The following is a 72,089-nucleotide window of genomic DNA, read 5'->3' on the forward strand; positions in this document are numbered from 1 at the left end:
ATACCGATCGTTTCACTGTGTAGTTGTTCGTAAAATCATTCAATATTGTAGTACAAAATATGTGACACATGTTTCATTATGCTACTACACGTAAATACATCACTGTAAAAGGACTAGTAGAGAGAATACTAGACACAGTGGAATCATTGAACAAAATATGACATTAATTGATGAAATACAATAAAGTCACAACATAGGTTTCTTTGAATCAAAGCAAAAATTATTAGCCAAAAAAAAGACAAAAATACAGTAAAATGTCATCAGCTCTACAGACCTGATTTAGCTCATCAAGGAAGGTTTCATTTGAACAGCGAATCATGTGGCTGCCTGCAACTCAATATAGAGAGTATAGAGCAGAGAGATTTAAATGTTGTTCGACCAAACATTAGATCAGGCAAGATGAGTAATCTAAGCAACTTTGACCGTGGAATGATTGTTGATGCCACACATATTTGCACTCACTGTATATAGAATTTTTGTTTTATTTTGTTCTACTGTATTATTAACTGTATGTTTTGTTTATTCCATGTGTAACTCTGTGTTGTTGTATGTGTTGAACTGCTTTGCTTTATCTTGGCCAGGTTGCAGTTGTAAATGAGAACTTGTTCTCAACTTGCCTACCTGGTTAAATAGGTGGGAAAAAATAATAATAATAAAAAATAAACATGGTGATTCCAGCATCTCAGAAACAGCTGCCTTCCTGGGATGTTTATGCACTACAGTCTCTAGAGTTTACAGAGAATGGTGCGATAAACAAAACATATTCAGTGAGTGGCAGTTCTGTGGGCAAAAACACCTTGTTAATGAGAAAGGTCAGAGGAGAATGTCCAGACTCATTCAAGCTAACAGAAAGGCCACAAATGCTCAAATAACAGCTGTTTAAAACAGTGGTGTGCAGAATGGCATCTCTTAATGTACAACACCATGAATAATTCAGGCTGTTATGGAGGCAAAAGGGGGTCCTAGCCAGTACCAGAAAGGTGTACCTAATAAAGTGGCCGGTGAGTGTACAGTAATGTCAAATCTGAAAACATGGTCTGGAAAAGCGGTACATGGGACCATAGAAACAGTGTCTGATAAAGAATGATGATGAAATATTATAGCCATAGATAATGTAGTCCAATTGGTTCATATTCCACGGTAATTGGTGACAATGGATCTCGTTATCCTGAAACTTCCATGATCTAAACATGGAATATCGTTTGTCAGTTTCCATAAAACTATGCATTAAGAGTAATGCAACAGTTACTTATCATTTTGAGCAGTTGTATCAATTGATAGTTAGATCATTGTAATGAAATGAATAGACAGTCATCTCAGATGTAATGTGTGAATTGCATTTTGAAATGGTAATACTTTGATGTTAAGTTGTGTTCATTTTGAAAAGGTGATTTTAGTTCAATGAACAAATGATCTTAGCTTTATGTGTATTGTATCCAAGAAATTGGAAAAAGTGTTGAGAGTTTTGAAAAATGTGCATTTTGATCATTGGTTGTGAGTTTTGTGTCTAGAGTTTTGAAAAATGACATCAAGGTTCCGAAATTAGTGCCAAAGTGATTGTAAAAAACTGTAAATCAAATATATGTGGGATGTTTATGATTATGTTTAGGCCCTGTGCTATGTATGAAGTTATATACTGTAAATGATAGAAGTACTATACGGCATATTCTATTACAATCAGGTTTGTTTCCCTTTAAAAGTCAACCATCAGGACGACATAAAATACAAAGGAGGAGATCAACACATGCAGACATTTGCAATCAAAACAAGAAGAACACACACACACACACACGCACACACGCACGCACACGCACACGCACGCACGCACACACACACGCACGCACACGCACGCACACACACACACGCACGCACGCGCACGCGCGCACGCACACGCACACACACGCACACACGCACGCACGCACGCACGCACGCACGCACACACGCACGCACACACGCACGCACGCACGCACGCACGCACACACACACGCACACACACACGCACACGCACACACACACACACACGCACGCACACACACACGCACGCACACACACATGGAGGAGCGAGAACTTGAGAGTCGCTGCCTTCAATCTAAAGGAGCTGTGGCAGTAAACAAACAGAGAATAAAAGAAACAATTTACATGCAAATCAAAGTTTATCATCTCAATCTCTTTATGCCCATATCCCCCGCAAATGTGCATTCATATGCACAAAGGCATTCACTTAGCTGTTACCCAAGTTTACACGCCTCAGAATTTTCTATTTGGAAAAGGCAGGGTGCATGTACATTTAATGGGCATCCCTCTCTATTTGTCAGAGCTTTGAGAGATCTGTGTGTGTGTGTGTGTGTGTGTGTGTGTGTGTGTCCCACTCCCTGCGTGTCAGTCTGCGCAGATGGCTGCATGTATCAGTGCATGAAATGAAGCCCTGCTCTGCAGTGACAGGCCCAGGATATTGTAGGCAAATGGATGTTACATTTACTCTGCTTCAGCCACAAACAGGCCTATGCTATGAAAAATTAACTGTACTCTTGGCTAAAAGCACAGGAAATTGGTTTATGAGATAAGCCACAGAAATCCTATTTGCAAGCTACAGTATATCCGTCTGTCTGTCTGTCTGTCTGTCTGTCTGTCTGTCTGTCTGTCTGTCTGTCTGTCTGTCTGTCTGTCTGTCTGTCTGTCTGTCTGTCTGTCTGTCTGTCTGTCTGTCTGTCTGTCTGTCTGTCTGTCTGTCTGTCTGTCTGTCTGTCTGTCTGTCTGTCTGTCTGTCTGTCTGTCTGTCTGTCTGTCTGTCTGTCTGTCTGTCTGTCTGTCTGTCTGTCAGATCTCTGGGTAAAGTCCTTTGGCTTCCTCTATTAAGGAGTCAGTCCACAGTCATACTGTCAGGGGTAATCCACAGTGATACGAGAAACAAAGAGATGTCAAATGGAGTTAGGATATCTCTTAGAGATCCTGAGCCTATGCGATGCGGCTGGCCTAGCGTTGCTCTATGTGAACTACTGATGAGAAAGAGACGCATGGCTTTGTTCAGCCACTAGACGGAAATGATACAAATCCACAACCCTTTCATGATGAAGCATCAAAGAGGTTCAATTTGAGCAAATACTATTGGCCTATTTATCTATACCAACTCAGTGGCCTTGTGGTTAAATGTCTGTTGGAAGGTTGGGAGTTCGATCCCCAACCACGTCACTGCTTGGCACTAAGCATTAAGGAGATAGATAGATTAGTGTCTTGTCCAGGGGGTGTAGTTGTACATCAAGCCGCCACGCCGAACAGGGCAGGCTCCTGCTCCTATGAGCTGCCCTGGCTCGTGGAAGGCTACTTACTATATATCTGTTCTAGAGTATAACAACAGCTCAAGAATACAATGTTAAAGGGACTGCATTCAGCTTGATGATATGGGCCAAGCCTGCCATTGGTTCATTACAACACAATGTACAGTAGCATACTGTATGGAAACAGAGGTAGCAAACATGAGTCAAGAAACACCTATGTCTTTAAACAAAACACATTTCTAAGTGAGATAATGACAGCTAGCCAAAGTCTATGTTGCTTTGTGTGGTGCCCAATTAAATAGTTCCCCATGATTTTCCTGACTGCACTTCTCTCAGTACATAATGTATTTACACAGCATGACCACCAGATGTCAGCCTTTCACCTCATATTGCATCACACTGAGAGTTTAGAGATGGAGCATAATCTGGCCCAGACTGAGAGGACCTCCATGTATGCAATGCTGTAATGGGTTACATCTTATGACTTTATCTGGTGGTTTCCTTGGTCTACTACAATTTAAATAAATGCAAAATGTAAGTAAAGTCCTAATGAAAGGAAAAGATCAAAGCAGAAGCTGCTCGATGTCTGTTGTTTAGCCATTCAACAAACCGCCATTATGTTGTATAGGCTGCTATACTCTACCAACCCTGTCATACTGAGCAGCCTATGAACATAGACCTATTATTGGTCCAATGGGTCAGATCGCGATTTTAGGGAGGACAAAACTTACCGATACCAATATATCTGCCAATTACAGCAAGAAAAAGTGACATTGTTCCACACTGAGTTCTCTTAAATTTCCATCCAAAAGAGCAATTGTCCAAGAAATGAGCTTCAAATGTTGATTTCCTACACACTGACAATAATGACACATCATGAGAATGTGTTCAGATAAGCATGAGATAAAAAAAAATGGAATATCGGTTATCGGTGGGATTATCACACGACATTGATATATCGGCTCTAATCTCCATGACAACACTAGAGATGACGTATTGTCACCACCGCAGTTGAATTATGAAATTGCCTTCATTTTGCAATAGACTACTTATTTTCCAAGATGATCATTTATTTTCCATAATACATTTTCCAAGAGGCACATTTTGGAATAAAAAGACAGTCCCACAAGATCAGCACAGAGGATGTGTGAAGAGATTAAGGGATGATTTACTTTGCATCCATTGGTTGGCATTGGCACCACTGTTCACCATCAGAGTCCGAACAGCAAACGGTCCAATAGCAAACTCTCCGAAGCTGGGAAAAAAAGAGCAGAATAAAGTGCATTCCATGACATGTTCACAGTGAATTAGTGCTTGATATAGCTAGTGCTTGATGTAGCCTAGTCTATGAGAACAACATTGCTTTTCTTATCATGATTTGAAGCTATACATATTTTTTTAGTTAACATAACAGTTTTTTTTAAATGTTTTTTTTGTTATTGTAAGATACAGTATTAGTAGGTGGTCTATGTTTGCTAAGGTACATTCTTAGAAAAAGGGTTCCAAAAGGGTTCTTCGGCTGACCCATAGGAGAACCCTTTTTGGCTCCAGGTAGAACTCCTTAAAACTCTCTGGAAAGAGTTTTACATGGAACTCACAAGGGTTCTACCTGGAAATAAAAGGGTTCTACCTGGAACCAAAAATAGTTCTTCAAAGGGTGCTCCTATGGGGACAGCTGAATAACTCTTAGTTTCAAGATAACATATTTTCTTCTATGAATGAAGTAGTAAGCCACACCTAGGTCTGGGATACTGTACTGTTCCTTGCAGCAACAGGTGTCAGGGAAACATTTTTGCTAACATAATCAGAAAGGTCTTAAGAGGGGCGCTGCTCACCTTGTAGCCAGGACAGAACAGGTGAACTCTCAACTTCAGGGCCTGGTTAGAGAGCAACTTTGCTGAACTCATGTTCCAACTTTTTCAGTGGTTTTAACATTTTGTTAAACTTAACTATTTCTAGCAATATTAGGCTACACATATCGTTGTCACTGTTAAAATGGTTGTTTTAACGCAACATGTCTCTTTCCTTATTTCATGTCATGATCTGGTGTTTGGTCCTCTGAGTGGATGAATGCAGTGTATAGGAGCTCATAAACATTTGCTAAAACTTAGCTTCAAACACACCGTCAGAGTCACTGCATTTTGGCACACCAGAATTGCAGAGGTAGTTGCAGTGCGTTCTGTGTGGTGCATGTGTTGGATTTATTGAACATATGCATCAAACTATGTGTACTATATGTATACTGCATACTATTTTGCGCAATTCGCTGCCGGTGTGTTTGAAGCGTCACCCTTCGAACACACCTACAGTGTCATGGCATTTTGGTACACCAGAATTACATTCATTTCCAATTAAACACTGCGTTTAGCTTTCACCATTGCAGTTGCTGTGCGTTCTGTGTTGGATTTATCGAATGTATGCGTCAAACTTTATGCGTAGACGGCTTGACAGAAATGGTAGCAGAAGTTGAACTTTTGTTGCATACATATCCAGATGATGCTGCATACCATTTTGCGCAAGGCCCTTTCGGTGTGATCGAAGCGTTACAAGACATTCCCTGGAGTCCCGCGGCCCATGGCCTCTGTTCGTCGGTAGCCTAGAAAGGCACACTCTTTATGCTGATTTTTCCCTATCTGTTTGCTTTCATTGTCAAAATATCTACTATTTATGCTGGATTCGTGCCATCATTGTACCCGCTTCAATATATGTGCAAATACAACGAATAGGCCTAGCCTACAATGCAAAGAACACCGACCACAGAGGCCAAGGGAGGCTAGGAAATACGCAGTAAACTCGTTATTGGAACAGGTCTCCGGTTACATTTCTCCACCGTTCCACGATTTGGGGAGACTGCGCAGTGTGTAGCCTACACTTCCCGTGGTAAGCAGCATACAAAATTGCATGTGTAAGCACAACTGAGTTAGCAGACCTGGGTTGCAGTGCAGAATGTCCCGTTGAGGAGAAGATAAAGCAACAGAAGAGGCAAGAGGACATCCAACCCAGAAACGTTCTGTTTTTCTCCATCCTGATTACATACACAGCGATTCTCCACCGGGGAAAGATGGGGTGCCAGACGGCATTTAGCCCCCGACACCTTGTCCTCAAAGTGTTTTTGGTACAGTTAATCGCCTTTCTCCAGAAAACCTCTGCAGCCCCCTCGCCCATTATCAAGTTCCCAGGAGACGATAGTCCAAAAACAGACAAAGAAGTGGCTCTGGTAAGTGTTCCTTAAACAACCTTTCATAGTGGGAATGTAATGTGACTTTTTCTTCAAAATACTTTATCGGTTATTTTCAATAAATTCAAGAAGATAGAACTTAAATTCCATTCTACCATTTGTGAATGACTTTAAAATGACAAATCATTCATGAAACTCATAATGTTTTGGCTTCAGACCTGATAGTTGGATACCCACCCACTGGGCACACACTGGTTGAATCAACATTGTTTCCACTCATTTCAATGAAATGACTTTGAACCAAGTGGAACAGACATTGAACTGACATCTGTGCCCAGTGGGGATGTTTCATTGTGTAATGCACACAAATGTTCATTTATTCATTGATACAGTATGTCTACATGGATGAATGCACTATATAGAGTAGGAAGGCATCAGAATAGATCCTATATCAACTCATAGGCTTGTCTTGTATTCTCTTCTGCAGCACTATCTGAACAAGTTCTATGGCTGCCCACAAGACAGATGTAATCTCATGGTGCTGAAAGACACCCTGAAGAAGATGCAGAAGTTCTTCTCTCTGCAAGAGACGGGCGAGATCGACCCCAAGACAGTGGAGATCATGAAGAAGCCCCGCTGTGGAGTTCCTGATGTTGCCCAATACAACTTCTTCCACAGGAAACCCAAGTGGCAGCAAAACGCCATCACCTACAGGTCAGTGGTCGAAACATGTTCGTTTGGCCCAAATAGTGTTTTGGTATAGGGAGTTGTGAAATAGGCTTTGAACCCCATGTGCAGTAGGGTTGTACTCCATATAACTCCCTATGTTGCTGTGCAATGTGCTGACTGCTGAACTACGGAAATGACTAAGGAAATGACTCCTCCAGCCCCTGTAGTTTGTTTTGGGGAGATGAAAACCTCAACTATGTGCTGCCCACCAACCACAATCTGCTAACTCCAAGATTCCTGTACAATGTGTGCTTGTTTGATAGGTTTTATTTGAGGTTAAGAAGAGAGTAAAGTTCTGTTGTTTACATCAGCCCTTTCTGTGTCCTCATGACCCCTCAGACTCGCTGTATGTACCATGGAGAATAACAAAGATGGGGAGGAGTTAACCAAAACAACAAGAGACAGAGCGTTATCCTGTTCAGACAGGCTCACATAGCAGGGGTTAGTTGCTGGACTCTCTCATGGAGCATTCTAACCACATGAGTCATAGGCAAGGCCTGAAGACTGATGGGCTTTATGTCCAGAAGGGGAGTTTAGGAAAGCTCTGATCTATTGCTTTTGTCCTGTAAATAGAAGAGAGATGGGTGTACAAGCTTTTGTCTTCTGCATTTTGACATAGGTGAATCTCACGTTTGAGGGTTTTATATGCTGACGTTGGTCCCTCTTCTGCTTGTATTATGTGTATTTCCTCAAGCATACCTAGTCAATCACACAGTAATATTCCATTATGTAAGATGTATCATGCAGCACATCTTCAGCCAGGGATGAGCTGTTTAATGAGTCTCCTCCTCAGTTTCTTCTCCTCTCTGTGTTCCACCTCTCAGGATTCTAGGCCACTCTCCTGACCTGGACGAGGAGACTATTGATGACGCCTTCTTAAGGGCCTTCAAAGTCTGGAGTGACGTCACCCCACTCAAGTTCACCCGCCTCATGGATGGAGAGGCTGACATCATGATTAACTTTGGCCGCAACGGTACGGTATTACAGAACAGTTTTGACTTTTATATTCTGCTGAATGTACTGTATGAAACGTCAGCAATGCTAGATGATGAGTAGCCTAGTTAAACCAGACTTAATTCTGCTCTCACCTTCGTTCAGACTAGTTTAACCAGGCTACTCATCATCCGGCTATTGCGCAAAAGGGCGGAAGTGGCTGGGAACTAGATTAGATGATGGGTGCTCAGTGCTGCTAATCGTATAGTGTAGTACTGTAGGCCTGCCTATGTGTGAGTTACTAGTTGCTCTTTCTCTGGGTTCCCCGTGTCTCACATAAAGTCAATATTCTCGTGGCGAGGCCAGACATCAAGTAAGAACATATGGAGGTCACTGTCTGACCGATTTGTGGTCAAAACAAGCCCAGAATGACATGTTTTCATTACATGTCTTCATGGCACCATCCCATACGTGATCTACACTGTTGAAGTCTAACACTAAGCTACTTCAGAAACAGTTCTATTCTGAGTTGAATCCATCCAGTAAGGCTGTAATTGTATACTGATCTGTGCCTTGAGTCCTTTTGTTTTAGCCCTTGTTATGTGAATCCACAGAGCATGGTGATGGCTACCCCTTCGATGGTAAAGATGGTCTGCTGGCTCATGCCTTTGCTCCTGGACCAGGCACCGGAGGAGACTCCCACTTTGATGACGACGAGCAGTGGACCCTGGGAGAAGGACAAGGTACTGGAGACCGTACTGTCTGAGTTGTAAATACGAGTTCATCCTGATCTAATATATAAACCTACTTGTTTTTACTTTTCACATGGCACGTTTTTAAAGCAATCTGCGGTTAACATTTCACCAATGAAATGGAGATACCACACGGTATCTGAAACAGCTCTGTTTGAGCTCTTTGGATCATCACCTCACCCCCATCCCCCTCCTCTCCACAGTTGTGAAGGTGAAGTTTGGTAATGCAGAGGGGGAGTTCTGTAAGTTCCCCTTCATGTTTATGGGGAAGGAGTACAACAGCTGTACCAATCAGGGCCGTGATGATGGATTCCTCTGGTGCTCCACTACATACAACTTTGACGACGACGGCAAATACGGTTTCTGTCCCCATGAGTGTGAGTAGGAGCCAACATGGCTGTGTTTTTCCTCTAAAGACTTCCTGGGTTTCTGTCCCCATGAGTGTGAGTAGGAGCCAACATGGCTGTTCTTTTTCCTCTAAAGACTTCCTGGGTTTCTGTCCCCATGAGTGTGAGTAGGAGCCAACATGGCTGTGTTTTTCCTCTAAAGACTTCCTGGGTTTCTGTCCCCATGAGTGTGAGTAGGAGCCAACATGGCTGTGTTTTTCCTCTAAAGACTTCCTGGGTTTCTGTCCCCATGAGTGTGAGTAGGAGCCAACATGGCTGTTCTTTTTCCTCTAAAGACTTCCTGGGTTTCTGTCCCCATGAGTGTGAGTAGGAGCCAACATGGCTGTGTTTTTCCTCTAAAGACTTCCTGGGTTTCTGTCCCCATGAGTGTGAGTAGGAGCCAACATGGCTGTTCTTTTTCCTCTAAAGACTTCCTGTGAATGTATTGTGCAAAACAGTTATAGTGTGCATTTTGATATCTACATGGACTGTATAAAGTTAAGAGTGTTGCATTCAGCAGTCCCTCAAGGAACGTCTATTGTGGTGTTTTAGCTATAGTTTCTGACGAGGAGTTGGCCAGGAGTTACTCCAGATGAGAGGTTTGTGATTAGTTAGAAGAAGCTGTGTTGCTGTTGGACTGGGACCAAATGGGTGGGAGTACATTCTGGGAAAGTAGTGTTGTTGTCTGGGTCATAAAATACTCCCACTTCTCTGTGTTGCTGGGCAAGATTCATGAAGCTTTTCATCAGTCCTTTTGTCTGCCTGTTTGTGCTGCTGTCCATGGTACTGACATTAGGGTATAGACTCACCATAAATGAGCACAAAGACATATTGATACATATAGACTTACAGTCGACTCATATGAGACCAACAGTCTTATGAAACCTCCTAACTGGTTATCCTTTGATCTTGAGAAAATGGCGTACTCAGTGAAGTCTTGTGAAACATTTCTCTTGTTGATATTTTTATACACTGTTGATATACTGTAGCAATAAACATTTTAGTCTGGACAGAGTGGATGTGTAACACCCTGACAAACAATGATTTTGCGGTTCAGTTAGCTTATGATTGAGTCTGTGAAATCACTCAAACTCAGGCTCAACGTAACTGCCATGGCATTTGATTAAATTATGGAAACCTACTGTAAACTGTATAGATAATTCCTTCAACTTCCTGTGTTACAGTGCTGTTCACCCTGGGTGGAAACGCGGACGGAGCTCCCTGTAAGTTCCCCTTCACGTTCCAAGGGGAGAACTATGATGGTTGCACCACTCAGGGGCGTGACGACGGCTACCGCTGGTGTGCTACGACTGAGAACTATGACAATGACAAGTCCTACGGGTTCTGCCCTGAAACAGGTGGGTTCCCAGTTCATACTGCCCAAGCCCAAAGGTGTCTCTCCTTCCCTATAGCATACAAGCCTCATCAGCTGTGTCAACCCAAACAGCTAAGGGCACTGATGTGTCCAACAGACCTAACTGTTGCATGGAAACCTTAATCTGAGGATTATATTGAAATATGTGTGCTTTCGATTATACTTGAGCCAGGTTGTGTGTGTGTGTTAGTGGTGCGCGGCTGTTTCTTCACCTGCCCACTATTGCTATTAACCTATCCCCAACCGCCCGACTATATGTGATCTGAGGCCCTCACCCATCCCTAACCCGTGAATGTAGAACATGTGCTATAGGCTACAGTCAAAGACGGCAGAACAATTTTTTTGACGGGAACAGGATATTTTTTTTGCCTGATCTAGATATGTGTCTGCTTATAATTTACAACATTTTGGTGGGCTATTTGTTAGCCAACTTGTCTATAATTAGATACATGTATCTGTCATTATACAGTGCACACATTTTGTAACGTTACAGCCTTATGTAAAAAAATATATATATATATATTTACCCCATAATGACAAAGCGAAAAAAGGTTTTTAGAATTTTGTGCAAATTGATTAAAAATACAAATCTGAAATACCTTATTTACGTACACTACCATTCAAAAGTTTGGGGTCATTTCATACATGAAATTAGTTGTAAAATTAATAGGAAATATAGTCAAGACGTTGACGAGGTTAAAAATACTGATTTTTTATTTAAATAATAATTGTGTCCTTCAAACATTGCTTTCGTCAAAGAATCCTCTATTTGCAGCAATTACAGCCTTGCAGACCTTTGGCATTCTAGTTGTCAATTTGTTGAGGTAATCTGAAAAGATTTCACCCCATGCTTCCTGAAGCACCTCCCACAAGTTGGATTGGCTTGATGGGCACTTCTTACTGTCAAGCTGCTCCCACAACAGCTCAATAGGGTTGAGATCCGGTGACTGTGCTGGCCACTCCATTATAGACGTAATACCAGCTGACTGCTTCTTCCCTAAATAGTTCTTGCATAGTTTGGAGCTGTGCTTTGGGTCATTGTCCTGTTGTAGGAGGAAATTGGCTCCAATTAAGAGCCGTCCACAGGGTATGGCATGGCATTGCAAAATGATTAGCCTTCCTTCTTCAAGATCCCTTTTACCCTGTACAAATCTCCCACTTCACCACCACCAAAGCACCCCCAGACCATCACATTGCCTCCACCATGCTTGACAGATGGCGTCAAGCACTCCTCCAGCATCTTTTCATTTTTTTCTGCGTCTCACGAATGTTCTTCTTTGTGATCCGAACACCTCAAACTTAGATTTGTCTGTCCATAACACTTTTTCTAAATCTTCCTCTGTCCAGTGTCTGTGTTCTTTTACCCATCTTAATCTTTTCTTTTTATTGGCCATTCTGAGATATGTTTTTTTCTTTGTAACTCGGAGTCACCTCTTCACTGTTGACATTGAGACTGGTGTTTTGCAGGTACTATTTAATAAAGCTACCAGTTGAGTACTTGTGAGGCATCTGTTTCTCAAACTAGACACTCTAATGTACTTGTCCTCTTGCTCAGTTGTGCACCTGGGCCTCTCTCTCCTCTTTGTATTCTGGTTAGGGCCAGTTTGCGCTGTTCTGTGAAGGGAGTAGTACACAGCATTGTACGAGATCTTCAGTTTATTGCCAGTTTCTGAATTCATTTCTCAGAACAAGAATAGACTGACGAGTTTCAGAAGTAAGGTCTTTGTTTCTGGGAATTTTGAGCCTGTAATCGAACCCACATGCTTGGGAGTAAAACAGTTTTTACCCCCTAGCCATAAGATGCCTGAACAGGGAAGCAAATGGCTAACCGGGCTATCTGCATTATGTCCCGCCACCCCCAAACTGCCAACCCCTCTTTTACACTACTGCTACTCTCTGTTTATCATATATGTATAGTCACTTTAACCACATCTACATGTACATACTACCTCAATCAGCCCGACTAACCGGTGTCTGTATATAGCCTCGCTACTGTTATTTTTCACTGTCTTATTACTGTTGTTTTATTTCTTTACTTACCTACTGTTCACCTAATACCTTTTTTGTACTGTTGGTTAGAGCCTGTAAGTAAGCATTTCACTGTAAGGTCTACTACACTTGTTGTAGACCTGACAAATAAACTTTGATTTGATGCTCCAGATACTCATCTCGTCTAAAGAAGGCCAGTTTTATTGCTTCTTTAATCAGAACAACAGTTTTCAGCTGTGCTAACATAATTGCAAAAGGGTTTTCTAATGATCAGTTAGCCTTTTAAAATTATAAACTTTGATTAGCTCATTTCCAGCTACGATAGTCATTTACATTTACAACAATGTCTACACTGTATTTCTGACCAATTTGATGTTATTTTAATGGACCAAAAATGTTATTTTCTTTCAAAAACAAGGACATTTCTAAGTGACCCCAAACTTTTGAACGGTTGAAATTGAGTTCAGGTGCGTCCTGTTTCAATTGACCATCCTTGAGATGTTTCTACAACTTGATTGGAGTCCACCTGTGGTAAATTCAGTTGATTGGACATGATTTGGAAAGGCACACACCTGTCTATATAACGTCCCACAGTTGACAGTACATGTCAGAGCAAAAACCAAGCCGAGAGGTCAAAGGAATTGCAAGAAATGCTTAATTCTGCATGAGTTATTTTTAAGGCTATGTGAGAGGTTATAGACCTACAGTCAGTGTCCAGATTTCACTTTCCATTAACCCATCTGAACAGTAGGCTACAGTTCCCTTGACGTGCCATAGGCCTATTTGAAGTCCCGTCTTGTGGCTGTGGAATTTGTGAACCACCTCACAATCATCACACATAACATAGCCGGTACTGCTATAATCCTCTTTTACCACTTCACCAAATATTTTCTGAACATGACTTTTCTGGCCCTCCCACACGTACAGTTAAGCCCTGAAGTTTAGGCTCATGCACTAATACCAGATAGCCTAAAATAATCCAAGAAAAACCTCAGTGTAACCTATATATATTGCACAAGAATTATACATTTATGGATTTTTTAAGGTATTGTTTCTCTTTATTCAACCCACCCGCCTACCCACCCACCCACCCTTCAGCCACACAATATTTAATGACCCTAAACCCATCCTCCCGGGAGTCCAGGTTATGAGTCAACCTGCGCATCACTAGTGTGGGTGCTTGCATTTATTAGTCAAGGTGTGCTGTGCTGATGCCATGTATTGGTGTAGGAGAATGTTATAATGTTCCAGACGTATGGTTTCCAATCTTGCAGAAGCTAGTCTCCTGAATGACTGTAAAAGTATTTTACTGAGTGGCTGCTGGCGGGGGTTATTTTCCATTGTGTCAGTGGGGCTGGCTCAGGGGTTTGGGGTAGAGTCGGGAGAGTGGGATATGGGGAGGGAGAGGGGGGGGGGGGGTTTAAGGCTGAGGTTTTCATCTGGTTCTAATTGGTTGGGAATGCTGGCATGCAGTGTAGCCTTGTGTGTAAGAAGCACTGAATAAGAAACAGCCTGCTTAAAAAACTACACAGGCCCAGTATTGTGCTGTACCAACCCAGATCCCAGATATAATATTATCATGCAGAGAAAGAAAAGCCCCTTTTTGGAGAGTAGTATTTGGTTTTGTTTTGGATATACCGTAGATACAAAACACATCTGATGTCAATGTCATTACAGTCATGGTAGTTTCTCAAGCAAATCCATTTAGCAATTCAACCCAAATCACGTTGATAACTTTTAGCACGACCTCATCGGCACACAAAGAAAAGTCCATTTGGTCCTGAAATATGTGTTTTTGTTCACCCATGCAGCCATGTCCACCGTTGGAGGAAACTCTGAGGGTTCCCCCTGTGTGTTCCCCTTCACGTTCCTTGGAGACACTTATGACAGTTGCACCGCCTCTGGACGTAGCGACGGAAAGATGTGGTGCGCCTCCACCAAGAGCTACGACGACGACCGCAAGTGGGGCTTCTGTCCTGATCAAGGTAAATATGTCATCAATGACCTTTGACATTATGCTTGTTTGTAGGTGGTTTTAGCAGTTTAGTGGACAATGACAATTCATATTTATTTGAATCATTTGTATTATTATTCTGTTTTATTCATTAATGTATTTAGTCATTGTCTATGCAGAATGAAGGGAAAGTGGCCAACAGGAATTTCCCAACATGGAAACTATTTTCATTCACCGGAATATAACTTGACTTGTTATGCTTTTAATAATAAATAATAAATAATTTGAACCTTTATTTAACTAGGCAAGTCAGTTAAGAATAATGGCCTAGGAACAGTGGGTTAACTGCCTGTTCAGGGGTAGAACGACAGATTTGTACCTTGTCAGTTCAGGAATTTGAACTTGCAACCTTCCAATGCTTTAACCACTAGGCTACCCTGCCGCCCCAATATATGTGTTGCTGTATCTCTCACTCCTATTGGTGTTGTCCAGGCTACAGTCTGTACCTGGTTGCTTTAACCACTAGGCTACCCTGCCGCCCCAATATATGTGTTGCTGTATCTCTCACTCCTATTGGTGTTGTCCAGGCTACAGTCTGTACCTGGTTGCTTTAACCACTAGGCTACCCTGCCGCCCCAATATATGTGTTGCTGTATCTCTCACTCCTATTGGTGTTGTCCAGGCTACAGTCTGTTCCTGGTTGCGGCCCATGAGTTTGGCCACGCCCTGGGCTTGGAGCACTCCCAGGACCCTGGTGCTCTGATGGCCCCCATGTACACCTTCACCAAGAACTTTAGACTGTCCAACGACGACATCAAGGGAATCCAGGAGCTCTATGGTCAGTTTGAAATTCTTATGTACTGCTTATGGGTTATGTATGGGTTATGAATGTGTTATGAAGTCATTATGTAGGTACCCTATAAAATAACGTGTAACCATGACTTCACCCGCTGTTCATAACCAGAGTGCTTTGGTGAATGTCCTGCAGGTAACAAATGTATTTCTCCTTGTTGAAGGATATCAATCTCATCTACTCAATGCTCACCATGTTGCCTCTCCTTTTCCTCTCAGGTGCTGGTACAGACAAGCCCGTGCCTCCCACCCAGGGCCCAGTCACTCCTATGGACATCTGTAATGAACCTGTGGTGTTTGATGCTGTGGCCCAGATCAGAGGAGAGACCTTCTTCTTCAAGGACAGGTAAATGATTTACTGGGGATTCTACAGTATTACTTCTGATCACCAATGGTTAGAGCAACATTTGACTTGTAGGTAATCCACTTTTGTTTGGTCTTCTCAAAAAGCATGTTGCCAATCTGAACACTGATCTGTCTACACGAAAGAACATTTAACCTGAAGACTCTTATTTTAGACTCTGTGGTTAGAGTCATTGGAGCAGACCAGTCCACAAGTTAGACCTCACAATCCACAACTAAATAATTTCACCACAAACAATGGGTAGTTAAATAGGGGGCTTTGTTTGGTCTCACAATGAATTATTTTCTCTTGGCAATCAGGTGTTTTGTTTGAATGAAGGGGGTGGTGTTCTCTCTGTTTGTCTGAGCTCTAATGCTTAGTATAAGTATAAAGTTATGAAAGAATTGGTAATAATAACCACTCTCACAATCCTGTATCAACTATGGTAAACCAAAATGGCTGCCTGTTATTAAGATTGTAAACCATTGCCTACTGTACAGTACAGGGTACAGACTTCAACTGGGATTGTCCTATGTAGTGTAGAAAAGGAATAGGCTTTCTGTATCTCTCCATCTTACATTATTTGTTGTGGTTCATTCTCAGCTTTCCATGACTCAGTGTACTTTCCCTCTGAAACATGAACTCTTCACCACAACAGATTAATCCTGTCTGGGACAAATTATGTTAGGAACACTTTCAACCCAAACAATAAGCTATTGCATGCCATCCAAATGACAAAATGTTGACTGAAAAGCAGGTTTAGATTAGGATTCATTGGACATTTATATGTTCCTTCTCAGACTTTGCCGCCACATCTTTTAGCCTTCAAGGTTTTAAGGTGAGCTTTACTATATAGCTGTCATTGCTGACTTGGAAAGGTGTCCAAAGCAAACAAGTAGACTGTTTGGACTCAAAAGACTGCAGTCATTCAGCCTGCCTGGCTTTGCCCCCTGCACACCCTGGGTCTGGGGCTGGAGGGAAACCACCCTCAAATCTAGCTTACAAATCCTGCTTTAGTTCATAAAATCCTGCTTTAGTTCATAGAATCCTGCTTTAGTTCATGGAATCCTGCTTTAGTTCATAGAATCCTGCTTTAGTTCAAGGAATCCTTGAACTTAAGTCTTTACTCGCTGTGGTTCACCATGCATTAACGCTGTTCAGGGAACAGGGACAAACATCATGCTGAAGGCTGTTCTGTGGACTATAAACTACTGTATAAACAGTGTCGTGTTTGACTTCACTTTTGTTTGGCAACATGCTTTTTGAGAAGATCAATCTGACCACTGATCTGTCTACAGGAAACAGGCAGAAAGAACATATAACCTGAAGACTCTTATTTTAGACTCTGTGGTTAGAGTCATTGGAGCAGACCAGTCCATGTGTCAAAGTAATATTAACTGTTAAAGGAGGGAGTACTGCCAATTAAAACCGGAGTATGGTTTTAATAGTAGAATTTCTCTCAATAGTTAGTTTAGAAATGATTTGACTATGCCTGTAAGTCATATCTTTGATTGGGTTAGTTTGGTTATTGTTTAGGTATATCATCTGTTGTCTGCTGCTCAAACATCCTAGAGAATCCAAATCCACAAGATATCCAGCCACCATGATAAAAGCTGGCAGAATACCTATACAGTGATGTGTTGTGGCCAAGACACTGGACCTGGGGATTCCAGGAGAGATTCTCCATTTCCTCATCAGCAAGATCATTGTCTCATTCAAAATGATTTGCGGTGTTCTAGTTCTAGATATCACATATACCATGATATCATTAACAATGACACATATTCAATGATAGCTATTATTATGGGATGTATCTCTTAGATGGAGGGAAATGCCATAATGGAGGGAGTTACGGCTGTAGGATCTTAATTTGAGCCAGTTTGCTATAGTAAGGAAATAATCCTGAAGCAAAAGGAAATGTGAATAATTATGTGGATCATAATTAATGGATTTTTTTTGTGGGGGTTGATACATTTTAACTTCGTCAAATTCGAGTCTGAAATGTTAAAGTGGAAATTACAAACTTTAGAAGCCTTTTTAAAACTTGAATAACCTGCTGTGCAGGACAATTCTCATCAACAAAAGAGTGGTCAAATTAAGATCCGACATCTCTATGGAGGAGTTACAATACCAAACCCATAGATGCAAGATCTCTGGACTCAGAGGGCCAGTTAGGCTGTATCTCAGGTTTCAGTGGTGGGATGACTTTGGTCCCTAGTTATTCATTGTTGGCTCTAGGTCACCAGATGGTTTAGCTATCAGAGCCATGGAGCAGAGGAGTGAGAAGAGATGGAACAGAGACGTGAGAGTGGGGAGAGATTCAATATAGAGAGAAAATGAGGAGAGATTCAATATAGAGAGAAAGTGGGGAGAGATTCAATATAGAGAGAAAATGAGGAGAGATTCAATATAGAGACAAAGAGTGAGGAGAGATTCAATATAGAGACAAAGAGTGAGGAGATATTCAATATAGAGACAAAGAGTGAGGAGAGATTCAATATAGAGACAAAGAGTGAGGAGAGATTCAATATAGAGACAAAGAGTGAGGAGAGATTCAATATAGAGACAAAGAGTGAGGAGATATTCAATATAGAGACAGAGTGAGGAGAGATTCAATATAGAGACAAAGAGTGAGGAGAGATTCAATATAGAGACAAAGAGTGAGGAGAGATTCAATATAGAGACAAAGAGTGAGGAGATATTCAATATAGAGACAAAGAGTGAGGAGATATTCAATATAGAGACAAAGAGTGAGGAGAGATTCAATATAGAGACAAAGAGTGAGGAGAGATTCAATATAGAGACAAAGAGTGAGGAGAGATTCAATATAGAGACAAAGAGTGAGGAGAGATTCAATATAGAGACAAAGAGTGAGGAGAGATTCAATATAGAGACAAAGAGTGAGGAGAGATTCAATATAGAGACAAAGAGTGAGGAGAGATTCAATATAGAGACAAAGAGTGAGGAGAGATTCAATATAGAGACAAAGAGTGAGGAGAGATTCAATATAGTGAAGTCAATAAGCAAAGATTACGATAAAGACTACTAAAGTTATTGGTGTTTTGTTTCCTCAGAAAAAAAAACGTTTTCATGGAGCTGTCAACCAATGTCAAGGTTAATGAAAATAGCCTAGGACCCATTAAATCAAATCAAATCAAATTTATTTATATAGCCCTTCGTACATCAGCTGATATCTCAAAGTGCTGTACAGAAACCCAGCCTAAAACCCCAAACAGCAAGCAATGCAGGTGGAGAAGCACAGTGGCTAGGAAAAACTCCCTAGAAAGGCCAATACCTAGGAAGAAACCTAGAGAGGAACCAGGCTATGTGGGGTGGCCAGTCCTCTTCTGGCTGTGCCGGGTGGAGATTATAACAGAACATGGTCAAGATGTTCAATGTTCATAAATGACCAGCATGGTCGAATAATAATAAGGCAGAACAGTTGAAACTAGAGCAGCAGCACAGTCAGGTGGAAGTTGAAACTGGAGCAGCAGCATGGCCAGGTAGACTGGGGACAGCAAGGAGTCATCATGTCAGGTAGTCCTGGGGCATGGTCCTAGGGCTCAGGTCAGTTAGGATATTCATTTCTGTGTGCATCCGTTTTGTTTTGTTCTGCTTCTCCCTATTTTTAGGCAGCAGTGAAAATACAGAGACAGATAAATAGGGAAGTCACAGACTGGAGGGCAGTCACCGTCTAGTGGGTCAATGTAATGTCTGGAGGGCAGTCACCAGTCTAGTGGGTCAATGTAATGTCTGGAGGGCAGTCACCAGTCTAGTGGGTCAATGTAATGTCTGGAGGGCAGTCACCAGTCTAGTGGGTCAATGTAATGTCTGGAGGGCAGTCACCAGTCTAGTGGGTCAATGTAATGTCTGGAGGGCAGTCACCAGTCTAGTGGGTCAATGTAATGTCTGGAGGGCAGTCACCAGTCTAGTGGGTCAATGTAATGTCTGGAGGGCAGTCACCAGTCTAGTGGGTCAATGTAATGTCTGGAGGGCAGTCACCAGTCTAGTGGGTCAATGTAATGTCTGGAGGGCAGTCACCAGTCTAGTGGGTCAATGTAATGTCTGGAGGGCAGTCACCAGTCTAGTGGGTCAATGTAATGTCTGGAGGGCAGTCACCAGTCTAGTGGGTCAATGTAATGTCTGGAGGGCAGTCACCAGTCTAGTGGGTCAATGTAATGTCTGGAGGGCAGTCACCAGTCTAGTGGGTCAATGTAATGTCTGGAGGGCAGTCACCAGTCTAGTGGGTCAATGTAATGTCTGGAGGGCAGTCATCAGTCTAGTGGGTCAATGTAATGTCTGGAGGGCAGTCACTAGTCTAGTGGGTCAATGTAATGTCTGGAGGGCAGTCACCAGTCTAGTGGGTCAATGTAATGTCTGGAGGGCAGTCACCAGTCTAGTGGGTCAATGTAATGTCTGGAGGGCAGTCGCCAGTCTAGTGGGTCAATGTAATGTCTGGAGGGCAGTCATCAGTCTAGTGGGTCAATGTAATGTCTGGAGGGCAGTCACTAGTCTAGTGGGTCAATGTAATGTCTGCAGGGCAGTCGCCAGTCTAGTGGGTCAATGTAATGTCTGCAGGGCAGTCGCCAGTCTAGTGGGCCAATGTAATGTCTGGAGGGCAGTCACCATTCTAGTGGGCCAATGTAATGTCTGGAGTCTGGAGGGCAGTCACCAGTCTAGTGGGCCAATGTAATGTCTGGAGGGCAGTCACCAGTCTAGTGGGTCAATGTAATGTCTGGAGGGCAGTCACCAGTCTAGTGGGCCAATGTAATGTTTAGAGGGCAGTCACAAGTCTAGTGGGTCAATGCAATGTCTGGAGTCTGGAGGGCAGTCACCAGTCTAGTGGTGCACAATTGCCCCAGCGTCGTCTGGGTTTGGCCAGTGTAGGCCGTCATTGTAAATAAGAATTTGTTCTTAACTGACTTGCCTAGTTAAATAAAGGTTAAATATATATATTTTTTAAATCACTAGGCCAGTGAACAGTGACAGTGAACAGTGGGTTCAGTTCAGTGGATATCTCCTGTCTCAGCATGTAGATGGAAAGGAGATCTGGACATGAAGGATGAGTAAAACATGCTGGTGGTGTAACGTCACTGTGTTCTCAGCACCTTATTTACAGTCAATGGCTCAGCACAGGGCTTGGTGGGAAGTCTGCAGAATAATCCACTGAACTGAACCCACTGTTCACTGTCACTGTTCACTGGCCTAGTGATTTAAAAAAAATATATATTTAACCTTTATTTAACTAGGAAAGTCAGTTAAAAACAAATTCTTATTTACAATGACGGCCTACACTGGCCAAACCCAGACGACGCTGGGGCAATTGTGCACCGGCCTACGGAACTCCCAATCATGGCAGGTTTGGCCGGTGATGAGGTGGACCTGTATGGGATCGAGACACTGAACACAGAAGGCCCTGCTAGCTAGGTTTCTCTAACCTCTCTGGCTGCATCTTATGCAGGAAGTGTATTACATATGCATCCAGAATGTGACAAGAATGAGTGAAATTATGAAATCTCTGTGACCCAGATATACAATTTCCTGTTATCTCACAATCAGAGGTGGACATGGATTGTCTTCCTGTCTGATTTAGGGTCATGTTGGCTTGTTTTGTAGGACTAATTCAACATACCTCAACCTTGAATAGATTGCTATAGCAGATCATCATATGACTACTTTGTCCATATCTGCATAGCATTTTATAACCATCAACAGGCTTTATCTATCTGAGAAATATCTGGCTCTTTGAAAAATAGGTCAATGGAAAAGACTTGGGGAGCTGCTGTTGTTGCTCATGCAGCTGCCTGTTGGAAATCTGTGCAAGATGGGTCTTGTTCCCCTGGCTTCTATAAACCCCGGTCCTAACGAGAACCAGATGCTGAATGAATCAGGCTATTGTGGCTTCGCTGCCTGGGCTGCTGAAACTCTCCCTCTCTCTCTTTCCCCCTTACTTTCCCCTCTCACATCTCTTACTGTCCTTCACTTTCCCCTCTCCCCTCTCTCTTTCCCCCTTCCCTCCTCTCCTCTCTCTTTCCCCTCTCCCCTCTCTCTTTCCCTCTTCCCTCCTCTCCTTCCCTCTTCCCTCCTCTCCCCTCTCTCTTTCCCTCTTTCCCCTATCCCCTCTCTCTTTCCCCCTTCCCTCCTCTCCTCTCTGTTTCCCCTCACCCCTCTCTCTTTCCCTCTTCCCTCCTCTCCCCTCTCTCTTTCCTTCTTCCCTCCACTCCCCTCTCTCTATCCCTCCTCTCCTCTCTCTGCCCTCTCTCTTTCCCTCCTCTCCTCTCTCTCCCCTCTCTCTTTCCCTCTTCTCTCTTTCCCTCTTCCCTCCACTCCCCTCTATTTCTTTCCCTCTTTCCCCTCTCTCTTTCCCTCTTTCCCCTCTCCCCTCTCTCTTTCCCCCTTCCCTCCTCTCCCCTCTCTTTTTCCCTCTTTCCCCTCTCCCCTCTTTCCCCCTTCCCTCCTCTCCTCTTTCACCTCTCCCCTCGCTCTTTCCCTCTTTCCCCTCTCTCTTTCCCCCTCCTCTCCTCTCTCCCCTCTCTCTTTCCCTCTTTCCCCTCTCTCTTTCCCTCTTTCCCCTCTCCCCTCTCTCTTTCCGTCTTTCCCCTCTCCCCTCTCTCTTTCCCTCTTTCCTCTCTCCCCGCTCTCTTTCCCCCTTCCCTCCTCTCCTCTCTCTTTCCCCTCTCCCCTCTCTCTTTCCCTCTTCCCTCCTCTCCCCTCTCGCTTTCCCCCTTCCCTCCTCTCCTCTCTCCCCTCTCTCTTTCCCTCTTTCCCCTCTCCCCTCTCTCGTTCCCCCTTCCCTCTCCTCTCTCTCCCCTCACTCTTTCCCTCTTCCCTCCTCTCCCCTCTCTCTTTCCCCCTTCCCTCCTCTCCTCTCTCTTTCCCCTCTCCCCTCTCTCTTTCCCCCTTCCCGCCTCTCCTCTCTCTTTCCCCTCTCCCCTCTCTCTTTTCCTCTTCCCTCCTCTCCCCTCTCTCTTTCCCCTCTCTCTTTCCTCTTTTCCTCCTCTCCTCTCTCTCTCCTTTCCCTTCTCCCCTCTCTCTTTCCCCCTTCCTTCCCTCCTCTCCTCTCTCTTTACTTCTTTCCCCTCTCCCCTCTCTTTCCCTCCTCTCTCTTTCCCCTCTCCCCTCTCTCTTTCCCTCTTCCCTCCTCTCCCCTATCTCTTCCCCTCCTCTCCTCCCTCTTCCCTCCTCTCCCCTCTCTCTTTCCCTCTTCCCTCCCTCTTCCCTCCTCTCCTCTGTCTTTCCCTCTTCCCTCCTCTCCTCTCTCTTTCCCCTTTCCCTCCTCTCTCTTTCCCCTTTCCCTCCTCTCTCTTTCCCCTCTCCCCTCTCTCTTTCCCTCTTCCCTCCTCTCCCCTCTCTCTTTCCCCTCCTCTCCCCTCTCTTTCCCCTCCTCTCCTCTCTCTTTCCCTCTTCCCTCCTCTCCCCTCTCTCTTTCCCCTCCTCTCCTCTCTCTTTTCCCTCTCCCCTCTCTCTTTCCCTCTTCCCTCCCTCTTCCCTCCTCTCCTCTCTCTTTCCCCTCCTCTCCTCTCTCTTTCCCTCTTCCCTCCTCTCCCTCTCTCTTTCCCCTCTCTCCCCTCTCCTACTCTCCCTTCAACTGCCTCCCCCTTTTCTCCCCTCTCTCCTCTCCTCTACTCTCTGCACCCTCTTACATGATTTGAACCAGTAGGTAACTCCTCTCTCTGCTCTCTCTATCAGGTTCATATTCAGGTCAACCAACTTCCGGGGCAAGCCTTCAGGTCCCATGCTGGTAGCCACCTACTGGCCTGAGCTCCCGGTCACCATCGACGCTGCCTATGAGAACCCACTGGAGGAGAAGACTGTGTTCTTTGCAGGTAATGTATGTATGGGAGACTGAGTTGTGTCATCCACCGTTAAGATACAGTGCTTTGGGAAAGTATTCAGACCCCTTGACTTTTTCCACATTTTGTAATGTTACAACTTTATTCCAAAATTGCTTCTTTTTTTTAAACACACAATATCACAATAATGACAAAGCAAAAACAGGTTTTTAGATTTTTGGGGGAAATGTATTAAAAATAAAAAACAGAAATACCTTATTTACATAAGTATTCAGACCCTTTCTATGATACTCTAAATTAAGCTCAGGTGCATCCTGTTTTTATTGATCATCTTTGAGATGTTTCTACAACTTGATTGAAGTCCACCTGTGGTAAATTCACTTGATTGAAAGACATGAGCTGGCGCACACCCAGAAAAAATATTTTGTGTGGAGGTGCTGACTAACGGCGAATAAACTATAAAAATAAAGAGAGTCACACACTCCATATATAAACTACCAATAATTTATTGGGTAAATCACCAATGTTTCGGCATCACTGTGCCGTTTCGGACATGATTTGGAAAGGCACAAACATGTCTATATAAGGTCCCACAGTGGACAGTGCATGTCAGAGCAAAAACCAAGCCATGATGTCGAAGGAATTGTCCATTGAGCTCCAAGACAGGATTGTGTCGAGGCACAGATCTGGTGAAGGGTACCAAAAAAATTCTGCATCATTGCAGGTCCCCAAGAACACAATGGCCTCCATAATTCTTAAATGGAAGAAGTTTGGAACCACCAAGACTCTTCCTAGAGCTGGCCGCCTGGCCAAACTGAGCAATCGGGGGAGAAGGGCCTTGGTCAGGGAGGTGACCAGAGCTTTTAGAGTTCCTCTGTGGAGATGGGAGAACCTTCCAGAAGGACAACCATCTCTGCAGCACTCCACCAATCAGGCCTTTATGGTAGAGTTGCCAGACGGAAGTCACTCCTCAGTAAAAGCCACATGATACCCTGCTTGGAGTCTGCCAAAAGGCACCTAACGACTCTCAGATCATGAGAAACAAGATTCTCTGGTCTGATGTAACCAAGATTGAACTCTTTGGCCTGAATGCCAAGCGTCACGTCTGGAGGAAACCTGGCACCATCCCTACGGTGAAGCATGGTGGTGGCAGCATCATGCTGTGAGGATGTTTTTCAGCAGCAGGGACTGGGAGACTAGTCAGGATCGAGTCAAAGATGAAAGGAGCAATGTACAGAGAGATCCTTGATGAAAACCTTCCCCACAGTGCTCAGGACCTCAGACTGTGGCGAAGGTACCCCTTCAAACAGGACAATGACCCTTAGCACACAGCCAAGACAACGCAGGAGTGGCTTCAGGACAAGTCTCTTAATGTCCTGTTTTTGCTTTGTCATTATGGGGTATTGTGTTTTAGAATAAGGCTGTAACATAACAAAATGTATAAAAAGTCAAGGGGTCTGAATACTTCCCGAATGCACTGTACATGCATACATACATACATGCATACATACATACATACATACATACATACATACATACATACATGCATACATACATACATACATACATACATACATACATACATACATACACACATACATACATACATACATACATACATACATACATACATACATACATACATACATACATACATACATACATACATACATACATACATACATGCATGTATTGTCTAGGGGTTTTGTATGTCTAGGATTTTGTAGGTCTAGGGTTTTTTGTAATTCTATCTTGGCCTGATATGGTTCCCAATCAGAGACAGCTGTTTATCGTTGTCTCTGATTGGGGATCATATTTAGGTAGCCATTTCCCTTTGGTGTTTGTGGGATCTTGTCTATGTGTAGTTGCCTGTCAGCACTCGTTTGTATAGCTTCACGTTTCGTTTTGTTATTTTATTAGTTTGTTCAGTGTTCATTCTTTAAATAAATAAGAATGTAGGCATTCCACGCTGCACCTTGGTCCGATCCTTATAACGAACGTGACAGAAGATCCCACCACAAAAAGACCAAGCAGCGTGTTCAAGAGGAGTGGACATCCTGGGCCCGGGAGAAAGATGTGTGGAGGACATCCTGGACCTGGGAGGAGGTAATGGCAGGGGACAAGACCCTGCCATGGAAGCAGGTGGAGATAGCGCAGGAGGAACGGCGACGATACGAGGGGACACGGCTAGCATGGAAGCCCGAGAGGCAGCTCCAAAACATTTGGGGGGAGGCACACGGGGAGATTGGCAGAGTTAGGGGTTAGACCTGAGCCACACTGGGCAGACACCGTGTTAAGCGCACGGTGTCTCCAGTTCGCATTCATAGCCCGGTGCGTTCTATTCCAGCTCCTCGCATTTGCCGGGCGGATGGTGCCATCCAGGACGGATGGTGCCGGCTCAGTACTCCTGGTCTCCAGTACACCTCCTTGGACCAGGATATCCTGGGCCGGCTCTGCGCACTGTGTCTCCGGTGCGTCTGCACAGCCCAGTGCGTCCTGTGCCAGTGCCCCGCACTTGCCGGGCTCAAGTGAGCATCCAGACAGGACGCATTGTGCCAGCTCTACGCTCCAAATCTCCAGTGCGTCTCCACAGTCCAGTGCGTCCTGTGCCTGCTCCCTGCACTCGCCCTGAGATGTGTGTCACCAGTCCGGTACCACCTGTACCGGTCCCACGCACCAGGACTCCAGTGCGCCTCCACAGTTCAGTACGTCCTGTGCCTGCTCCCGGCACTCGCCCTGAGATGCATGTCTTCATCCCGGTACCACCAGTGCCGGCACCACGCATCAGGTCTCCAGTGCGGCTCCACAGTCCGGAGCTTCTGGCGACAGTTCCCAGTCCGGAGCTTCCGGCGACAGTTCCCAGTCCGGAGCTTCCGGCGACAGTTCCCAATCCGGAGCTTCTGGCGACAGTTCCCAGTCCGGGGTCTCCGGAGACAGTTCCCAGTCCGGAGCCTCCGGCAATGATCCGCAGTCCAGGGCCTCCGGCGATGATCCACGGTCCGGTTCTACAAAGGCAGAGGGATCAGCGTAAAGAGGGGTGGCTACTTCCAGAAACGGAACCGCCACTGAGGGTAGATGCCCACCCGGACCCTCCCGTATAGGTTCAGGTTTGCGGCCGGGAGTCCGCACCTTTGGGGGGGGGGGTATATTGTCACGCCCTGACCTGAGATATCTCTGTTTTCTTTATATTTTGGTTAGGTCAGGGCGTGACTAGGGTGGGTACGCTAGTTTTGTATTGTCTAGGGTTTTTGTATGTCTAGGGTTTTGTAGGTCTAGGGGTTTTTGTAATTCTATGTTGGCCTGATATGAGTGAGTTGAGTTTATTTTTATTTTTACAGGGACAGTGCACATTAATCAACATTTCAGTAAAAGTGCCGGTTTTAGGTTATTAAAAACAATTACAATATAGACAATAGCAACATAGAACAAGAAAGACATAGCATACAGACAGAGCAGCATAAAACAAAAAGCAGCAAGACAAAATTCATAAAAGCAACAAAGTGTTGGGGCTGTTGTTGAGGTGGGCAATCAGTTGTTCTGCTACACACTTTTCAACAACCTTTGACACCACAGGTAATATACTAATGGGCCTGTAGTTACTCACGTTAGCAGGGTCGCCTGATTTAAAGATGGCCGTTATTATGGCCGACTTCCATACCCTTGGAAACACACCGAGACCAATAGATGTGTTGGTGACCTTAGTAATGGGGCCAATGAGTGACTCTTTGTAGTTTTTAAGAAAGGTAGAGTCCATCCCAAACACATCTTTGGCTTTAGAGTTCTTTAGTGAGCTAATCACCTTGTTCACCTTCGACTCAGAAACCTCCCTTATGATGAAGACAGGTTGAGTGTCATTCACTAGCACTGAGCCCAAGAAACAAGTGGAAGGGTTCTGTGTCAGTACCCTGACAGAGTCAATAAAGTAGGAATTGAAGGCTATTGCTATTTCGACTGCATCCTGTGTTAGATTGTTATTCACCATGATTTCTAGTCTTTTTGCAGTGTTACTATGGTCTTTCCCTGTTAACTTTTTTAGATTCTCCCATATAAATTTAGAATTTCCCTTTGCTTCACCAATTATGTTAATAAAAACTTTTGCCTTGGCCTGTCTGATTTCTTTCATCACCTTATTTCTCAACATGGTAAACCTACGTCTGTCATGCTCTAATTTAGAATTTAGGGCTATTTTTAGAGCATAATCTCGTTCTTTCATCAATTTCCAGATTTCTCCATTTAGCCAAGGAAGAGTGCTCTTTTGGCCAGGTTTGGATTTGATTTTCTTTAGGAAGCCAATTATTGTAGCTGTTTATCGTTGTCTCTGATTGGGGATCATATTTAGGTAGCCATTTCCCTTTGGTGTTTGTGGGATCTTGTCTATGTGTAGTGGCCTGTCAGCACTCGTTTGTATAGCTTCACGTTTCGTTTTGTTATTTTGTTAGTTTGTTCAGTGTTCATTCTTTAAATAAATAAGAATGTACGCATGCCACACTGCGCCTTGGTCCGATCCTTATAACGAACGTGACAATAAAGAATATAAATATGTCTGGATTTGATTAGAGCTTTGATCAGCATGAAGATTAAAACCTGATGCTACCTGAGCCTGACGAGCCATATATTAAATACATTTAATGAGCCCTACATTAACCACATTTAATGAGCCCTACATTAACCACATTTAATGAACCCTACATTAACCACATTTAATGAGCCCTACATTAACCACATTTAATGAACCCTACATTAACCACATTTAATGAGCCCTACATTAACCACATTTAATGAGCCCTACATTAACCACATTTAATGAGCCCTACATTAACCACATTTAATGAACCCTACATTAACCACATTTAATGAACCCAAACCCTAGAAATGTGATTTTAATTTTGGAATTTGTACAATTAGTAGGCTGACGCTTCATTTCTTCCTCGCTTTCAACAGTTAAATTAAATAAGTGTTGTTGTCCTTATCTTCATCACTCTAATGACATCCTTGAGTAATATAGGACCAGGATTAGATGCAGAAGGCTTTCACTTCTCTTCATGAAGATTGAATGGTTATGGGTCTGAATAAATAACTGTTATAACCTACCACCATCGTGAGTTCACTCTTCTTTCAAACTACCTTCTATTGGCTGCTGTATTTAACATTCAGCAAACAGGAGCTTGCGTCCCTCTTCGAATAGTCTACTGGTATAATTGTCTATTGTCCAGCAAGCTATTCTAGTCTGGCTTTTCCTGCATGGGACTCCAAGAGCTAAGGGGCGTTTTTTTAAGGAGGCCAGGGGAGCAGAGGTGCTTGGGTATTGCACAAGAGACAGAGGCTATAAGTTATAAGCTTATTATGCATAACCCATCATTAATTGGCTAAATATAAGGTTAATACCTCATTGAATGTATTACCTGATAGCGGTAGGCAAGGACATCTATATATAGGGCTGTATATCAATCTAGAACAGGATGATCTATTTTGAATAGAGTTGATGGAGAGAGAGAAAGACTGCGATTTGGGCACTGATTTAAAGCAACGACAGGCTGTTGTAAAACTCTGCAGCTGCAATACAGAACATGCGCTATCTTTACAGTTAAAAAACAAGGCGACCCCTGGAAGCCAGATGGAGATGGGTAAATTAGAGGTGCATTCAGTCTTTCTATTACTGAGCATAGACTATGCTGTAGCAAATGTAGGCCCACCTGTCACAAGAAGAAAAGTTACCATGATGAGATGATCGGTCTATATGCACAGTAAACTACGCTCCATACTGAGATGGGCTGTCTGTCCCCACCCTGAGATGGGCTGTCTGTCCCCACCCTGAGATGGGCTGTCTGTCCCCACCCTGAGATGGGCTGTCTGTCCCCACCCTGAGATGGGCTGTCTGTCCCCACCCTGAGATGGGCTGTCTGTCCCCACCCTGAGATGGGCTGTCTGTCCCCACCCTGAGATGGGCTGTCTGTCCCCACCCTGAGATGGGCTGTCTGTCCCCACCCTGAGATGGGCTGTCTGTCCCCACTCTGAGATTGGCTGTCTGTCCCCACTCTGAGATTGGCTGTCTGTCCCCACCCTGAGATGGGCTGTCTGTCCCCACCCTGAGATGGGCTGTCTGTCCCCACCCTGAGATGGGCTGTCTGTCCCACCCTGAGATGGGCTGTCTGTCCCCACTCTGAGATGGGCTGTCTGTCCCCACTCTGAGATGGGCTGTCTGTCCCCACCCTGAGATGGGCTGTCTGTCCCCACCCTGGGATGGGCTGTCTGTCCCCACCCTGAGATGGGCTGTCTGTCCCCACCCTGAGATGGGCTGTCTGTCCCCACCCTGAGATGGGCTGTCTGTCCCCACCCTGAGATGGGCTGTCTGTCCCCACCCTGAGATGGGCTGTCTGTCCCCACCCTGAGATGGGCTGTCTGTCCCCACTCTGAGATGGGCTGTCTGTCCCCACCCTGAGATGGGCTGTCTGTCCCCACCCTGAGATGGGCTGTCTGTCCCCACCCTGAGATGGGCTGTCTGTCCAAACCCTGAGCGTTGATTCACCATGCAGAGGCCGTAGAAATGTAAGATTTAGAAATTGCAAATAATTTAACAATTCCATTTCACGCCATGCTGTTCATATAAATCATTTATTATAATTTACCGGTTTCTCACAGTTACTGTATTTATCCCGGGAAAGGGGAGTGGTAAATCTCGGTAACCGGTTTCTCACAGTTACTGTATTTATCCCGGGAAAGGGGAGTGGTAAATCTCGGTAACCGGTTTCTCACAGTTACTGTATTTATCCCGAGAAAGGGGAGTGGTAAATCTCAGTAACCGGTTTCTCACAGTTACTGTATTTATCCCAGGAAAGGGGAGTGGTAAATCTCAGTAACCGGTTTCTCACAGTTACTGTATTTATCCTGGGAAAGGGGAGTGGTAAATCTCAGTAACCGGTTTCTCACAGTTACTGTATTTATCCTGGGAAAGGGGAGTGGTAAATCTCAGTAACCGGTTTCTCACAGTTACTGTATTTATCCTGGGAAAGGGGAGTGGTAAATCTCTGTAACCTGTTTCCTGCCATTCAACCCTAATACATACATACAGTTTTTTGGTATGTATGAATGGGATAGTATGTAGATTAGTTGTCATTGATGTTGATACCCAGGAGAACAATCCAGGATTGCACGCTTGCATATATGCATTTCATTTTTGTGCTTATTGACTTGATCAGAAAAACACACAATGACATTTTCATGGCTGTTTCCTCTCTCCATCACCATTAAACGGCTGTGACAATTTCCAGTCAATAACATCCTATTTCTAAGAAGTTCACCATTAGGAGAATCATAAGTGTGTCTTTTAGTATTTCAGTCAAGTATACTGCTAGTATGTGGTTTGGACATTTTGGACATTAGTACTGTAAGTAGTTATTAGTGGTTTATAATACATGCCATGCATTGTAGAAGCATGCCCTTCTCCTTTAGAAAAGCTCCATGAAAAGACCATGAAATCAGAGCTCTTCCAAAACATAGTGTCTCTATTTAAGAAGAGAATGCTTGGCCTTGTAGAACAGAACCATTTATTTTCCATCCAGCCCTTCAATTGTAAAGCTATGAGTCACATTTCCTCAATCATTTATCCAGTCCTCCCTAACCACAAGATATGATCAAATGTTAGCCTGGCCCCAGATCTGTTTGTACTGTCTTGCCAACTCCTATGATCATTGTCTCTCTGTGGCTAATGATAAGGTAAGAGTTTAGAGAAACTCTGTCCTCACAAACCCTTCCCTGTGAGCATCTTAACCTGTGCTCATTTGTCATCTCTCCCCTCCTCCCTCTCATATAGGCAATGAGATGTGGATCTTCAATGCAGACCAGATAGAGAAAGGCTACCCCAAGAGAATCTCCTCTATAGGCCTGCCCACAGACCTGAAAGGCATTGACGCAGCCTTCTCCTTTGGAAAGAGCCAGAAGACCTACCTGTTCGCTGGAGACCAGTTCTGGAGGTGAGTCACCACAACACAACCCCTACCAAAGCCTGTGTCTGATCCACTCAGGATTGTAACGATGACATCGCTATAGAATTAGAATGACTTTAAAATCTAATTCTATAGACGTCACTGTGTGTTGATGTGTTGGTGTGCTGCTGTGCTGAGCCATGTCTGCTTTTAATTAGAGACCTTAGCTTCCAATGGACTGTTAAAACAGCTCACTCTGCTCTTACCTAATACAGGGATAATGTAAGATACTGTTGCTGTATGTACTTAACTCTTGCATGACTGCTGTGATTTGTCAACCAAAACGGCCCAATTTTCTCGTACCTAACAGACTAACATAGTATCATGTACTTAACATAGCATCATGTACTCATGACTAAACATTGATATCATGGCCTCTGTGTGTTATCATGCCCTTCCAGGTACAATGAAGCCAAGAAAAAGATGGACCCTGGCTTCCCCAAGCTCATCGCTGACTCCTGGAACGGAATCCCAGACGGCATTGACTCTGCCTTTAGTCTGAATGGCATCGGTAAGCATAGTAGAATACAATACTGTATGATAGATACTTTATTGAACATCACTTAGAGTGACATCACCACACACACAGAGCAGGTGAGGGGGTAGGGATATAGAGAGAGATACCCACTGGACACAGACGTCAATTCAATGTCTATTCCACTTTGGTTCAATGTAATTTCATTGAACTCATGTGGAAACAATGTTGCTTCAACCAGTGTGTGCCCATTGGGATATCTACTGAAGAGAGAAATAGAGAGAGAAAGGGATGTCAACTGGAAGAGAGAGAGAGGTAGCTGGGGCCTGTGTGAACATGGAGGGAGCACTGCTTCCTGCTTCAGTCTGAGCTGTACTGACACACCATTGGCTGCAGGCTTACATTCCTGGTAGTTAGAACCCAACCTGACGCCGCCAGTCCTCTCATTATGAACTGGCACCTGGCCTTAAAGCTGGAATCCTTAGTGGTGAAACTGCCAAGTCTGTTTAGATATTACAACAACAAAGACGTTACTTAAAACAACCAAAACTGTTTTATTCCCCCCCCCCCCCCCCGTCATTGCATGCCCGATAGGCAGGAGGAGAGAGAGCAAGGAGAGGGAGCAGACGCAGGAGGAGAGAGAATAGAGGCAGGAGGAGAGAGAGAGAGAGTAGAGGCAGGAGGAGAGAGAGAGGAAGGACTGAGTAGAGGCAAGAGGAAAGCGAGAAAGCAAGGAGAGAGAGAGAGTAGAGGTAGGAGGAGAGAGAGAGCAAGGAGAGAGAGCAGAGGCAGGAGGAGAGAGTAGAGAGAGGAGGAAGTAGAGAGCAAGCAGCGAGAGTAGTATAACACAGGAGGTAAATCTTAAGTCTATGGCAGTTAACCAGGGTTTTTTTATACCCTTGCTTCTGACACACATATACTATACATCACACACCACGCTTCCCGACTAAGAAACAGTGTTTGATAGAGCCAGCCTGTGCTGCTTCACAGAGGTACCTCTGTCTTCATTCTAATTAGCCTGAGCTCCTCCACCGCTGATTCCTGATTGGGTGTTTTTACTGAGGAGACAAGTGACATCATCATGTCCTCTTCCTCTGGCTGAGATGATAGTGTGTTACTAAGTTATAAGCTTCTAGGGGACATATTTTACACTAGCTCAAATTTTCCCTTCTAGTGTGTAAGGCCTCGTGGCTTGCTCAAGGTGAAATTAGATGTATATTTGATGCACTGAATGTGATGATTTTGATGTACCTTGTCTCTCATCATAATGTTTGTTTTCCAGATTACACCTACTTCTTCAAAGGTGCCCACTACTTCAAAATGGATGACAGTAGCCTGAAGATCGTCAAACTGGGCGAGATTACAAAGGACTGGCTGGGTTGTCACTAAGCAACAGTGAGACGCATAGACGTTGGCTAAGCTCTCAGCGGACTGATTCCCCCATCCCTATCCAACCAGCCTATCCTGCACCCTAGCCTAGAAACTAAAGACACCCTCTAACACACCGTGGGACCATCTACACAGGCGGAACGTAGGCATCAGGATTTTGTATTATATTACTGTGTGATATTATCAGTTTCTATGTTATGATGATGCAGATTTACTTTGATCTCTCTACCCCCTGGTTTGTTATTAGAAACTCAGACATCCGGTATGTCCACACTACATAGAGACAGGCAGTGTTGTACTGGAAGATATTCTCCTATATAAATGTACCTTCACCTGAGCAGTATTGCATCATCTGGAGAATGAATGCTGTCTATATTTACTGCTATGTCTGCAATCTAGAGAGTACATGATACCGCAATAGAATGAGAAATAGTCAATAGTAATTTCAGTGTTGTGGAATACATTTGAAAATATGAATTTGCACAATATGTCTGGACAGATAATGGTGCTTATAGGAAATGTTTATTTGCATGATCCTATATTTGATATGCAGTTTTTCTACATTCTGTTCAGACTATTTTCAGAAGTAAGTACTTATAGACACACCTTATTCTTCAAATAGGGCTAGCACTTTGAATTAGACTATACAGGGGTACTGCACAAATATGGAGACCAAATTCTCAATTTTGCAGGATCTGTCTATTGTTTCACTGATGGTACAGGGAGATGAAAGGCACGGACTGCCTAGAGACTGTATCTGGTTTGTTGTTGCATGATGGAGTCATGACAAGAGAAGTACCACAGAAGTATTGTGTAATAATCTTTTTGTTTTGTTGTTTTGATACTAGTCATTTTGTTTTGATTCGTATGCTTTTTATAATGTTTTGTGCAATGTGTCATTCTGTCTAAAATAATAAAGATGGATGGTCAATGTGTGTGTGTGTGTGTGTGTGTGTGTGTGAGAGAGAGAAACGCCCTTAACGTTTCTTACTAGATGGAACTATGTCACACTAGATAGGACTATGCCTTTATGTAGCCTACTAGCACACAATTTGTAATCAGTAAATTAATAGCCTATAAATAGGTGTAGTTCTAAAACGTTTTTTCTCAAGTACACTTCATACTGTACATTTGTATTCAGGTCCTTGTTGAGCCGTTTTGAGGGCCCTTACATACAGTACCTCTGTGGTCAATGTAAATGCCATATTTGACTAACAGGTGACATCTTGTGGATGGATGAAGATCTGAAAAACGCTTTGTTGTGGTTTTTATTATGGAGCAGAGCACATCATCACGCAGCCATAGTATGTATGCCTTTGCACTTGAGATATGATTATACATTTTGTAATTCAACATGAATATTTGACTTGTTCACTCTGTTTATTTCAGCCAATCAATTTCAATTTAAGGGGCTTTATTGGCATGGTGTGCAAATAGTACAAAAGAGAAAATAAATTAACATAAATATAGGTTTATTTACAATGGTGTTCTTCACTGGTTGCCCTTTTCTTGTGTCAACAGGTCACACATCTTGCTGTTGTGATTGCACACTGTGGTATTTCACCCAATAGATATGAGAGTTTATCAAAATTGGATTTGTTTTTAAATTCTTTGTGGGTCTGTGTAATCTGAGTCTCTAATATGGTCATACATTTGGCAGGCAGTTAGGAAGTGCAGCTCAGTTTCCACCTCATTTTGTGTGCACATAGCCTGCCTTCTCTTGAGAGCCAGGTCTGCCTTCGGTGGCCTTTCTCAATAGCAAGGCTATGCTAACTGAGTCTGTACAGCATACATAGTCAAAGATTTTAGGTCAGTCAAAGTGGTCAGGTATTCTGCCACGGTGTACTCTGTTTAGGGTCAAATAGCATTCTAGTTTGCTCTGGGTTTTTTGTAAATTCTTTCCAATGTGTCAAGTAATTAAATTTGTGGTTTCACCCCACCACTGATCACCAGGCAAAAGGTTACAATCCCACGTAAACCCAGTGCAGTAGGTGGGGCCTAAAAGTAATCGGAGGCAGAGTGCCAGATTACTCTCGTCCTTGCTCTACGGTTGTTGTGAACGATGTTATCGCAACATTTGGAGAGCGAACAGAATTCGCAAGATTCGAATCGAGGAAGTGGGGTGATTGCAGAACTACTGTGCAATTCTAAAGCTTCTTGACACCATACCGCGACCCGAGCGAGAAGAATGACTCCCCGGAGAGTGTTCGCGTTACCCAGGCAGCAATCCCTGTTTCTTCCGGCCGTCCTTAATCCTTTTGTGCAGGAGGTGAAATTGGCCAAGGCTGACATTATCAAAGTGAGTATAAAATGTAAAATAAATCGATTAACTCATTAATTTATCCGTCACAGAACTGGGATTGTTATTCAAACGTAAACAGTTGAGCGCAGCCGGGTGGTTGTCCTCTATAGCTCCTCGACTGTGTGTGTGTCTGGTGGTGCGTGACTATAGCATACAGTACAGGTACATAGCTAATCTAAGCCTATGAAACCCTGACAATCCTTTTGTAATGCCTTGCTTGTTATTGTGTAACACAAACAATGGAGGCTATGTACCCTCTAGAAATTCCTCCAACCATGTGAATTTCTAGAATGAAAAGTCTATAACATGCGTATCCCTTGGTCAAAGGTTGTATCGTTGCGCATTATATGTTGGTTAGGAAATGTGTGTTTTAAAATGGCTCTTTAAAGTCCTTTCAGTGGCATGAAGTCAGTAACCTTAACACGTTGTAGATCTGTAAAAAAAAAATGGGTTGTGTGTGATGTTTTTTTCTCTCTCTTTGCAGTGTGTATTCCGGGGAATCTTCCTGGTACCTATCCGTGCCATCTTCCTGACTCTGGTTCTCATGGTAACATGGCCTGTTGCTGTCATAACAACATTCTTGCACCCTCTCAAAGGAGCAGTGGCACCCATGACCGGATGGAGACGGTAAATATACTGCAAAACACCATGCTGTGCCACTACTGGTCTGTATGTATAACTATATTTCAACTATGCATCCACTATGAGTACTTTAGTCATTAGTTCCAGAGGATGTACAGAGCATTGTTGTTTATGACTTAAGTAGTTAGGCCTATGGGCAGTTCCATGGTAACAGAGTTTTGAGAAAGGAAAGAAGATGAGCTAGCTGGTGTTTTGGACAATACAGACAAATATCTAATGAAGACAGCTTCAGCTACACAGAACGAGCTGATGTAGTCTACATTCCTTAACAGCTTGACAGTTTGTTTTTAGTTGAGGATGAACAAGAATTAAACTAGTGTGAAATTACATAGTTGTTACTCCTCCCTCCTTCCTGCGTTTCTCAATCCCACAGCTCTTGATGCGTAGAGGTATTTCCACATTAACAGAACTGCACAAACAGCACAAACCATCATTCTTTTACCAAATGTTGCATGTGCACTGTGTGTTTTTGGAACATTTTCTGTGGAAATTGTTCAAAGTAGTCATTGTGCATATAGTTGTATCGTTTGTTTAATGTGAAAATATGTAAATGTTTGGGCGACGGAGCAAATTCACATAGAAATATGAGTTATAGATCGATCATTCTGCTTGAAAGCAAGTATAGGAATTGGTAGATCTGTGCACTATTTCTATGCTTTCTGTCAAGTTTTGTTTCAAACAGCTGAAAAAAATATTATTTTGATTATGGAAACTATATGTCACAGGGGTTTTGATGGTACAATGATTCTCTACACTATACTAGCTTATTTTGTCTTATAAACTGAAATTAGGCTAACTATTAGAGTTTTAGCAACCAGGAAATTGCATAGAGATTCCTGCATAGTGCAACTTTAACTTTGCAGTTATTGTTTTTGTTTGACCTAGATTTTAAAGTGAAAAATCTGTCTCAGCATCACTCTGTTACCATGGAATTGCCCCTATACATCAAGTGCTGTGGGATTTTCACACATTGAGAAATGCAGGAAGGACAAAGGAGTAACAACTATGCAATTTCACACTAGTTCTTGTTCATCCTCAACTAAAAATGAACTGTCAAGCTGTTTAAACCTCTTAAGGATCCACCACTTTTTTCCAATTGTCGCCTAAAATGACATACCCAAATCTAACTGCCTGTAGCTCAGGACCTGAAGCAAGGATATGCATATTATTGATACCATTTGAAAAGAAACACTTTGAAGTTTGTAGAAATGTGAAATTAATGTAGGAGAATATAACCCATTCGATATGGTAAAAGATAATACGAAGGGAAAAAACAAGCGTTTTTTGTACCATCATCTTTGAAATGCAAGAGAAAGGCCATAATGTACTGTTTTGTACAAAGCAGTGTATGTACAAAGTTTTGGATTGATCCATTAAATATCACCATAATTTGCAAATAAATTCATTAAAAATCCTACAATGTGATTTTCTGGATTTTTTTCCCCTCATTTTGTCTGTTATCAAATCAAATCAAATTTTATTTGTCACATACACATGGTTAGCAGATGTTAATGCGAGTGTAGCAAAATTCTTGTGCTTCTAGTTTCCCGACAATGCAGTAATAACGAACAAGTAATCTAACTAACAATTCCAAAAAAACGACTGTCTTATACACAGTGTAAGGGGATAAAGAATATGTACATAAGGATATATGAATGAGTGATGGTACAGAGCAGCATAGGCAAGATACAGTAGATGATATCGAGTACAGTATAACATATGAGATGAGTATGTAAACAAAGTGGCATAGTTAAAGTGGCTATTGATACATGTATTACATAAGGATGCAGTCGATGATATAGAGTACAGTATATACGTATGCATATGAGATGAATAATGTAGGGTAAGTAACATTATATAAGGTAGCATTGTTTAAAGTGGCTAGTGATATATTTACATCATTTCCCATCAATTCCCATTATTAAAGTGGCTGGAGTTGAGTCAGTGTCATTGTCAGTGTGTTGGCAGCAGCCACTCAATGTTAGTGGTGGCTGTTTAACAGTCTGATGGCCTTGAGATAGAAGCTGTTTTTCAGTCTCTCGGTCCCAGCTTTGATGCACCTGTACTGACCTCGCCTTCTGGATGACAGCGGGGTGAACAGGCAGTGGCTCGGGTGGTTGATGTCCTTGATGATCTTTATGGCCTTCCTGTAGCATCGGGTGGTGTAGGTGTCCTGGAGGGCAGGTAGTTTGCCCCCGGTGATGCGTTGTGCAGACCTCACTACCCTCTGGAGAGCCTTACGGTTGAGGGCGGTGCAGTTGCCATACCAGGCGGTGATACAGCCCGCCAGGATGCTCTCGATTGTGCATCTGTAGAAGTTTGTGAGTGCTTTTGGTGACAAGCCAAATTTCTTCAGCCTCCTGAGGTTGAAGAGGCGCTGCTGCGCCTTCTTCACGATGCTGTCTGTGTGAGTGGACCAATTCAGTTTGTCTGTGATGTGTATGCCGAGGAACTTAAAACTTGCTACCCTCTCCACTACTGTTCCATCGATGTGGATAGGGGGGTGTTCCCTCTGCTGTTTCCTGAAGTCCACAATCATCTCCTTAGTTTTGTTGACGTTGAGTGTGAGGTTATTTTCCTGACACCACACTCCGAGGGCCCTCACCTCCTCCCTGTAGGCCGTCTCGTCGTTGTTGGTAATCAAGCCTACCACTGTTGTGTCGTCCGCAAACTTGATGATTGAGTTGGAGGCGTGCGTGGCCAAGCAGTCGTGGGTGAACAGGGAGTACAGGAGAGGGCTCAGAACGCACCCTTGTGGGGCCCCAGTGTTGAGGATCAGCAGGGAGGAGATGTTGTTGCCTACCCTCACCACCTGGGGGCGGCCCGTCAGGAAGTCCAGTACCCAGTTGCACAGGGCGGGGTCGAGACCCAGGGTCTCGAGCTTGATGACGAGCTTGGAGGGTACTATGGTGTTGAATGCCGAGCTATAGTCGATGAACAGCATTCTCACATAGGTATTCCTCTTGTCCAGATGGGTTAGGGCAGTGTGCAGTGTGGTTGAGATTGCATCGTCTGTGGACCTATTTGGGCGGTAAGCAAATTGGAGTGGGTCTAGGGTGTCAGGTAGGGTGGAGGTGATATGGTCCTTGACTAGTCTCTCAAAGCACTTCATGATGACGGATGTGAGTGCTACGGGGCGGTAGTCGTTTAGCTCAGTTACCTTAGCTTTCTTGGGAACAGGAACAATGGTGGCCCTCTTGAAGCATGTGGGAACAGCAGACTGGTATAGGGATTGATTGAATATGTCCGTAAACACACCGGCCAGCTGGTCTGCGCATGCTCTGAGGGCGCGGCTGGGGATGCCGTCTGGGCCTGCAGCCTTGCGAGGGTTAACACGTTTAAATGTCTTACTCACCTCGGCTGCAGTGAAGGAGAGACCGCATGTTTTCGTTGCAGGCCGTGTCAGTGGCACTGTATTGTCCTCAAAGCGGGCAAAAAAGTGATTTAGTCTGCCTGGGAGCAAGACATCCTGGTCCGTGACTGGGCTGGATTTCTTCCTGTAGTCCGTGATTGACTGTAGACCCTGCCACATGCCTCTTGTGTCTGAGCCGTTGAATTGAGATTCTACTTTGTCTCTGTACTGGCGCTTAGCTTGTTTGATAGCCTTGCGGAGGGAATAGCTGCACTGTTTGTATTCGGTCATGTTACCAGACACCTTGCCCTGATTAAAAGCAGTGGTTCGCGCTTTCAGTTTCACACGAATGCTGCCATCAATCCACGGTTTCTGGTTAGGGAATGTTTTAATCGTTGCTATGGGAACGACATCTTCAACGCACGTTCTAATGACGCAATACGAAACATCTCCCAGTCCACGTGATGGAAGCAGTCTTGGAGTGTGGAGTCAGCTTGGTCGGACCAGCGTTGGACAGACCTCAGCGTGGGAGCCTCTTGTTTTAGTTTCTGTCTGTAGGCAGGGATCAACAAAATGGAGTCGTGGTCAGCTTTTCCGAAAGGGGGGCGGGGCAGGGCCTTATATGCGTCGGGGAAGTTAGAGTAACAATGATCCAAGGTCTTTCCACCCCTGGTTGCGCAATCGATATGCTGATAAAATTTAGGGAGTCTTGTTTTCAGATTAGCCTTGTTAAAATCCCCAGCTACAATGAATGCAGCCTCCGGATAAATCGTTTCCAGTTTGCAGAGAGTTAAATAAAGTTCGTTCAGAGCCATCGATGTGTCTGCTTGGGGGGGGATATATACGGCTGTGATTATAATCGAAGAGAATTCTCTTGGTAGATAATGCGGTCTACATTTGATTGTGAGGAATTCTAAATCAGGTGAACAGAAGGATTTGAGTTCCTGTATGTTTCTTTCATCACACCATGTCACGTTGGCCATAAGGCATACGCCCCCGCCCCTCTTCTTACCAGAAAGATGTTTGTTTCTGTCGGCGCGATGCGTGGAGAAACCCGTTGGCTGCACCGCTTCGGATAGCGTCTCTCCGGTGAGCCATGTTTCCGTGAAGCAAAGAACGTTACAGTCTCTGATGTCCCTCTGGAATGCTACCCTTGCTCGGATTTCATCAACCTTGTTGTCAAGAGACTGGACATTGGCAAGAAGAATGCTAGGGAGTGGTGCACGGTGTACCTATGATGAAAATTACAGGCCTCTCTCATCTTTTTAAGTGGGAGAACTTGCACAATTGGTGGCTGACCTAAATACTTTTTTGCCCCACTGTATATTAACAAGAATTTAAGCTTTGAAACCTTAAATGCTAATCAGCTCATGCTAATCACATTAACCGTCCTGTGGGGGATACCGATCCTGTAGAGGTTTTAAGGAATGTAGCCAACATCAGCCCTTTCTGTGTATTTATGTAACCTTTATTTAACAAATCAAGTCAGCTAAGAGCAAATTGTTATTTAAAATGATGGCCTACCAAGAGGCAAAACGCTTCTTGCAGGGACAGGGGCTGGGATAAAAAATTTAAAAAAAGTAGGACAAAACACATCAAGACAAGAGAGACACCACAACACTACATAAAGAGAGACCTAAGATGACAACACAGCATGGCCGCAACACATGACAACGACCGATTAATCGTAATGGCCGATTTCAATTTTTGGGGGGACACCGATTTGGCCGATTTTAATTGTGAAAAAAATGTTTTACACCTTTATTTAACTAGGCAAGTCAGTTAAGAACACATTCTTATTTTCAATGACGGCCTAGGAACGGTGGTTTAACTGCCTTGTTCAGGGGTAGAACAACAGATTTTTACCTTGTCAGCTTGGGGATTCGTTTTTGCAACCTTCCGGTTACTAGTCCAATGCTCGAACCACCTGCCTTACATTGCACTCCATGAGGAGCCTGCGTGGCAGGCTGACTACCTGTTACGCGAGGGCAGCAAGAAGCCAAGGTAAGTTGCTAGCTAGCATTAAACTTATAAAAAACAATCAATCTTTACATAATCACTAGTTAACTACACATGGTTGATGATATTACTAGTTTATCTAGCGTGTCCTGCGTTGCATATAATCGATGCGGTGCCCATTAATTTCTCATCGAATCACAGCCTACTTCGCCAAACAGGTGATGATTTAGCACTGTCGTTGCACCAAACCTAACCATAAATATCAATGCCTTTCTTTAAAATCAATACAAGTATATATTTTTTAACCTGCATATTTAGTTAAGATTGCCTGCTAACATGAATTTCTTAGAATTAGGGGAAATTGTGTCACTTCTCTTGCGTTCCGTGCAAGCAGTCTGGGCCGCCTGGCTCATTGCGAACTGTGTGAAGTACATTTATTCCTAACAAAGACCGTAATTAATTTGCCAGGATTGTACATAATTATGACATAACATTGAAGGTTTTACAATGTAACCGCAATATTTAGACTTAGGGATGCCACCCGTTAGATACAATACGTAACGGTTCCGTATTTCACTGAAAGAGTAAACGTTTTGTTTTCGAAATGATAGTTTCCGGATTCGACCATATTAATGACCAAAGACTCGTATTTCTGTGTGTTATTATGTTATAATTAAGTCTATGATTTGATAGAGCAGTCTGACTGAGCGATGGTAGGCAGCAGTAGGCTCGTACGCATTCATTCAAAAACGCATTCGTTTTGCCAGCAGCTCTTCGCAATGCTTCAAGCATTGAACTGTTTATGACTTCAAGCCCCGAGATTAGGCTGGTGTAACCGATGTGAAATGGCCAGCTAGTTAGCGGGGTGCGCGCTAATAGCGTTTCAATCGGTGATGTCACTCGCTCTGAGACTTGGAGTAGTTGTTCCCCTTGCTCTGCAAGGGCCGTGGCATTTGTGGAGCGATGGGTAACAATGCTTCGAGGGTGGCTGTTGTCGATGTGTTCCTGGTTCGAGCCCAGGTAGGGGTGAGGAGAGGGACGGAAGCTATACTGTTACACTGGCAATACTAAAGTGCCTATAAGAACATCTAATAGTCAAAGGTATATGAAATGCAAATGGTATAGAGAGAAATAGTCCGATAATTCCTATAATAACTACAACCTAAAACTTCTTACCTGGGAATATTGAAGACTCATGTTAAAAGGAACCACCAGCTTTCATATGTTCTCATGTTCTGAGCAAGGAACTTAAATGTTAGCTTTTTTACATGGCACATATTGCACTTTTACTTTCTTCTCCAACACTTAGTTTTTGCATTATTTAAACCAAATTGAACATGTTTCATTATTTATTTGAGGCTAAATAGATTTTATTGATGTGTCATATTAAGTTAAAATAAGTGTTCATTCAGTATAGTTGTAATTGTCATTATTACAAATAAATAAATAAAATTGGCTGATTAATCAGTATCGGCTTTTTTTGGTTCTCCAATAACCGGTATCGGCGTTGAAAAATCATAATCGGTCGACCTCTTGTAGTAACACAACATAACAACAACCTGATAGCGACACAACATGGCAGCAACACGACCTAGTAGCAGCACAAATGTGGTACAAACATTATTAGGCGCATAAAACAGCACAAAGGGCTAAAAGCCACAACAATATATGAGGCAAAGCAGCCACAACAATACATGATGCAAAGCAGCCACAACAATACATGATGCAAAGCAGCCACAACAATACATGATGCAAAGCAGCCACAACAATACATGATGCAAAGAAGCCACAACAATACATGATGCAAAGCAGCCACAACAATATATGATGCAAAGCAGCCACAACAATATATGAGGCAAAGCAGCCACAACAATACATGATGCAAAGAAGCCACAACAATACATGATGCAAAGCAGCCACAACAATACATGATGCAAAGCAGCCACAACAATACATGAGGCAAAGCAGCCACAACAATACATGAGGCAAAGCAGCCACAACAATACATGATGCAAAGCAGCCACAACAATACATGATGCAAAGCAGCCACAACAATACATGATGCAAAGCAGCCACAACAATACATGAGGCAAAGCAGCCACAACAATACATGATGCAAAGCAGCCACAACAATACATGAGGCAAAGCAGCCACAACAATACATGATGCAAAGCAGCCACAACAATACATGAGGCAAAGCAGCCACAACAATACATGATGCAAAGCAGCCACAACAATACATGATGCAAAGCAGCCACAACAATACATGAGGCAAAGCAGCCACAACAATACATGATGCAAAGCAGCCACAACAATACATGAGGCAAAGCAGCCACAACAATACATGATGCAAAGCAGCCACAACAATACATGAGACAAAGCAGCCACAACAATACATGATGCAAAGCAGCCACAACAATACATGAGGCAAAGCAGCCACAACAATACATGATGCAAAGCAGCCACAACAATATATGAGGCAAAGCAGCCACAACAATACATGATGCAAAGCAGCCACAACAATACATGAGGCAAAGCAGCCACAACAATACATGATGCAAAGCAGCCACAACAATACATGAGGCAAAGCAGCCACAACAATACATGATGCAAAGCAGCCACAACAATACATGATGCAAAGCAGCCACAACAATACATGAGGCAAAGCAGCCACAACAATACATGAGGCAAAGCAGCCACAACAATACATGATGCAAAGCAGCCACAACAATATGAGGCAAAGCAGCCACAACAATACATGATGCAAAGCAGCCACAACAATACATGATGCAAAGCAGCCACAACAATACATGATGCAAAGCAGCCACAACAATACATGAGGCAAAGCAGCCACAACAATACATGATGCAAAGCAGCCACAACAATACATGAGGCAAAGCAGCCACAACAATACATGAGGCAAAGCAGCCACAACAATACATGATGCAAAGCAGCCACAACAATACATGAGGCAAAGCAGCCACAACAATACATGATGCAAAGCAGCCACAAGTGTCAGTAAGTGTAAATGATTGAGTCTTTGAATGCAGAGATGGAGATAAAACTGTCCAGTTTGAGTGTAGCTGAAGCAGTCTTCATTAGATCTTGTCTGTATCGAACAAAACACTATCTACCTCTTCTTCTTTATTTCCTCAGAATTGAGGGGGTCATAGAGATGTGTTGCATGAGGCCTGATGCAACACATGATAAATAAACCAAATGTGTTCTTCTGTGACTCAAAAGCAGCCCACTTCCCTCCCTCTTTGATTGTATGTGTTGATATGACCACAGCTACGTGCAGCTGCTGGTTGTTTATCGCTCGTGTTCAGGTCTGTTTTATTTGATAGTTGATAACACTAACTAGCTGATGAACATGGAGCACCAACTTAGTACAGTACTACTGACCATCAAAAGGCTAAGTTGAGGTCCTGACAACACACAGATCTATGTTGACTGTAATATTGGTCCATTCAGATGTAGGCTATATGTATCCATGTTCAGTGTCTCTAGGTGAATATTCCTGGCAGTGTACAACTGTTAGTTTAATCTGTATAGTTTCAGGCTAAATCTCTGTTTGACTCTCTGGTTCCCCAGGTTCATGTGTCGGCGTGTGATGGCGTTCCTGGGGAGGTCCTACTACTTCTTCATGGGCTTCAGGGTGGTGGTGAAGGGCCAGCAGGTGAGCAGTGCAGAGGCCCCCATTCTGGCTGTGGCCCCACACTCCACCTTCTTTGATGGCATTGTGTGCATCGTAGCAGGCCTGCCCTCCACTGTGTCCCGCACTGAGAACCTCGCCACTCCTATATTTGGCAGTGAGTGTTGTTTCTGTCTGGGGTTTTTTAGTAGAGGGTTAGGGTTAGTTTTTTTTTTTTGAGTGTGTGTTTGTGAGTCAGTCTGTGTGGGTCTGTCAATGATAAGTGTGGGTATTCTGTTTGCAGATTTAATATCCGTTAGTGTTTATCTGATGTGTGTGTTTCCTCTCCAGGGTTTGTGCGGTCCCTCCAGCCTATAATGGTGTGCGTTAGTGCTGAGCGATTAACTGACATTTTTAACAACTAATTGACCAACAGCGGTTCAATTATTTCATTTCCATTTAGTTCGTTTTTTTCTTCCTGTGAGCTCAATGCGTACATTCTCTGGAGATAAATCAGATCCAGCCTGAAGTGTGTGATGTAGTAGGGGGTTGTAGTTTCCAACAGGCCAATATTATGTGTAGTTTAGTGCATAAAACGTGGTAATTAACTACAATGACCATAATCTATTTGGGCATCTGCTTTTCCGGTCTGTGTTTCTTTTACGCCTGCAATGGAAGACAGAAGAATGCGAGATCGTGAGGTGATATAGAGAGCAGATGTTGCTTCGTGAGGCATCTCTCTAACTAAAAATACATGATCTTAGTGATTGATAGTTGGTGTTCAGCAGTCATAAAGTATGTCTTATTTACTTTGAGGAACTACAAAATAGTGATTTTGTCAGACAGCATAAGTTGCAGCTCTATAGAGATGAGATGATGACATGGAGTAAAATAATGAATCCATCAAATTAAACAAATGTAATATACACAGCAACTGAAATATTTTATTAAAGAAAAGTAATGTGAATAAATGCTGGTTAATAAGTGATAAGCAGTAATGGACAGTCACTACCATCCTGGTACTTTTATTAATTGTTTTATTCTGTGTTACAGCATTGAACCCACATAATGCATAGTGCATTTAATCTTTAAAAAAATAATCGTAATCGAAACACTAAAAAACTCTAATTGCTCAGCACTCGTGTGTGAGTTTATCTTTCCTTTCTCCATCCAGGGTTTGTGCGGTGTCTCCAGCCGGTGCTGGTCTCCAGACAGGACCCAGACTCCCGTAAGAACACCATTATGGAGATAGACAGCAGAGCCAAGTCTGGAGGCCGCTGGCCACAGGTCTGTCGCAGGCATACACACACACAGTTTTGAATAACTAACCTTGTGGGGACACACAATTCAGTCCCATTCAAAATCCTATATCCTAATATTTTCCTATTTTCTGACCTTAACCCTAAACCCCCCATAAATACCATTTGATCTTGTGGGGACTAACAAAAATGTCCCTAGTTGGTCAATTTATTTTCTTAATGTACTATTCATGTGGGGACTTCTGTTCCCCACAAGTATAGTTAAACACATCCACAAACACACAGCCAGTATTTTTATCATAATTAATCATGTCTTGTCTAGCTTGTAGTCTGACAAGGAGCTTGGGAATGAAACATCACGCCTTTTCACACCAAGAATTTGCCTTGTAAACTTCCTCTCGCATGACATATCCTTCAAACACAATTGCTGTTCCTTCTTCTTTGTGACAGAAAGTCTACTTCATTCAGCATAGAATGAAACACTGGAATAGATCCATCTACATTGTCAGTGGTGGTAGCCTAGTGGTTAGAGCATTGGGCCAGTAACCGAAAGGTTGCTGGAGCGAATCCCCGAGCTGACAAGGTAAAAATCTGTCGTTCTGCCACTGAGCAAGGCAGTTTAACCCACTGTTCCCTGGGCACCGATGATGTGGATGCCAATAAAGGCAGCCCCCTGCACCTCTCTGATTCAGAGGGGTTAGGTTAAATGCAGAAGACACATTTCAGTTGTACAACTGAAAAGAAACATTTAGTTATTTATGTTCCAGATCCTGGTCTTCCCTGAAGGGACTTGTACAAATCGCTCATGTCTCATCACTTTCAAACAAGGTAGGTTGAACTTCACTACCATGTTTGTTTTTAAATAGGAGTAGAAACACCTTTGTGTGGATCCAAGGAATCAACTCATACCAAACAGTGTACTGTTGATAGGGTATGAAAATCATGTGGGACCCTACAATGTCCATGTTGTATTCCCACTTAATAGGCTGGTTGTCATTTGTTTATAGTGGAGACAGACCGTCTTCTGGGAGAGACACACAGTACTATCCACACTATAGTGGTGTCATTTACTTAATGCAAATTCACTCGTAAACTAATGGCAGAGATAGGGCCATCATGCGGTTGCAGAATGGTGTTCGTTTAGCTTCTTTCTGGGGTGCTTGTGTTACCGGTGTGAAATGACTAACTAGTTAGCTGTGCACGCCAGTAGAGTTTCAATCACTGACTTCACCCACTCTGAGACCTTAAAGTAGTTGTTTCCATTGCTCTGCAAGGGCTGTGGCTTTTGTGGAGCGATAGGTAATGATGCTTCGAGGGTGACTGTTGTCGATGTGCGCAGAGGGTTCCTGGTTCAAGCCCAGGTTGGGGCGAGGAGCGGGACGGAAGTAACACTGTTACAATTGTTTTGACACAACACCTCTTCATTTACTCCCAGTATGCTACATGTTATGTGCCTCATTGTGTGGTCAGTCACCTGATGCACACACAATGGGCTTCTCTAGAGTGAAGGGTCCTGAGTGAATCCATTACTTCCTGAAACAGTAGCCATAGCGAAATGGAATAGATTGCACAATGAGATAATGAACTTCAGAAGGAAATTACTGACTGATTATCTTCACTCAATACCAAGAACTAGGCTATTAGGATCTGAGGGAATTATACAGTAGAAATTGCTATGGTTCAATCCTAAAGCTGTAAACCTGTGAATGCATCTAATAACCAATGCAAATAACAGCATATAAGACCATCAATTACACTCTATGGCATGTTACAGTTTTTGCATAGACATTTGCATCTAACTGAATTACTTTGTTCTACTACAGTGCCAATATCCAAACCAACATACCTAATACTAGTGGCTTCCTTACAGTACTGATTGATATATTGATCAGGGTTAGATGCATCCAGCTTCAGGTCTTGTTATTGGTTGGACGTGTACTGTGGGTAAATGAGTTGTCATCGGCTGCACTCTGTCCAATTAGTAGGCTGTCTGTGCTCCTGTGTTTGCACATATAGGTCGTGTGTGTGTGTGTGCTCATTAAGTTAGAATAGTAGTCAGTGCTGGAGGTCAGTAGGGTCTCACTCTGTCCCTCTCTCCCCGTCAGGTGCCTTCATCCCTGGGGTCCCGGTGCAGCCTGTGGTCATGAGATATCCCAACAGACTGGACACTGTGACTTGGACTTGGCAAGGCTTCAGCTCGTAAGTCTGCAGTGCACTCAGTGGATTACAATCATCAGTGTTGCCTCAACGCTTCGACGCTACATTTCCCCTGTTGTTTTCTGTACAGTGTCTCACATTGCAACTATGTTCCTGTGACTTCTCCTCATTAGGCCTCAAACTCTGGGAATAGAGATTTTCACTGTTGAGCGATGAATTGTTTTTCAGTTTAGTGGGCTTACATTTCAATCTTGTTGTATGGGATTACCGTTATGCCCTTTGAATAAAGGTGATGATGACTTGTGGTGATGTTCTTTCAGGAGGACCCTGCTGCTTCTCACTCTGTCTCAGCTCTACACCAATGTAGAGATAGAGGTTAGTATTAACACACTACACAGGAATACTTACTTAGAAAGCCAAGAGATAATGACTTCATAACACATTCATTAACAGTACCTATGTGTTATGTATGGTTTATAAAGGTGTTATGTATGGCTTATGAATGTGTTATAAAGACCTTATCTAGGTAGCCCTCCAGTTAGCCTGTACTTCCTGGTTAGTCCCTGTTTTGACCTTTGCCCTCTCCTCCAGTTTCTTCCTCCAGTTACCCCTACTGAGGAGGAAAAGAAAAGACCTGTGCTGTTCGCCAGGACAGTACGAAATGTTATGGCCCAGTAAGTGTGTGTGTGAATGGTATTACAGCATTTAATAATCGCTTCCTTATGTATATTCTCTTCAATGCTATCCCTATGTGTGTGCAGGGCTCTGGGTGTGCCAGTGACGGACCACACATATGAGGACTGTAGACTGATGATCTCAGCTGGGGAGCTCACCCTGCCAATGGAGGCTGGTCTAGTGGAGTTCACTAAGATCAGCCAAAAACTTGAGTAAGACTGGCTCCTCTACCGCTCTAATACTGTGCTATTGCCACTGTGGCAACACATTATGTTCTGTTATGTACTGTTGTGTCACCCACTGGCAAGCTCCTCACTGAAGTAATACTGCCTTAGACAATACTGCTTTATTTGGCCAACTGCTACATCGGCAATTGGTAATAGTTGGACACACACACAGACCTACACTCTCTTCCACCCCTGAGTAAGTCCTTGTGTCCTGCCCTCCTCCTTTCCTCCCCGGTCCCCCTCAGCCTGAAGTGGGACAACGTGAAGAAGGAGCTAGAGGGCTTTGCAGCCGTGGCCTGCTCCTGTAAAGGAGGCCGCATCAACATCCAGGAGTTCGCCAGCTTCCTCAAGCTGCCCATCAGCCCCGCCCTGCAGGAGCTGTTTGCTCTATTTGACAGGGTGAGAGCCAGTCACATCTAGTTCGGTTCAATCTCTCTTCTAGGCTTTCCTAGGTTGTGTTGGACTGGTGCAAGCTTGGCTGGAGGAAGTCTACACCATATTTCTTACAACATTCCTCTGAAATCCACAAAGGGAAGTGTATGACTACACTATTCTTTCAAAGCGTAGAGAATCAGACCACAGCCATTCTGTCTGTTCTCTCCAACCTGTGACTGGATGGGCTAAGTAACCGAGGATTTAGTATGCTGTCCCCCACTGCTTTGTTCATAGAGAGGGTAAACAAACTGTCTGAAGAAATAAAGGAACCATTGTTCATCTTGGAAAAACATACTGTATTTGTAGAGTATTGTCGTCCACCGAATGCAATGTGTAGTCTGGCTTTGTTAACTGATACTTAGCTGTCACTCTGTCTCTCTAGGATGGAGATGGCACCATTGACTTCAGAGAGTATGTCATCGGTGTAACCATCTTATGTCGGCCAGCTAACACCGAAGAGGTCCTCCGCACAGCTTTCCAGGTTCGGCCAATAAAAACCCTGCTTGTTGCGAATGTTACTGTGTCACATTTAGCTGTCCAACACATGACATTGGGGCCTAGGTATGTAGCTGACGCAGACTGTGTCTGTGAGGTCTACCCATGGTTTGGAAGCAATAGACAAGCACTCAGTGGCTATGATAAAGTTAAATACGTGTGTGTGGTTGTCTAAGGGGAACATGAAGTAGGTTTGAAAGCCACATGGTCATAAAAGCAATCTCGATTTCAATTAGCAATCCTATGTGTTGTCATTACTTAACTAATTGTCTCCCTCTCCTCTCAGCTGTTTGACACTGACGAGGACCAAAGAATCACTCATGAAGAGTTCTCCTCCATGCTTCGCTCTGCTCTAGGCGTGTGTGACCTCAACGTCTCCAAACTCTTTAAGGAGATAGATACAGACAGCTCTGAATTCATAACTTTCTGTAAGTAGACCCTTGTGAAGGTCAAAGGTTATCTGAAGTGGAGGACTCCAGCATGAACTAAAGGCAGCTGACTGCTTGCCTTGACGGAACACCATAGAAAAGGCCGGGTTGAGCCTTGGATCTCTCCATTCTAGAAATATAGAAAGATAAATAGTATATGGATTTGAAAGTGGGATATTAATATTTGTATAATTTTTTAATCCTTTGTTTTTAATTCCCATAGGAAATTAACATTACTTTCACCAAAAGTAGCCCATTTTAAACAACAACTTTGTGGAATTTTAGTTGAATTTTTATGATGGAACAAATCAAATCAAAGTTTATTTGTCACGTGCACCGAATACAACAGGTGTAAACCTTACAGTGAAATGCTTACTTACAGACTCTAACCAATGGTGCGGGGAAAAAGTGTGTGTGTGTAGGTAAATAAAGAAATGAAACAACAGTAAAACGACATTTGAAAAAAGAGTAGCAAGGCTATATACAGACACCTGTTAGTCAGGGTTATTGGGGTAGTATGTACATGTAGGTATCGTTAAAGTGACTATGCATATATGATGAACAGAGAGTAGCAGAAGCGTAAAAATAGGGGTTGGCGGGTGGTGGGACACAATGCAGATAGCCCGGTTAGCCAATGTGTGGGAGCACTGGTTGGTCGGGCCAATTTAGGTAGTATGTACATGAATGTATAGTTAAAGTGACTATGCATATAAGATAAACAGAGTAGCAGCAGCATAAAAGAGGGGTTGAGGGGTGGGGGGCACACAATGCAAATAGTCCGGGTAACCATTTGGTTACCTGTTCAGGAGTCTTATGGCTTGGGGGTAAAAACTGTTGAGAAGCCTTTTTGTCCTAGACTTGGCACTCCGGTACCGCTTGCCATGCGGTAGTAGAGAGAACAGTCTATGACTGGGGTGGCTGGAGTCTTTGACAATTCTTAGGGCCTTCCTCTGACACCGCCTGGTGTAGAGGTCCTGGATGGCAGGCAGCTTTGCCCCAGTGATGTACTGGGCCGTACGCACTACCCTCTGAAGTGCCTTGCGGTCGGAGGCTGAGCAATTGCCGTACCAGGCAGTGATGCAACCGGTCAGTATGCTCTCGATGTTGCAGCTGTAGAACCTTTTGAGGATCTCAGGACCCATGCCAAATCTTTTTAGTTTCCTGACGTGGAATAGGCTTTGTCGTGCCCTCTTCACGACTGTCTTGGTGTGTTTGGACCAATCTAGTTTGTTGTTGATGTGGACACCAAGGCATTTGAAGCTCTCAACCTGCTCCACTACAGCCCCGTCAATGAGAATGGGGACGTGCTCGGTGGTCCTTTTCCTGTAGTCCATAATCATCTCCTTAGTCTAGGTTACGTTGAGGGATAGGTTGTTATTCTGGCACCACCCGGCCAGGTCTCTGACCTCCTCCCTATAGGCTGTCTCGTCGTTGTCGATGATCAGGCCTACCACTGTTGTGTCGTCAGCAAACTTAATGATGGTGTTGGAGTCGTGCCTGGCCAAGCAGTTGTGGGTAAACAGGGAGTACAAGAGGGGACTGTGCACGCACCTCTGAGGAGCTCCAGTGCTGAGGATCAGCGTGGCAGATGTAGCTTTTTTAGTCACTGACAATTTGAATATAGTTCTGATTTGATCCTCTCTGAAACTGAATTCCAGGTTTTGTGAGCATTGATAATATACCAGATATACTACTGTAAGTTCTGATTTGACCCTCTGTCTCTCCATTTCCCTCTCCAGCCGAGTTCCAGGCGTTTGCCCTGAACCACCCAGAGTATGCCAAGCTGTTCACCACCTATCTGGAGCTCCAGCGGTACCAGGCCCTCCAGGGGGTGGAGTCAGAACTCTCTTCCACCAATCACGTCTCCTCTGAGGACAACCAGGAAGAGAGCATCTCTGACAAGAAGGACGACTAAGTCTGAGGCAGAGACTGTCGATGTGTTCGAGAGCATTACCATACATTTTGTTCAGTAGCTGATCACGGACTGAGCAAACTGACCGATCTACTGTTAATTATACAGTTATTTAAGATCCACGGTGATTTGTTGATCAGTAAGTCTGCAGTTGCCGACTGCAATGTTGTCGATCTAGATCATGTACAGAGACGGAACTCTTTTTGAGCTCTCAGTTGAATACACAGAGAGACGAACTACTGAGTCTGATGAACCACAATCTTTTCTATTGTACTGATTTTAGAGAACTGGAACCTCATTTTGACCTCATAGGAAATAAGATGATGTATGTTTAAATTAATGTTGCTATTCTGCAAAAGTAAATCATATTTTTTGCTTAAATTCTTTCTATGATTTTTTAGTGCCTTAAAAGATTTGTAAGCGAGGTTTGTAAGAGCTATTGGTTGTGTTTCTGTACAGATGGGGTGGAATCATAGACCTCCAAGTATATTTTTTCAGATCCTTGTTTATGGCAGTAATGTGGTCATAGGAAGGTTGAACAATATACGGATATCCACTTAATTCTAAGGCTTTTAGGAATTTACTCATAGCAGTGTTGAACTTTTTTATAGATTCCCCTGCTGATTTTGATTTAAGGCATCCCATTGTTTTGTCATAGTTTTGCCTCTTCAGATGAAAACTACCTAGTGCCAGCCCATAATGTATGTAAATGACCTGGATACCCTTCTGAGATGACTGTGTCCTGTACTCTTTAATGTGTCTACCTGTTCACCTCTGTTTTCTACAGATTTTCCTTGAAGATAACAGGAATGTATTGTATGAGTTGAAAGTCTTTAATGTATGACTGGATTGCAGAAAATTGTCATTATTACATTTTTCTAACGATATCAACCCAATCTGGCAACCCAGCAAAGGAGCTATAAGGATACATGCTGTGCTTTACAGTTTTTCCACTGCTTAGGGACACACACTGTAAGTAGTGCTGCTGTATAATTAGCTAAAGGTTTTGCTCTGCATCTGTTTCTATTTGCATTTCCATTGAAGAGTGATGTTGCTGAGGCAGCAGTGGAACCTTATGGCTTTAGCCAAACTAAAGCCCAAGCATCTACTGAAAAATAAGGCAATTTGTGAGCAAAAAGGCAAGTCTGCCTAGTAATACATACCCCCTGGAATACACTGTTGTATGGTTTCAAGTTAACTAGCTTGCATTGTTATTTATTTAGCAGAGCGCGTTGTTGCAATTATGTTAATTTTTGTGAACACAGCAAACTTTCTGTTTTGCAATAAAATCCAGTACAATTTTAACTCTTCGATGACTTGTATTTTATAGCTTTTAAACTTCTGTAATTAGTCTTTTTGCTTTCAACTTTCTTGTTCTAATTATGTGTATTCTCCCTGTTAGTGTACTTACTTGTGTGTATGTAAATGTATGGTTGTTTGACTCAGTTGATTCGAGCTTGGCATGAGAAACTCCAAGGTTGGGGGTTCAATTCCTGTAGGGATCACATACACATACTATACCTGTGCGCACGCACTTTACTGTAAATCCCTTTGTATAAAAAGTGTCTGCTGGATGGCATATATACTAAACAAAAATTTAAACACAACATGCAACAATTTTAAAGATTTTACTGAGTTACAGTTCATATAAGGAAATCAGTCAATTGAAATAAATTCATTAGACCCTAATCTGTGGATTCCACATGACTGAGTAGGGGTGCAGCCATGGGTGGCCTGTGAGGGCATAGGCCCACCCACTGGGGAGCCAGTGTTTTTCCCCGCAAAAGGGCTCTATTTCAAACAGAAATACTCCAAAGCATCCCCTGTCCCCCTCAGACGATCCCACAGGCGAAGAAGCCAGGATTAAAGGTCCTGAGCTGGCGTGGTTACACGTGGTCGGTCTGCAGTGAGGCCAGTTGGACATACTACCAAATTATCTAAAACGACATTGGAGGCAGCCTTTGGTAGCGAAATTAACATTCAATTATCTGACAACAGCTCTGATGGACATTTCTGCAGTCAGCATGTCAATTGAACTCTCCCTCAAAACTTGAGACATCTGTGGCATTGTGTTGTGTGACAAAACTACACATTTTAAAGTGGCCTTTTATTGTCCCCAGCACAAGGTGCACCTGTGTAATCACCATGCTCTTTAATCAGTTTATTGATATGCCACATCTGTCAGGTAGATGGATTATCTTGGCAAAGGAAAAAAATGCTCAATAACAGGCATGTAAACAAATTTGTGCACAAAATTTGAGAAAAATACACTTTCTGTGCATATTTATATTTTCACCTTTTATTTAACTAGGCAAGACAGTTAAGAACAAATTCTTATTTTCACTGACGGCCTAGGAACAGTGGGTTAACTGCCTGTTTAGGGGCAGAACAGCAGATTTGTACCTTGTCAGCTCAGGGGTTTGAACTTGCAACCTTCTGGTTACTAGTGCAATGCTCTACCCACTAGGCTACCCTGGCGCCCCATATGGAACATTCCTGGGATTTTTTTATTTAAACTCATTGAACATGGGACCAACACTTTACATGTTGCGTTCATATTTTTGTTCAGTGGTTTATCTGCATGTTCTGTTCTGCAACCCACCACCAGGTGACAGCAGTCATCCACTTGACCAGCATCATCCCTCTCTCCAAGGGAAGAGGATAGGAGTTGAACAAGCCAATTGGAAGCTGGGGATGATTACATTTCTTATTGTATGATGGCCACGGGATGATTGTGGCTATAATTTAGATTCATGTCAGCAGAGGTGGTGCAGAACACATCTACAAAATGCTTGCTTTTAGCTTTTGTTACTTGATTCTTACAACATTAATTGTAAACGGAGACAAATACAACAAGATAGTGATGTATGTATCAGCCCAGCTAATATTTTTTCACTAATTGTTATTTTGAGCAATCAGATGAGCTCTGGACATGTATTTATTTAACATTTATTTAACTAGGCAAGTCAGTTAATAACAAATTATTATTTTACAATGACGGCCTAACCTTGCCAAACCCTCCCCTAATCCGGACGACGCCGGCCAATTGTGCGCCCGCCTATGGGACTCCCGATAACGGCCGGTTGTGATACAGCCCCGGAAAGAACCAGAGTCTGTAGTGACGCCTCCAGCACTGCGATGCAATGCCTTAGACCGCTACGCCACTCAGGAGCCCAAAGGGGATCTGATGTGATTGGTCAACAGATCAATTGGTAAAAATCTGAATTGGGCTGGCTGTGTAGACGCAGCCAAACTGGCCCATCATCTTTTGGGCCATTTGTGTCAGGCAGCCACATTCTGCTGCCAGTACAGTGAAGGCCAAGGGAGGCTCCCAGCCTAGAAAAGGCTGCTGTAAAACGTGTCATGTATATTCTCTGTTTGGACCATAGATTGTGGGTTTGGACCAGCCAGAGACAGCTAGAGTAGGTTTTCTTCCATTCAAAGTTTGTCTCTATCTGGAATAGTTATTGCCAACCAGAATGACAACAGTCAGAGACAAAAGCAATCCACTTTATCCTAGTTAAGTATTACAGTATTGTCTCCTGTTGCTGTTATAGCTTCATGTAGTCTCTTCCAACAGCTGTGTGCCTGGCACACAAGGCTGGCCTTTTTGTCTCTCTAGGCTAAACATACTGCCTCCTTTTCACATCTAAATCCCAGAGTTTGAGTACGGTAAACTAAGGTGATCAGGGACGGACAGGTTAATACCCGATCCATCAAAGAGCCAACACATACCCTAACTGACTGACTCTGCACCTGTTGGATGGACAGGGCAAGCTCCAACTGGGCTCTGACCAATCTTCCTATTGACCCATTCAAAGACTCTTGTCTCCCCTGCAATTCTCCAGGTCGTTGCTGTATAAGAGAATGTTCTCAGCTCAAATGATCATTTAAAATAAGGGTTAAATAAGACAGAACAGGTGAGAATATGCAAAATTGCTTGAATTTCAGTAGAATTGCTTGAATTGGCTGACAGGTGTTTAGGGTTAGAATCATATATTGTATGAGGGGTGTTTAGGTAGTTTATACAGGGTGTGCAGGTAGTTAATGCAGGGTGTGCAGGTAGTTTATGCAGGGTGTGCAGGTAGTTTATGCAGGGTGTGCAGGTAGTTAATGCAGGGTGTGCAGGTAGTTTGTGCAGGGTGTTTAGGTAGTTTGTGCAGGGTGTGCAAGTAGATTATGCAGGGTATTTAGGTCGTTTATGCAGGGTGTGCAGGTAGTTTATGCAGGGTATGCAGGTAGTTTATGCAGGGTGTGCAGGTAGATTATGCAGGGTGTGCAGGTAGTTTATGCAGGGTGTGCAGGTAGTTAATGCAGGGTGTGCAGGTAGATTATACAGGGTGTGCAGGTAGATTATGAAGGGTGTGCAGGTAGTTTATGCAGGGTGTGCAGGTAGTTTGTGCAGGGTGTTTAGGTAGTTTGTGCAGGGTGTGCAAGTAGATTATGCAGGGTATTTAGGTCGTTTATGCAGGGTGTGCAGGTAGTTTATGCAGGGTATGCAGGTAGTTTATGCAGGGTGTGCAGGTAGATTATGCAGGGTGTGCAGGTAGTTTATGCAGGGTGTGCAGGTAGTTAATGCAGGGTGTGCAGGTAGATTATACAGGGTGTGCAGGTAGATTATGAAGGGTGTGCAGGTAGTTTATGCAGGGTGTGCAGGTAGTTTATGCAGGGTGTGCAGGTAGTTTATGCAGGGTGTGCAGGTAGTTTATGCAGGGTGTGTATGTAGTTTATGCAGGGTGTGCAGGTAGTTTATGCAGGGTGTGCAGGTAGTTTATGCAGGGTGTGCAGGTAGTTTATGCCGGGTGTGCAGGTAGTTTATGCAGGGTGTGCAGGTAGTTTATGCAGGGTGTGCAGGTAGTTTATGCCGGGTGTGCATGTAGTTTATGCAGGGTGTGCAGGTAGTTTATGCCGGGTGTGCAGGTAGTTTATGCAGGGTGTGCAGGTAGTTTATGATGGGTGTGCAGGTAGTTTATGCAGGGTGTGCAGGTAGTTTATGCAGGGTGTGCAGGTAGTTTATGCCTGGGTGTGCAGGTAGTTTATGCCGGGTGTGCAGGTAGGTTATCTAGGGTGTGCAGGTAGTTTATGCAGGGTGTGCAGATAGTTTATGCAGGGTGTGCAGGTAGTTTATGCAGGGTGTGCAGGTAGTTTATGCCTGGGTGTGCAGGTAGTTTATGCCGGGTGTGCAGGTAGGTTATCTAGGGTGTGCAGGTAGTTTATGCAGGGTGTGCAGGTAGTTTATGCAGGGTGTGCAGGTAGTTTATGCAGGGTGTGTAGGTAGTTTATGCAGGGTGTGCAGGTAGTTTATGCAGGGTGTGCAGGTAGTTTATGCAGGGTGTGCAGGTAGTTTATGCAGGGTGTGCAGGTAGTTTATGCAGGGTGTGCAGGTAGTTTATGCAGGGTGTGCAGGTAGTTTATGCAGGGTGTGCAGGTAGTTTATGCAGGGTGTGCAGGTAGTTTATGCAGGGTGTGTAGGTAGTTTATGCAGGGTGTGCAGGTTGTAAGCCTATAATACTGTAAGTGTGTGGGGGGACTGACAGCTGGAATGTAGTGAATATAGTACTTACTGTAAGGACCAAGGGTCTACTGTTTTTCTAATTGTATTCTCTGTGCCACTCCATCTACTGTATGGCCACTGTAGAACAGCAGCAGAGAGCTCAGAGCTACCCGAACCAGATGCCCTGACATGGATAGAAATCTACCAGATAAGGAATATGGATATCTTACTCAAGTCCTGGCTCAAACACCTATTGTACTTTTTCCTCAGATCACGAAAACACTCTGCCATGGGATAACACACTTAGGGACTTTACAGAGTATGTAACTAATTGTAACATGAAGAGACCTCTCTGTAAAATACAGGATAAAACAGTGCTTATACTGTAGATGGATTGTTTCCTTCTTTGACAGAAGCATCCTACTGTGCTCCCATCCCTGCAGAGGGTTTTTGTAACTCTTTCAGAGAACAAACACATATTTTACAGTATCTAATAGCTACTTTAAGTCTTCTCATTGTTTCTCCCTTGATTCATATAGTAGTAGGACTATAATAGTACCGCATGTGTTTCACAAATACTTGATATGAAAACATGCATATGAACTCCTCTATGTTTTGTCTATGTACTTTTATTTTGCAATATTGTATTATCTGCCTGCAGGTGTAAGTGTCAAGGACAGACCGATGCCTAACAATACACACACACACACACACACACAAATGGAGAGCCTGGTCTGACGATGCTCCAGGGTCCTCACACACACACACACACACACACACACACACACACACACACACACACACACACACACACACACACACACACACACACACACATGGAGAGCCTGGTCTGACGATGCTCCAGGGGCCTCACACACACACACACACACACGGAGAGCCTGGTCTGACGATGCTCCAGGGGCCTCACACACACACACACACACACATGGAGAGCCTGGTCTGACGATGCTCCAGGGTCCTCACACACACACACACACACACACACACGGAGAGCCTGGTCTGACGATGCTCCAGGGGCCTCACACACACACACACACACACACACACACACACACACACACACACACACACACACACACACACACAGCCTGGTCTGACGATGCTCCAGGGGCCTCACACACACACACATCGCCGGACCTCGCCTCGGCCTCCCAGGAAATCCGCTGCAGATGGACAGGATAACATCAAGTCCACTTCCCCAAGCCCGTGGTATGACTGTAACAGATCCCAGAGAGAGACGCTGCTGAGCAGAGGACGAGAACTAGAGAGGATTATAGAAGAGGGAGAGATAAGATCTACAGTATACTCCATAACTCTGAGTCAGGGAGACAAACACTACAGAGCTCTCTCTCTCTCTCTCTCTCTCTCTCTCCCTCTCTCTCTCTCTGTCTCTCTGTGTGTGTGTGTGCGTGCGGTAGCCACATATCCCCTCTGCCCACGTCTCCGCCTTTCCCCCCTTCCCTGTCTCTCTCCACCTCCCTCCTCTTATTTGTGTTGTGTGTTGGCAGCGATATCACGGATGTTGTTGCAGTGTTGCACATGGTGGGAACTAGCACCGGTGTTGTGACCACCACCACTCTGACTGGGTTCAAAGTGTTCAAACAGTCTCTGTCCCAAATGGCCCTGGTCAGAAGTAGTGCACTATAAATGGAATAGGTTGTAATTTGGGACACAACCAATGTGTTACGTAACTATAACCTTCTGTGGTGATAATGTGTTCTTCTGGTTCCTGAATATACATTGCGTCTTCTTGGGCAGAAGCTTTTCTAGTCATACTGTACCCTGAGGTCAACATTTTTAGCAAATTGCTGAAGCGCCACTTCTCCTTGCTCATGAGTTCATTGGATTTCAAAGGGCTTCCTCATAGTGCAAGTGCAATGATATTATGCAAGGCCATAGGGGAGATGATGCTGTAATTGTATAAGTACAAGATGTGCCGAGTAGGGTTTAAGGGGGACAGCTACAAAAATTGTATACTATACTACTGTATCATATTCCTAGAACTGACTTACCAGGCATTGGTCATGGATTTACTTGTCATTGTTTTGGAGGTTAAGTCCATAAGTCCTTTGTTCCGAGGTCTTCAAATGTTCCACAGACGTCTCATATAGCCTACAGACAGAGATTATATACGGTTGTAGACGCTGATGAAATAAACTCCTAGAACTGTTTAGGAAACAGCTTCTCATTGTTATTATGTGCATGATGTCAAGATTGAGTAAAGATAGTCTTGTATATTGGTTCTTGACGACAATAGGCTACAACACATTAATCTACCATGTGAATGTAGGACACACAAGGCTCTGAGGGCCGACTGTATCTTCATTTCTAATACATAAAAAGCTAGGGTTTGTTATCATAGCAGGGATAAATAGCCAGATAACTAGAGTTCATTGTGGGTTCAGTTTCAGTGACGCACTGTAACTCACTCATCATAATAAACAACAATAATTGGGATACAGTAGCTTTTAGACTGAACAGCCTGCTTTTCTTACCTGGACATTGGAGTACGGGCATTATGATGCCATGTCACATAAGACTTCATTGTATTCTGACTTGATATGTTTCAATGGAAGTTAAACAGCAAAGACATATGCCTACAAACTTACACAACCACCCTGACTCAGGACTCTATTGTTTGATCATCACAGTTGGTGTACGTCAATGAGAAATCAAGAGAAAATCAAGCCAGAGTTGGGAGACATTTCCTGTTGATACTTATCTTTACCTGACAGCAGAACGGGTTGGAAGATAGCAACCCACTGTCTTCTTATCTTGTTGCACAGTCATCATGCCTTTATGTTCCATTTCCTGGGCCCACCTGGGCCCATGTGGTCACTTCACCTCTATTCTTTCTCCACAGAGGGCTCTATGGCTGGCAAGAGAATCTACTTCAACTCAATGTCTCACGACCGTGACACTTCCAGTACAGTAGGCCAAATCTGCAAGAGTTGAATCCCTGCTCACACCCATATAACCCCATATGGCAAGGTCAAGCAGATACCCGCTTGACCTCTGAAAGACGTCAACGCACCCTGGCAACAGACAAAACAAGACACAGTACTGCAAAACAAAAACAGCTGTGGAGGAAACATACGTGATGTGAACTGTTAACAAACTCTTAGAAGAGCTGAGGAGTGACTGAGTGAGGACTGCCCACGGCCTGCTGGCTGGCTACACAATGCAGAGCAGCAGCAATTGTGTATCCAAGCTGTGATCTCACTCTGTTTATGCATATCATCTCATAGGCATTCTCATCTCAAGAGAATATATCTATTTTTTAAGAATCCTCTTTGCATTCTTGCTGCTCTATCAAATGCAGTTTTTCCTACTAGAGATATATTTTAGGGCTCTATTCCATCCATAGCGCTGAAGATCCACTTTATAGCACGATTGACAATTAAAGGCAATGTTGCCGCGGTCTCGCGGACTGCATTCACATTCACAACCTATCGCATTTTAACGCAGATTAAATCCAGCCATTAGTTATGAAATGAAGGTGTAACCTTTTACCTAGATAATGTTCACCATATACTTTTCTCAGCACAATGAAACATCACTAGTCAATATTGTTGTGCTTCATGTCACGTTATACTTTATATGTCATATGTCTGACAGGAGTTTCTGTCATGTTTGTTAAAGTCCAGAGCCTAATACTAATATTCCAGTAACTTGATAAGGTTGTTGTAACGGTCGTCGGTGGAAGAAGGTGAGGACCAAAGTGCAGCGTGGTACTTGTTCATGTTATTTATTTAAACTGAACACTAACAAACAAAGAAACAAACAACACAACCGAAACAGCTCCGTCAGGTGCAAACCACACTAAACAGAAAGTATACTCACCCACAACTCAAGGTGGAAAACAGGCTGCCTAAGTATGGTTCTCAATCAGGGACAACGGTTGACAGCTGCCTCTGATTGAGAACCATACCAGGCCAAACACAGAAATACCAAATCATAGAAAAAAGAACATAGACTGCCCACCCAACTCACGCCCTGACCATACTAAAACAAAGATATAACAAAAGAACTAAGGTCAGAATGTGACAGTTGTGACCCGAGCCTTGTGTAGGTGGATCAAATCATCTCTAAATGAACATAATTTATGCTTGAACTCCATCTATAATATGCCAAAAGTCAAACCTCTCTGGAGGTTTAGTCTAATAAATCGATTAATAAATCTAATGAATCTAATAAATCTATTATATGCTAAATCATATCAGAGTTTGTTTTCTGCCGTGAGACTCTCTGAGTTCAAGCTCAGGTCCACAAGATTTAGGAGCCGTTGCCAATTCCTTTTCTCCTGGATCTGTCTTCTGTGAAAATCCTTCAATGTTATTCCAAACAGTGACATCATGTGTTATAGTCGTCTGATGGTGAAAAAAGACATTGTTCTGGCAGGGGGACATTAACTGAGTAGTTAAGCAGAACAGTTGTAATGTTATTAGAAGCCATTGTCGTTGCAAACCCAAATGTTAGGGAGAGGGCCAAGAGTTCATTCTTAAGTATCTTATAGAATCACAACAGGGATGTCTATATTTATCTAACTTTGGTGTTGTAGACAGACATGTCTGGCTATGTCAGAGAGCATTGCTTAACTTCTACGACTAAAAAGATTGCAGTCATGAAATAATAACAATATGGATGTTGAATGTCTATTCCATTATATGTCTCAAAATGATAGTACCTGTAGGTTGGCTTAGATAGTTGATAACATGTAGACTATATTTCGTCTCCAATGTTTATGGAAAACATACGTTAAGTTGCACTATGAGCACTTGTCTCTTAAATACATTGTTACAGTTGTTGGTTAGCTAGTTAGCAAATTTGAGCCATATTAGCATAGGTGTGACATCAGCCAAAACACCTCAAACCAAGATATGGTATCAATAACAAGACTAAACTAGCTGCAACGATCCACTTACAATTTACTACATGGCAGTTTATTGTCATTGTTGCTAGTTATCTGGCCATCCACAATCACAACAATACACAGCCTCCTGTTCCAATTTACTACATGGCAGTTTATTGTCATTGTTGCTAGTTATCTGGCCATCCACAATCACAACAATACACAACCTCCTGTTCCAATTTACTACATGGCAGTTTATTGTCATTGTTGCTAGTTATCTGGCCATCCACAATCACAACAATACACAACCTCCTGTTCCAATTTACTACATGGCAGTTTATTGTCATTGTTGCTAGTTATCTGGCCATCCACAATCACAACAATACACAGCCTCCTGTTCCAATTTACTACATGGCAGTTTATTGTCATTGTTGCTAGTTATCTGGCCATCCACAATCACAACAATACACAGCCTCCTGTTCCAATTTACTACATGGCAGTTTATTGTCATTGTTGCTAGTTATCTGGCCATCCACAATCACAACAATACACAGTCTCCTGTTCCAATTTACTACATGGCAGTTTATTGTCATTGTTGCTAGTTATCTGGCCATCCACAATCACAACAATACACAGCCTCCTGTTCCAATTTACTACATGGCAGTTTATTGTCATTGTTGCTAGTTATCTGGCCATCCACAATCACAACAATACACAGCCTCCTGTTCCAATTTACTACATGGCAGTTTATTGTCATTGTTGCTAGTTATCTGGCCATCCACAATCACAACAATACACAACCTCCTGTTCCAATTTACTACATGGCAGTTTATTGTCATTGTTGCTAGTTATCTGGCCATCCACAATCACAACAATACACAGCCTCCTGTTCCAATTTACTACATGGCAGTTTATTGTCATTGTTGCTAGTTATCTGGCCATCCACAATCACAACAATACACAACCTCCTGTTCCAATTTACTACATGGCAGTTTATTGTCATTGTTGCTAGTTATCTGGCCATCCACAATCACAACAATACACAGCCTCCTGTTCCTTTGAAATGAAACACATTGGGAATAACACACATCAATGGAACAGATTTCTTCATGCATGTGTCCCACTATCTAATGGAAAGAGTTACTTATCTTAGTTGGAAAGACATCTCCCTCAACCATTTGTCAGTTCATTCTCTAAAAACATGTTTATAGATTTGTATTTTTTTATTTAACCTTTATTTAACTAGAATGAGTACCAATCTCTGTCCTGTCGATTTTTAAGGCTGGCCTGCTCTTAGCAACCCAACAAAGAAAATTATAGCAGATTTTATTTTTTTATTGGTCAGTCTGAGATTTGGCTTTTCTTTGCTATTCTGCCTAGAAGGCCAGCATCCTGGAGTCGCCTCTTCACTGTTGATGTTGAGACTGATGTTTTGCGGGTACTGTTTAATGAAGCTAAGATGGGCAAAAGAGCACAGAAGGCCAGCATCCCGTAGTCGGCTCTTCACTGTTGACGTTGAGATTTTTTTTTTTTAGGGTACTATTTAATGAAGCTGCCAGTTGAGAATTTGTTGAGTTGAGAATCTGTTTCTCAAACTAGACACTCTAATGTACTTGTCCTCTTGCTCAGTTGTGCACCAGGGCCTCCCACTTCTCTTTCTATTCTGGTTAGGGCCAGTTTGCACTGTTCTGTGAAGGGAGTAGTACACAGCTTTGTACGAGATCTTCCGTTTCTTGGCAATTTCTCACATGGAATAGCCTTCATTTCTCAGAACGCGAATAGACTGACGAGTTTCAGAAGAAAGTTCTTTGTTTCTGGTCATTTTGAGCCTGTTATCGAACCCACAAATGCTGATGCTCCAGATACTCAACTAGCCAGTTTTATTGATTCTTTACTCAGAACAACAGTTTTCAGCTGTGTTAACATATTTGAAAAAGGGTTTTCTAATGATCAATTAGCCTTTTAAAATTTATAGACTTGGATTAGCTAACACAACGTGCCATTGGAACACAGGAGTGATGGTTGCTGATAAAGGGCCTTGGTACGCCTATGTAGATATTCCATAAAAAGTCTGCCAGTTTCCAGCTAGTCATTTACAACATTAACAGTGTCGACACTGTATTTCTGATCAATTTGATGTTATTTAAATGGCCAAAAAAATTGCTTTTCTTTCAAAAACAAGGACATTTCTAAGTGACCCCAAACTTTTGAACGGTCGTGTAGATACGTGGTTGCAAAGGGCATCAGTGTTCTAAGTCAGGATACTATGAGCGCAGCCCAACCCAGAAATCTGGCAGTGGCTTCTGATTAAATTACATTTTCACAAAACCGCTTGTTTGCCATTTCGATGAGGCTCTCTTGTTCAGATATCGGTAAGTGGACTGGAAGCAGAGCATGAAAGGGAAAACGAATCCAGTTGTTTGTTTCATCCGTTTCGGGAAAGTACCTGCGTAATTGAGCACCCAACTCACTCAGCTGCTTCGCTATATCACATTTGACATTGTCCGTAAGCTTGAGTTCATTTGCACACAAAAAATTATGCAATGATGGAATGACCTGTGTGTTGTCCTTGTTAATGCAGACAGAGAGGATCTCCAACTTCTTAATCATACCCTCAATTTTGTCCCGCACATTGACTATAGTTGCAGAGAGTCCCTGTAATCCTAGATTCAGATCATTCAGGCAAGAAAAAACATCACCCAGATAGGCCAGTTGTGTGAGAATCTCGTCATCATGCAAGTGGTCAGAAAAGTGAAAATTAAGGTCTGTAAAGAAAACTTTATGCTTGTCTCTCAATTCCAAAAACGTGTCAATACTTTGCCCCTTGATAACCAGAGCACTTCTGTATGTTGTAAAAGTGTTACATGGTTGCAGCCCATATCATTGCATAGTGCAGAAAATACACAAGAGTGCAGGGACCTTGATTTAACAAAGTTAACCATTTTCACTGTAGTGTCCAAAACGTCTTTCAAGCCTTCAGACATTCCCTTGGCAGCAAGAGCCTCTCGGTGGATGCTGCAATGTACCCAAGTGGCGTCGGGAGCAACTGCTTGCACACGCATTACCACTCCACTATGTCTCCCTGTCATGGCTTTTGCACCATCAGTACAGATACACATCTTGACCACCAAAGTCCATTTGATGTCACAAATCTGTCCAGTACTTAAAAAATATCCTCTCCTGTTGTCCTGGTTTCCAGTCGTTTGCAGAAGAGGATGTCTTCCTTAATTGACCCCCCATAAATGTAAAGGTCATATACCAGGAGCTGTGCCAGGCCCATCACGTCTGTAACGCACAGCTGTAATGCATAAAATTCACTGGCTTATTTGTGAAGCAGTAATTGTTTCAACACATCTCCTGCCATGTCAGTGATGCGTGAAACAGTGTTGTTTGATGAAGTCATTGTCTGTATAGTTTTTGGGGACTTTTGCCCCAGCGTTGTCTCAGCCATATCCACGGCAGCAGGAAGAATTAAGTCCTCCACAATAGTATGGAGCTTGCCTGTCCTAGCCACTTGGTAGTTCACCATATAAGATGCTTCTCACAACTGTCAGTGTCCATGCTAGCTGGGCTAACAACAAATGTGGAATTACTGATGTTAGTGTTGGATGTGCTCATGTGAGCAGAACAACTTGTGTCGTTGACAGGTGCAGGTGTAGTACTTCTGGTAGTAGCAGTACTATCAGTAGAGCTGGTATGTGTCTCTATGGACGCGGGTCTTACTTTACTGAACCATTTATCCATTTTCGAGCAAACGGAATGAGCAGCAGCTATGTTTGGCTACATGCAGACCATTAGTAGAATTCCCATGAGAGAGTAACGGTTAATGTGATTGGATATTAATTATTTGACTAGGCTACCTGTATTTGTTTTGTTACATCGCTGAACACTAGATGGTTTAATTTTTATTTTTGGCAGTGAAACGAGGCTACTCAGGTGAGAATAAAACCTCACCCAAATGTATAGCCCCATTGTAAAATATAAATGGACTGTTTGAAAATGTGAAGAAAAAAATAATGTGTATTTTAAATTTTTTATGTGAATCACATTTTTATTTGGCGTACCCCCGACGGCATTGTGAGTACCCCAGTTTGGGAATACTTGAACTACAGTATACTGTCATTCACACTGTGCCACAGAAAGAGAAAGGGACCTAGAGTCCTAGACCGTGTCAATGTGATAAAGTCTGATAACAGATGAATCCAGGCCTGATCATTAAAGAGGCTGGCCAACCTTGGAGAGCATCTGGTGTCCTCTGAGAGGAGGAGAAGATACATCTGCACTTTCTTTCTCTCTCTCTCTCTCCTTCTTCCTCTCTCTCTCTCTTTCTCTCTCCTTCCTTCTCTCTCTCTCTCTCTCTCTCTTACTCTCCTTACTCTTTCTCACTCTCCTTCCTCTTTCTCCTTCTCTCTATCTCTCTCTCCTTCTTCCTCTTTCTCCTTCTCTCTATCTCTCTCTCTCTCTCTCTCTCTCTCACTCTCCTTCCTCTTTCTCCTTCACTATCTCTCTCTTTCTCACTCTCTCCCTCTTTCTCTCTCTCTCTCTCTCTCTCTCTCTCTCTCTCTCTCTCTCTCTCTCTCTCTCTCTCTCCTTCCTCTTTCTCCTTCTCTCTTTCTCACTCTCTCCCCTCTTTCTCTCTTTCTCTCTCTCTCCCTCTCTCTTTCTTTCTTTCTTTCTTTCTTTCTCTCTCTCGCTTTTCACTCTCAGTCTCACTCTCTTCATTTCTATATTTCTCTCTCTCTTGCTGTCTCTCTCTATTTTGCTCTCTCTCACTCTCATTTGCTCTCGCTCTCTCTCTGTCTCTGTCTCTCTCTGCTAATTACACAGTTCTTATTGTCAGCCTCTGTATAGAGATAAGGGGAGGACTCTATTGTATCAGAGACAACGGACACCTGGCTTTGACAAAGTGCTCAATCAAATCACAGAAGAAACAGAACTGCATGGGAAATTGTGCATCTTGCTCATTTATTTTCATATAACCAAACTTCAATTTGCAGGAAATGTCTATTAAATCCTTGCAGGATGTTGACTAAAGAGATGTCTGGTTTAAATGTCTGTGGTTACTATGATCTTTTTATGTTTAACCAGGTCATGGAAATACATGATTGATGGAAACATAATTTCCAGCAAATTAAAGTTTAGATATTTGAAAATAAAGTTTAGTCTTGTGCTCAGCTTAATCAAGAAGATTGCTAAGTTACTGCTATAATGGAGTCTCCCAGTGGGCTTAATTAGACACTTGTGTGACCCACTACACTAGCTTTGGGGACAGGACAAAACAATCCATGACAATCTCTGTCAATATGGCCAACACAGCCACTGTGGACACCCTATCCATCCTTTGGACACCTCATCTTCAAAGCCCGCATCTATGTGGTTGCTTGTGGGGCAGGTCAGGGTCCAGTGTAGGTCTGCTGCTGGTGGTGGTTATGATGGTTGTAATGGGGGTGGGGGGAGAGGTTATGGCATGGTCCAGGGAGAAAACAGGAAACATGTGCACTGAGGCAGGCACATCCTCCCTGGAGTGTGCCCATGTGACGATAAATGTTTTGTAGCAGAAAGGAATGCTGGTCTAGCTGTTAACTGCACCCCCGGTGCCCACAAGCTGCCCTCATTGGTTCCTCTGAGTCTAATGGTCATATTGGTCATGTGGTCATGTTTAGCCTTGGTTAGACCCACAACGTTGTCATCATGACTTGCCTTTTGCCTGGAGTCCAGGTGAGTCTGATGATGTGCAGGTGCGTGTAACGATGGTGACAGGTGTGCGCCATAACGAGCAGCCTGGTGACCTAGAGGCCAGAGAGGGAGCACACGTGACACAAGGAGAGTAGGGCTCAAACAGAAAACAGACTCTCTGCTTCCTATACAAACAACTGTACACTTAGCATACCAGTAGTTTAATATGTCAGAGCTTCAAAATAATGTGAATCTTCATTAAAGCATAAATCATGGTTCTGAGATGCAATAGTCTGGCCGGTGTCCCGCGGGAGAACACGCACCTCCCCACAAGTCCTCTATTCATTTCAATGTGTTGACAGCTGGAGAAGTTGCTTGAGCTGCGCTGAGTTGGAAAAGTATGAAAGCCAATGGTAGAATATTCTAGAACACTGCTGTGTGTACGAGTACACGTTTGCTAGACCCTTATGTGCAACAATTGAAAGGACAAATTTGCTTCACAGCAGCATACAGAATACCCTGTATCCCGGTGGGCTTTTGACTTAGAAATTATTTCCTGGCACAGCCACATCTCAGTTCTGGGTGCTACAAGTTCAGGCATGGGCTGATTTAACATTCTTTCTAAGTAGTTGAAATAAACACCTGTAAATAGCAGGTAAAATACAAAAAAATCAACCATTATTATACCGACTGCCTTTGTGTCATTTTCTGATTATTTTCTAAGAAGACAAAAACATGTAAAAGAAGATCTATTGGCATCATATGGTCCTTGAGCCACTACTGATGTTTTATATAACACTATGAGGACAATGATCAAGTGTGTTGCTAATGGCAAACTATGTTTAAACAAGCACTTCTATTGAATTGAACATCATGCTGGTTACTACTTAGTTTCCTAATACCTAGAACCATCTCAGGCGTGAACGTATGCTGGGGAGAGATATCATTGCGTAACACAGGGAAATAGAACAACATAAACACAATTAAAGTCCAGGGATTCTTGTTATTGTGGTCATCCTAGTGAAATGTGCAATAACTCATGTTAACCTTGGCATTCGTTTGTGAGCTCATGGAATCTGATATTTGTTTTACTATCTCCATTCAGTTGCTCAATTCCTTCAATTTACAACAGTGTGTACCTACTGTGGTCGTGGGTGCCAATGGTACTTTGATTTATCATGGGTAAAGCCTCAACAAAGATTTGGCTGAATAATGTTCTCCTCTATGCCAACCACACTTCTGACTTCCACCAAGCAAACCTCTGGATTTATCTATTTATTTTATTAACTGTTTTTTTACCCCTTTTTCGTGGTATCCAATTGTTAGTCGTTACTGTCTTGTCTCATCGCTACAACTCCTGTACGGGCTCAGGAGAGACGAAGGCCGAGAGCCATGCGTCCTCCAAAACACAACCAAGCCACACTGCTTCTTAACACAGCACGCATCCAACCCGGAAGCCAGCTGCACCAATGTGTCGGAGGAAACACTGTGCACCTAGCAACCTGGTCAGCGTGCACTGCGCCCGGCCCGCCACAGGAGTCGGCCAAACCCTAACCCGGACGACGCTAGGCCAATTGTGCGTCGCCCCATGGACCTCCCGGTTGCGGCCGGCTGCGACAGGGCCTGGGCTCAAGCCCAGAGTTTCTGGTGGCACAGCTAGCACTGCGATGCAGTGCCTTAGACCACTATGCCACCCGGGAGGCCCCTCATTTATCTATTTTTAACAACACCTTCTCTGTTCTCTCAGAGGCTACATCCATCAAGGAGTCTTTAGCTGCCTGCCATCAACAGGAGGAAAGATCTGTCGGTCACATGGATTAATCTCCGCCAATTGGATTATAAGTAGAAAACAAGGCTTGGATATTAAGAGGAGGTAAACCTAAAAAAAAAGTCCTTATTTTCTCCCCAATCGCATTAGCTCTGCACAGAGCCAGTAATTAGGAGGCTGTCTGTGGAAGGCCAGCTCCAGCTTGACTTTTATTGGCAAAAAAAATTTGATGAAAGTTTTGTGGTTTTGACCTTTTTGCTGTGTTGCGTTAAGACCCAACGGGAGGTTCAGAGGCAGACAAAGATAAGACTGAACGAAATGGAATGGCAGACGATGTCAGGAACTTATCAGAACAGATCACCAGAAAGAGAGAGAGGGAGAGAGAAAGGGATAGAGAGAGAGAAGGAGGGAGAGAGCGAGAGGGAGAGCATGATAGAGAGAGAGAGAGAGAGAGAGAAGGAGGGAGAGAGCGAGAGGGAGAGCATGATAGAGAGAGAGAGAGAGAGAGAGAGGGAGAGAGCGAGAGAGAGAGAGAGAGAGAGAGAGAGAGAGAGAGAGGGAGAGAGAGAGAGAGAGAGAGAGAGAGAGAGAGGGAGAGAGAGAGAGAGAGAGAGAGAGAGAGAGAGAGAGAGAGAGAGAGAAGAGAGAAAGATGGAGGGAGGGAGTGATAAAGAGAAGAGGAGAGAGAGAGAGAGAGAGAGAGAGAGAGAGTAGAGAGAGAGAGAGTAGAGAGAGAGAGAAAGATGGAGGGAGGGAGGGAGAGAGAGAGAGAGAGAGAGAGAGAGGGAGAGAGAGAGAAGGAGAGAGAGAGAGAGAGAGAAGAGAGGGAGGGGGAGGGAGGGGAGGGGAGGGAGGGAGGGAGGGAGGGAGGGGAGGGAGGGAGGGAGGGAGGGGAGGGAGGGAGGGAGGGAGGGAGGGAGGGAGGGAGTGGAGGGAGGGAGGGAGGGAGGGAGGGAGGGAGGGAGGGAGGGAGGGGGAGAGAGAGAGAGAGAGAGAGAAAGATGGAGGGAGGGTATAAAGAGAAGAGAGAGAGAGAGACAGGTACCTTCCACAAAGCTGTGAACGATCTGAGAGACAGGCAAGAAGGGCATTCTATGCCATCAAAAGGAACATACATTTCAACATACCAATTAGGATCTGGCTAAAAATACTTGAATCAGTCATAGAGCCCCATTGCCCTTTATGGTTGTGAGGTCTGGGGTCCGCTCCACCAACCAAGACTTCACAAAATGGGACAAACACCAAATTGAGACTCTGCACGCAGAATTCTGCAAAAATATCCTCCGTGTACAACGTAGAACACCAAATAATGCATGCAGAGCAGATTAGGCCGATACCCACTAATTATCAAAATCCAGAAAAGAGCTGTTAAATTCTATAACCACCTAAAAGGAAG

General features: G+C 43.5%; 2 protein-coding genes across 4 annotated transcripts; both read left to right on the forward strand.

The window, feature by feature from the left end:
• The first annotated feature begins 5,759 nt into the window (after positions 1-5,759).
• On the forward strand, positions 5,760-34,340 carry LOC109880637 (72 kDa type IV collagenase). Its single transcript, XM_031814831.1, has 13 exons — positions 5,760-6,492; positions 6,941-7,167; positions 8,007-8,155; positions 8,730-8,858; positions 9,071-9,244; positions 10,438-10,611; positions 14,429-14,602; positions 15,254-15,409; positions 15,643-15,769; positions 23,456-23,592; positions 31,370-31,529; positions 31,943-32,052; positions 33,299-34,340. Exons 1-13 carry the CDS (start codon positions 6,337-6,339, stop codon positions 33,403-33,405), a joined length of 1,980 nt encoding a protein of 659 aa, XP_031670691.1. The 5' UTR covers positions 5,760-6,336; the 3' UTR covers positions 33,406-34,340.
• Positions 34,341-34,926: 586 nt separating this feature from the next.
• LOC109880629 (lysophosphatidylcholine acyltransferase 2-like) lies at positions 34,927-54,187 on the forward strand. 3 transcript variants are annotated; one of them, XM_031814844.1, is made up of 13 exons: positions 34,927-35,704; positions 36,192-36,334; positions 45,255-45,472; positions 46,469-46,581; positions 47,321-47,381; positions 48,659-48,752; positions 49,031-49,085; positions 49,302-49,384; positions 49,472-49,597; positions 49,858-50,011; positions 50,430-50,528; positions 50,829-50,970; positions 52,710-54,187. In XM_031814844.1, exons 1-13 carry the CDS (start codon positions 35,594-35,596, stop codon positions 52,883-52,885), a joined length of 1,575 nt encoding a protein of 524 aa, XP_031670704.1. In that variant the 5' UTR covers positions 34,927-35,593; the 3' UTR covers positions 52,886-54,187. The 3 variants fall into 3 exon arrangements, with proteins under 3 accessions (XP_031670704.1, XP_031670725.1, XP_031670714.1); XM_031814865.1 differs by having other exon boundaries at positions 35,581-35,704; positions 45,255-45,339; XM_031814854.1 differs by lacking the exons at positions 34,927-35,704; positions 36,192-36,334 and adding an exon at positions 41,361-41,705.
• Positions 54,188-72,089: the final 17,902 nt, after the last annotated feature.

Source organism: Oncorhynchus kisutch, linkage group LG3 (genome assembly GCF_002021735.2).
Source record: "Oncorhynchus kisutch isolate 150728-3 linkage group LG3, Okis_V2, whole genome shotgun sequence".
NCBI lineage: Eukaryota > Metazoa > Chordata > Actinopteri > Salmoniformes > Salmonidae > Oncorhynchus > Oncorhynchus kisutch.

Coding starts and splice junctions, on each gene's coding strand:
- LOC109880637 (XM_031814831.1), top strand. CDS start 6,337: ATGGGGTGCCAGACGGCATTTAGCCCCCGACACCTTGTCCTCAAAGTG. Junction 8,859..9,070: donor GACCCTGGGAGAAGGACAAG/GTACTGGAGACC, acceptor TCCTCTCCACAG/TTGTGAAGGTGAAGTTTGGT. Junction 10,612..14,428: donor CGGGTTCTGCCCTGAAACAG/GTGGGTTCCCAG, acceptor TCACCCATGCAG/CCATGTCCACCGTTGGAGGA.
- LOC109880629 (XM_031814844.1), top strand. CDS start 35,594: ATGACTCCCCGGAGAGTGTTCGCGTTACCCAGGCAGCAATCCCTGTTT. Junction 48,753..49,030: donor ACTTGGCAAGGCTTCAGCTC/GTAAGTCTGCAG, acceptor ATGTTCTTTCAG/GAGGACCCTGCTGCTTCTCA. Junction 50,971..52,709: donor CTCTGAATTCATAACTTTCT/GTAAGTAGACCC, acceptor TTCCCTCTCCAG/CCGAGTTCCAGGCGTTTGCC.